Source organism: Malania oleifera, chromosome 5 (genome assembly GCF_029873635.1).
Source record: "Malania oleifera isolate guangnan ecotype guangnan chromosome 5, ASM2987363v1, whole genome shotgun sequence".
Classification (NCBI taxonomy): Eukaryota; Viridiplantae; Streptophyta; class Magnoliopsida; order Santalales; family Ximeniaceae; genus Malania; species Malania oleifera.
The window spans coordinates 45,373,914-45,446,002 of NC_080421.1; the positions used below are offsets into that span (position 1 = coordinate 45,373,914).

Sequence of the window (72,089 nt, forward strand, 5' to 3'; positions counted from 1 at the left end):
ATAGAGTGTAATTGGCCAAGTGGGATTAGTACTACATAATGAACAATATAACTGGTCAATTGGTACTACATGAGACTTGAGAAAAATTTTGAAATTTAAAGACAAGTCTTATGAAGCCAAATCCACAATCGACTAGATTGTATGTAAGTGCATGATCATTTAAATTCAACAAGCAATATACAATAAATCCAAAAAAAAATATTGAACTTCACGACAACAAAGGTTGTAATTCCTAATTCCATATGTCATGAATTACAAAAATTTACTAACAAGAAATAGGATATGTCTCGTATAAAATCATTTCTTGTCACAAAAATTAAAAAACAAATGTCCCCTTTTAAGATCATCAAGATAGACTAGGGACAATGCTTACTGTAAGACAATTTTAAACACTGAAGGTTGAGCAAGCAGAGAATTTCTGGTTTAAGCATTTAAACACAATTCATAATGTACCTAGAAAAGGAACGACCATATAGATCATAAGGATATCAGAAAATTTAAGAACGAGGATCATACGTCAAAATAAAAAAGCTTGTGGCAAAGAAATATTCTCATTTAAAATATTCAATACAATCATCTTAATTAAGCACATGCCACAATGAATTCAAGGCAGATATAAGCAAACGAAATATTAGTAGCATAACAAGATGGAAATTTAATTTTAGATGCTCCCCCTTTCGATTTAAATGCACTGAATTGCTTATACTAATCAGAGATTGTTTTCATTAAGACTGTCAAGCAGTATGAGCAATCAGTTTAATATTATTAAATCTATATACTTGTTAAAGATTAATTCACTTTACCAAGAAACCAATATAATCATCCCTATAGGTCACAAAGTTATCAAATAAAATAAATATTAAGGCGCACTGTGTTACACATGAACCGAGAACAATCCATATATGTTTATATAACTTTAAGAGCGGAATATGATGTTCAGGGTACTTAGAAGAGCTTCAACATAAAAAATTTAAAAAATAAAAACGAGACATGATGCACATGATACCTTTATGCTCTTTCTCTAAGAATGGAGGTCAGCTCCCCTAAATATTTTCATGCATGCGATTTCTAATCAATGATGAGATTCAGTTATGTTGACTTTATGAGTCTGATCTCTGTTTTGATGCTGACACAACACTTATATCTCATGTGTGTATTTAGTGTGTAAACATGTTTATATCTTAACAAGCACATGAGGTAAAGAGAAAAAGGAAGCCAGAAGGAACTTAAAGAATACATTTGGAGTGTTCCATGGAAGACAAGAGTGCAAAGAGAAAGAAGAAGACATACATATATTTTGAATTGTAATTGCATTTAGACTTTTCTGTAATAATGCATATCATACATGATGTGATTTAATGCTCAGGACGAATCATAGACTGATCGTGGGGAATCAAAGGCCATAGACTGACCTTAAGGAACCTCCAATTTTTTATGGAAACCCCTTAACTTAAAATGTCATACTTATAGATATACGGTTGAAATTGTTAAGGTCAAAATCAGGGCTAAAACTTAGGTTTTTAATGATCTCGGTGAACCGACCAGCTGTGTTTAAAATTTCTCAATCGACCGACCTTGTTTTAGCTTGTCTTTTAAAGCCTTGGTTGTCCGACTAAAATTATAACTAAAAATACTCAGCCAACCGGCACTGTTTACTCAGCCGACTGAACATCAAGACAGCTAACCGAGTCTCGAACAATTTGAAATCGCCCAATGGTCAGCCGACTGGCGCCTCCCTGGGTCGACAAAGCCTTTTAGAAATTCAAATTTTGAACAGAGGTCAGCCGACTGGTGCCTTCGCCAACCGACTAAATCTCTCGGATTGGCCAATTTTTAAGCGCTTAAACGTGTTTAATTTCTTAGTTAAACAATTTCAAGATACCCTCTATATCCCTAATGGTCAAAAACTATCAAGACTCTATATATACCCCATTCATAAACATGATTAGCAAGGAGATTAGCATAACAATTCTCTCAAAATTTTCACTCCCATTTTTACACTTTCAAGCAAAAATTTCTTTCTCTTTTCATCATTCTTTTTAAAAATCATCTTGAAAGAGAGCATTTATTTTGGGCATATATTTTCATATCAAAGTGCATTGACTCTCATTCACTAGTTCATCTTGAAAATCATTTTTTTTAGAGTAAGGCTTGAATTTCTCCATATATTTTCCTTGATAAATATTTTTGGAGGAAACTCTTGGTGCTTGTGAATCTTGCACATTCCTTGCTAGATTCAAAAGTTTATATTGTTTTTACTTGCAAAAATCTTTTGAGCTAGAAACCTAAGCTTCCCTTGAATCATATTTTCATATATCATTTTTTGGGAAGATTTCTTGGGTTATTTTTTAGAAGACTTGAGCGCATATTTTAACTCGTATATCTTGTGCTTAAAAAGTCTTTTTGCAATTTGTGCTTTCATAGATAATATCTTTATTGCAAAAATCGTTTAAAAGCAAACCCTAGGTTCTCCTTCATTTTTATTGGAAAATATTTTTTGAAGAAAATAATTTGGGGTTAAATCTTTGAAGCATATATCATATATATATTATATTCAAATTTGCAAAATTATATTAAGAAAAACACATACTCACTTGAGCATTATTTCATATCATACGTGAGTGCATAAAAAGCTTCTTAGTGTACATCTCTACTTTTAAGAAGCATTTATTTGTACAAAAATATTATCATTGTATTCCAGGCGTGACCTGAAGAGGGAGACTCGCCCTATGAAAAGTCTTGGATTGGCTCAGACCTAGTTAGGAAAGCTGGGATTTGCACCATCCCGTAAAGTGCACATGGTTTAGCTCTGCCTAGTAATTAAGCTTAGGTGTCTCTACCTCGTAAGGAGAATTGGTTGTGATTCAACCCCGTAATTGAGTTAGGGAGTCTTCGCCCCATAAGGAGAGTGTATGTGGCATCACTCTGCCTAGTTAAGTAATCATTTAGTGGAATCCTTGAGCTATGGCTTAAGGCGGGGACATAGGCAAGTTTGGCCGAACCCTGATAACATATTCAGTGCCACTCTCTTCCCTATACTCTTTAATTTCCCACTTGAATGCTTTAGTTAATTTTTTATATCTTATTTTAAATATATTTGCATATCTTATTATCTGTGGAATTGGCAACTGCTTAAATAGACCCTAGTTTGTGAAAAAAGTGCTCGACTCATAATATCTTTTTGGGAATGTAATGTTCATGAAATTTCATTTTTATGTTTGTTTAGACAATAAAATATGATATAACAAAAACCTTGACATTACAGGAAATTAAGGCTTCTAACAAAAAAAAATCGAGCAACCCATTCACACTCTCATGTGTAAGTTTCATAAGATCCTACATTTGGGATCAAATTATCCATATATTTTTTATTGATCAATTAGATATCAATGCCTTTACAATGTAATAGTATATGTTAGCATATCTCCTAATTAAGTTAATTGACCAATCTCCATGATTTAGGCAAATCTCCATGATTTGTGTAATTATTGAGTTACCTTTGTGAGCTTGCCTCCTTCACCTATAAAAGGATGGCCCTTGTATGGTTTCAAATATACAAAAAGAATAATATAGCTTTCTCAGTTTTAACATGGTATCAGAGCATTCAAAACCCCAAGTTTTGGAATTAATCTCCCAGCACCGCACTCAATGTCGCATCATCGACGTCTCCACCCACTCGCATGCACGTGGTCCTCTCGGCTACATCTCTATTTTTCGGCGTCTTAGAAAGTTTTTTTCAATAGCATCTCACTTTGTCTCGGCTCTCTCTTGTTCTAGCATCGTCACAGCTCTCTCTCTCTTTTTGGTGTCTCTCTGCTGCAACTCTCGATACCCTCTCATCTCACTCTGTCTCGGCTCTCTCTCGTTCCGGCATTGTCTCGACTCTCTCTCTTTCTGGCGTCTCTCTGCTGCAACTCTCAGTATCCTCCATCACCATCAAAAGAAACAGGAACAAGCCAGCGGTGATCTCCAACAGTTTACGTGAACTTAATTGCTCCAAGACTCTCTCATCATCATGTTCTTCGTAGTCTCCTTTGGGAAATTTCTCATCTAGCAGAAACTTCCCTCGCCATTGCACCAACTCCCAACAAACCCACTCGCCATGGAAGCGTTCCTTTCTCTCCTTTGCTGTGCCATCACGTACATGACTACTAGGTTAAGTCAGCTCCTATAACTGCTAGGCTTTCTTCTTCTTCTGCTTCATCATCTCATCTTAGGGAAGCAATTCTAAACTCAAAGACACTGCTTGGATTTTGTGCAAAATAGAGTAGTGAATGGATTTTCCACCCTTTTCTCTTTATTTGCAAGCCTTTGAATCACTCTCTTTCTCAATATGATACATTGGCAGTCTCTATTCTGGAAGCACCCCTTTTTTTGTTTTTATTTCCATTTTCATGTGAAACCGCATTTGGACTGGTTTGGGTGGCAAGGCACTTGGAGAGACACAGAGTATTCATAACCGAACAAACAACAGCCGATCGAGAACGATCCTCTGCAACATTTACGCACGCTCAGACAAATCATGCAACCTTTACGCACGCTCTGATCACACGGTCTTGTTCCTCCAGACTTAGATTTCATCTCCTTAGTGTTTAAAAACATAGCGTATCTAGCATCACCAGTGGCCAGTCACCACTGACACGCCTCACGAGCCCAGTCACCAGCTGCCGGCCACTGCCGTATCCACCGTCGCTTGCCGTCATCTCTGGTGACCTTCCAGCGAAGCTCTGGTGAAGTTGGTTCTTTTTTGTGCTCATTCCATCAAAGCCCTCCTTTTGCTCTAAATCGGTTAGCACTGTCATTTTTTTTAAAAAATTTTTATGGCATCTTTCCATGATGTTGCTCGCCCTATAGATATTGTTTTGAAGGGCTCCAACTACAATGCTTGGGCCCAAAAAATGTGAGTCTTTTTTATTGGTCGGAGATTATGGCGTTTTGTCACTGGAACAAAACAAAAAACCACAAAAACTGACAAGCAATCCATAGAGGAGTTTGATGAGGCTCTTGATGAATGGGAAAGTACCCACTGTAAGATCCTTTCCTGGTTTATTAATACATCAATTCCTATTATTCAGAGTCTACTTCCTAAGTTTCGTAATGCCAAACTTGCTTGGGATTTTTGGGAAAAATGATACAACTATGGTAGTGATGCTGCTCTCGAGTTTAAGTTGGAAACTAGGCTTTCTCAAATGCGTTAGGAACCTGGTCAGTCAATTGCTGAGTTTCATGCTCAGGTTAGTGGCATTTTGGATCAGCTATCTCAAGCTAACCTTTCTCTTTCTGTGAGCAGTCGATTAAGCTTTTTGCTGCATATCGAGATCGTCGTTAGTTCATGCATTTTATGATGCATATATGGGATGAATTTGAGAATACTCGAGCTTCTTTGTTACATCAATCTCATCTTCCTACACTTGAGGTTGCTCTTGCAAAGCTCATTTCTAAAGAAACACGATAACAGACTCGTCAGGTTCATTCTACGGATATGGTCTTGGCTATTGCTCCATCTAGCTCATCTACTCCAGCTACTCCTGCTGTAGCTGTTGCTTCTTCTAAATCGTGCCGTTTCATTGGCCAATGTCACTATTATAAGGAAGATGACCACTGTATTTCCGATTGTCCTAAGAAGAAGGCTAAGGTTGCTAGGGATGCTCTTAAGGCTAAGGCATCTTACTCTTACAAGTTTGTTGCTGCTATCTCCACCAGCTCCTTAGCTTCTGCTTCATCTTCTACACCTTCTTTGTTGTCTCTTTCTACAGCTGACCTTAAGGCAATTTTCACCCAGGTTCTATCTCGTACTTCTACTGCCTTATTAGTCTCCACAGGTAACTCTACACCTTGGTTTATTGACTCTTCCTATTGCAATCATATGACCTCTAATTCCTCTTTAGTTACACATAGGAAGTCTTTAAATCTTGTTCCCTTAATTTATACTGCTGATGGTTCACATAAGTCTGTTAGTCATCTTGGTCATGTTTCTACTCCTACTTTTTCTATACTTGACACACATGTTGTGCCTAACTTGTCTCTAAATCTCCTTTCTGTTAGTCAACTTGTTGAAAGTGGTTTTATCTTAACCTTTTCTCACAAAGGTTGTGATGTGCAGGATCTGAAGATAGGCCAGCTTGTTGGGACCGAGTGTAAAGTTGGTCGCCTTTTTGAGCTCACATCTCTACATTTTCCTAGTTCGTGTTCTCCTCCATCTCTTACTGCTGCAGTGTCTTCTAGTGTTTGGCACTCTCATCTTGGTCATACCTTTTTATCTCGTGTTCAGTCTTTAGCTTCAAGTGGTTGCTTAGGAAATGTTGAGTTTGAACCTTTTGATTGTATGCCTTGTCAACTTAGGAAACATAAATTTTTACCTTTTGATGAAAGTAACTCTTTGTCTTCTGCACCTTTTGATTTGGTTTATTCTGATATTTGGGGACCTGCTCCTATCTTTACTACAAGTGGGTCTCGTTACTTTGTCATTTTTATAGATGATTACTCTTGGTCTACATGGATTTATCTTTTGCATGATCGCACTAGGTTACTTAATTCTTTTCATGACTTTAAGCAGATGATTAAAACTCATTTTGATCGCACCATTAAAGTCTTTCGATCCGATAATGCCCTGGAGTATACTTCTACCCCTTTCATTGAAGAACTTAAAGAGGCCGACACCTTGTCCCATCAATCTTGTCCATCCACCTCCTAACAGAATGGTCATGCAGAATGTAAGCATCGTCACATTCTTGACACTGTTCGCTCTCAACTTTTCTCTGCATCCCTCCCAAAATCCTTTTGGGGAGAAGCTGCACTTACTGCTGTTTACACTATTAATCGGGTCCCAACCCCTATTCTTTCCAATAAATATCCATATAAGGTTCTCTATGGAAAGGTACGTGATTATTCTTTTTTCAAAGTATTTGGTTATGCTTGCTTTGTTTTACTCCCACCTCATAAACATATGATTGGTGCAAACTGTTAGTGCATAATATCGTAATTTTATAATATAATGATGTGTAGAGTATCGTCATCAGGGATTGATGTCTTAATTTTATCAAGTACCAAATTTATAATAACCTTGATTTTATTTAGAAAAATTAATAAATTTAGACTACGAAATTTAAACAAAGCCTCTTTAAATAAACTATTCAAGTTAATTTAAAACAGGATGTCGCGTATCAAATTACTGATGGTGAAAACTTCTAGGAAACCGATCTCACCTAGTTTATCACTACGCTTTACTCATCTAGCCAATTCGAATATGTATTCTCTGTTTGTTAGCAAATCTCCAATTTTTCCAAAAGCCTTTTTCGATAACCAATCAAAACCTATTCTTGTTTATTTTTTAACATAAGATTATGCAAATTAATAACACAGAACACAATAAGACCCTCGATTTTTAATGCTACGTAAGTTCATACAAGTCTTTCGATCTCTATATTTACCTACACTGAATTATTCAAGATCTATCCTATAATCCCCCCTTTCGGTAGCAAATCACAAGACTAAAATCATTTAATTAATGGCCAGTTAATTAAAAGCATTAAGCGCAGAATAAATCAAGCAAACATAAAGGAAAACTACTTCATATTAGCATCAACAAGGAAACATAATTTAAAACCGGGTTACATCGTTTTCCTAGAATACAAAAATTAGTTCATTATGAAAATTAAATTCAACATAATAGATTTCACCATATTTTCTTCTTTTTGGAGCGTACGAGAAAAATCAATACTCGCAGTGTAATGATCCGAATAATAATGGTATTTAAATAATAAAGAGGAAGGGAAATGGAAATAGAAACAGAAGGAGGCAGCAGACTTCGTCGACGAATGCGAAACTGAGGAATTTAGATCAAGGACTCGTCGACGAATACAGGGGATTCATCGACAAGGATGACATAGGGTCTCGTCGACGAGGGTGAACTTAGTCAACGAGAACATACCGAGAGGGGTTTTTGGGCAACTCTGAATTTCGTTGACGAAGGGGAGAGTTCGTCAACGAGGAGCCTTCTTGACCTTGTCGACGAAGGCTAGTATATAAATAGCCCAAACTTCATTTTTAAGCATAATTTTCGGCGCAGAACCTTCTCTCTCTCCTCCCTTCGGTTCTCCACCTTTCTCTCTTGGATTTCAGGCCATATTTCCGCCGGTTCGAGGATCTGAAACTACCATGGCGCTCTTGGAGAAATTCTCTGCATATCTGCCAGAGCGGATCGTCGGCGGAACTCCGTTGAAATTTATCCCTAAGTTGAGGTAAGGTTTTTTATTCGGAATTTGGTCTTTCCACAATTGAAGGAAATGATGTACTCGAATAAATACTGAAGTTTAGTTTTGAGGATTATCATTTTCAAGGTATTGCTTAGGGTTTCCTACGGGTGTAAGACCAGTTTTATAGAGGGGATTTTCAGTTTCCAGGTAAGGGGATAAATTAAAATAGTTATTTTCCATTGAAATTACTATTATTTAATAGTAGAATAATTTTTAGAAAGCATGTGGTTATATATGAGTATAATTAAGAAAATGTAAGTTTGGGAATATACTGCAATTGTATAGGAAATGTGATTTCAGAACGAAATATATGGTTTCATTCAATTCGTGAGGCATGAATATTATATATATATATATATATATATATATATATATATATATAGATATATATTATACCATGTTAAGTTAGATTTATAAAATAAAGCATGATTACAAATATTTTCAGGAATAACATGATAAACAAAGTAAATTATGATTTCAGAATAAATGATATGTTCAGCGCAGGGCCGTAATTAATGTTTGGCGTGAGGCCGTATTTACTCATGTTATTCGGCGCAAGGTCGTATTTATTCATGTTTTTGGCGCAAGGCTATATTTATTCATGTTTTTGGTGCAAGGCCGTGATTATTATGTTAATGTAAGATTCATAAAATGCTATTATTTGATTTACAATAAACAGTATATGTTTATGTACTATATGTTATCAAAACCCAGATGTTAGTTTAGTTCAATTTCAGGAACATGGTACCATAGCTTATAGATCAGATATCTATGATCAGATTGGTGTTAACCACCCCACGAGGGAGTGGGAGATAGATAGTCGATGTGGCTTTCAGTGTAGAGTGTAGATGTCCACCTGACAGTCTGGACCAGGGTATGGCGGGCCCATCGTACTTACAGACATTTTTTACTCGAAAGTGGTCGGCCAGCCATTGTCGGGTCCCGCCTTCGGGCTGCACAACTCGTCATGGGGGGTAATACATGACATCAGCTAGCTATTCATCTTGGGTAGTTTTCAGTATTATAAATTATAGCAGATAATACATGATTAGTATGATTACTTGGAAGTATGAAATTATATGTTTAACTAACCGTATTACAATTTATGCTTTATGCCATGTGAAATGTATTGTATATGTATTACAATATAAATATTCATGTTGCCACAAAGCTTATTTTAATTTATCTACCCTTACTGAGAGGTGTCTCACCCCAAGTTTAAATTATTTCAGGAAACCCGGAGAGACAAGCGGGTCAGGGCCACCATTGAGTGAGTTGAACTTCCCTGCTAGAAGGGTAAGTTCTGATCTAGCATCAGCAGATTTTTGTTGTAAGATCCTAGGTTTATTTTGATATTTTGGAGATTGTATATATAAACACAGTATCTTTGGGAATATAGTAAACTCTAGTATTATGTAATTTATGGTTGATGAATGTGATTTACATTTACTGCTGCCTAGGTTCCGCTGTGTATGACAGGTGTCCCCGCTACCCACTAGTCCAGGTTCACTATTTTATTTATTCTTCTTTTATTATATGAATATTAAGCAGGATGTTACACGCAGTACCACCGTTACTCGCCGCGAACACCCCGAGCATCGACTGCGCGCCGCTTTCTTGTTTTGAAAAGATTTGAAGCTTCTGCGTGCTGTCAACTCCAAAAGAAAATTTTTTTTTTTCAAAAGAAAAACTCCTTTGGTGCTGTCTCCTTCTCTCCCTGTTCACTTCCAAACCCCAGTCCAGCCACCTCCCCCTAGAAAAACCTCAAAAAACCCTAAAAGCTACCCAAGCTTCTCTTTTTTTTTCTTCCCAAAATCCTTCCTTTTCTTTTGACTTTTCTTTCTTTTCTTTTTTTCTTTCCTTTCTTTGCCTTTCTATGTTCATCTCACCTAGCGCACCTACTAAGATGACCCGGCTGCATGGCCGGGTCCAATCTCACTTTTTGTCTTTTTTCTTTTTTGAAAGGCACATGATCTACCCTCGACCTTCAAGCCTGATTTTGACCCTCCTACAGCCCTTAACTCTCAAAGCTCAAAACACGAAAGTTGTAGATATATTTCTCACCTTTTCTTGGAATTTTAAATTATCTTGATTGGAGTTTGGACGAGAAAGTTATGCCTAGATTACGGAGAATTGTTGAAATAGTCCATAAAACAGCGTATGGTAATTTCACATCTGATTTCAACCTTGATGCAACCAGTATTTCGCAAAACGTAAAACATGAAAATTGTAGAGAGACTTCTTATCTTTCTACAACATCCTAAATCATCTAAATCGGAGGTTGGATGAGAGAGTTACACATAGATTATGAAGTGGTATAAAAAATGGTCTCTCTTTGTGTGCATGACTCGGCTTCCGAAAATTATCTTTTAAATGTTCATGAAAATCTTGGATTCTCATGGTCTTGATTAGGAATCCACCTCATATACACAGCACATCTTCATGCTCATGACCCACGTACATTCTAATTTCAAATTTAATCTTCAAAATAAAACTATCCTAAAATAATCAAACACAAGTGTCCATAAATGTTCGGCAATAGATAGGGTAATTATCTTAAAATTATCGGATGAGCTCAATGATTAAACTATTAGACAAAATATGGCATTTTAATTAAAATTATGATCTTGAATGCATGAAATTAAATGCATAATTACGCAACTATGGCGTGTAATCAACATACAAAACTCGAACCTCGCTCTCGTCTTTGTTGCTTTTTAGGTTATGGCATTGAACACAAGGGTTATCGGTGCTATAACCCCATAGCCAAGTGTCTTCGAGTCTCTCGGCATGTTCAATTTTGGGAACAAAAAATGTTCACTAGTATCTCTCCACTTTCTTCCGATTGTCCCTCATACTCTCCCATTTTCACTGACCCAGCCATAGATCCCTCTCCTGATTTTTCCTCTAATGTAGGTCATGAAAACTCATCAGGTGATCACTCCACGTCTACCTCTCCCGAACCTGGACCGTCTGATGATCATGTCATTGCATCCACTCTGCCTAAGTCCTCTGATTTGGATGTTTGTCGTCCTAGTCGGGTAAAGGCACCTCCTCCCTATCTTAGTGATTACCATTGTTTTTCTACTCTTGACTCCCTTCATGAGCCTCACAATTATCGCGAAGCTTGTTCTGTTCTTGTTTAGCAGCAAGTTATGTCTGAAGAACTTGACGCACTTCACAAAACTCATACTTAGGACCTGGTTGACCTGCCTCCTAGAAATATTGTAGTTGGGAACAAATGGGTGTATAAAAGGAAAATAAACTCCAACAGTTCTGAAGTAAGACATAATGCTCGTCTAGTGGCAAAGGGCTTTACTCATGAGTATGGCATTGATTATGAGGAGACATTTGCCCATGTTGCTCGTATTACCTCCGTTTGCTCCCTTTTAGCTATTGCCTCTACCCGACGATGGCCTTTATTTCAGATGGATGTCAAGAATGCCTTCTTACATGGTGATTTGGTTGAGGATGTATATATGCAACCCCTTCTAGGGTATCCTCATCCTCCTAGTAAGGTTTGTCATCTTTGACGTGCCTTATATGGGCTTGAGCAAGCTCCCCGTGCTTGGTTTGCCATGTTCAGCTCCACTGTTGCACAACTTGAGTTTGCTTCTAGCCCCTATGATTTAGCTCTTTTTACTCGTCACATTGCTACTGGCATCACTATTCTACTACTTTATGTTGATGATATGATCATTATGGGTAATGATACTTCTGATATTCATGAGCTTAAGCAATTTCTGTGTCAGCAGTTTGAGATGAAATACCTCGGTTCTCTTAGCTACTTCCTCGGCTTAGAAGTGTCCCCTACCTCTGATGGCAACTATTTGACCCAAGCCAAGTATTCTTCTAATCTTCTCACGCGTGCGAGTCTCACAAATTGTAAGATAACTGATAGTTCGCTGGGGCCCAACATCAAACTTCATCCTACTGATGGGGAGCTCCTTCCCGATGCCACTCATTATCGACAACTTGTTGGGAGCTTGATTTATCTCACTATCACTAGACCATACATTGCCTATGCAGTGCACCTTGTTAGCCAATTTATGTCAACTCCTCATTTCGTTCACTATGCAGCTGTTCTTCGCATCTTACAATATGTGAAGGGAACATTATTTCATGGGCTTTTTTTTCCTCTCACTCATCCTTGACGTTGCAAGTTTATTCTGATGCTGATTGGACAGGGGACCCTACTGATCTTCGATCTACCACTAGTTTCCTTTTTCTACTTGGTGACTCTCTTATCTCTTGGCGAAGCAAAAAGCAGACTGTCGTTGCTCACTCTAGCACTGAGGTTGTGTATTGGGCCCTTGCTGATACTACTTCTAAGCTTTTTTGGCTTCGTTGACTTCTCCTAGACATGGGTGTTCCTCGGCCCTCGACCACTCCACTTTATTGTGACAGTCATAGTTTTGTCCAGATCGCTCATAATGATGTCTTTCATGAACGCACCAATCGACTGTCATTTTGTGCATCATCATCTTTAGGAAAGGACACTTTGCCTTTTGTTAGTTCCTTCAGCTGATCAGTTAACTGATATCTTCACGAAGGCTCATCCACCTGGTCGCCATCATGCTTTAGTCTACAAACTTCAGTTGACATCTTTGATACCACCTTGAGTTTGAGGGGGGGTGTTAGCATATCTCCTAATTAAGTTAATTGACCAATCTCCATGATTTAGGCAAATCTCCATGATTTGTGTAATTACTGAGTTACCTTTGTGAGCTTGCCTCCTTCACCTATAAAAGGATGGCCCTTGTATAGTTTCAAATATACAAAAAGAATAATATAGCTTTCTCAGTTTTAACAGTGTATTTGGATTCAAATCAATTATGACTAACAATGACAAAACTTTTTTTATAAACAAGATAATAGGAGTTTTGTAAAATTTTGAGACAAATTATATTCGCCTCTCGAGTGCATTATGGTGAATTTGGAGGTTAGCCTAATTTACCTTTTTTATTTTCTTAACTTGTAATTATTTTGACATCCATTATTTTATATTAGTATTATTTCAAATACTTCATACCATAACACTAAATTACTTGGTTAGTTTTATCCAAAGTCATGCAAATCCAAATTATATAAGGTCCGAAATCTATGCTCTCAATGTAGATAAAGTTTTTTTAGGTCTTATTAAATATTTTCGATGATTAGATTAAGTATCAACACTTATTTGATAATATCAAAATCCAAATTCACCACATCAAATATAAAGAATAAGAGAACATCTCATCATATTATATTTCTCAGTTGGGTGTTGTATGGATGATTTAGGTGATGGGTCTATCTACATCTATTTTGATTGAGAATTTTATTGAAATGTTGGAATTTGTAGCTCAAACCTAGAAAAAAAAAAAAAAAGGGGGGGAAAATCAACTTAACAAAAACAGTCATATTAAATCAACACTAGAAAGTGTGCAATTATATATATGATAAAAAAATTTTAATAAAAATGTAACAATTGATGAATAGGAAAGATATATGTATGATATTAGCGGCAATCCACCTAACAATTGGTTTGCAAAATCAAAAAACAAAGATAGAATGAAATTTTAAAAAAAAATCTAAGGATGAATTTCTAGTTGGAATAAATATATAAATGAATTGTATATATAAATTAGAGTAATATGCATACCTAAATTATAAGAGGTTCATTAAAACATATATTGTACTTGTTATATTTGCATATTATTATTTCACATAAGAGTATATGATGCGCGCTCACAAGGCAAAGACCAATAATATCCACTTCTTTAGCCACACTACTTATTCAATTGTCAATAATAATAATAATAATAATAATTAGAAGATGAGATAGTAAACAAACATATTAGATTGGACCCATGCAAGGTGAAATGAAAACCAATTTTGGTGCGTTAAAAATAAATGTATTTTCACAATATAAAGTATTTTGGAGTGTTGACAGAGATCATTAGTTCATGCGTTACACAACTTTAAACTACGTTTAATAGTATGAATTTCAGACCTTAAATTTGAATTTGGGTGGATTTGAAAAAAAAAATTATACAATTTTAGATTATATCTTGGTCAAATCTAATACAAATTCAAATCCGGCCATGACCTCACCAAACATATAGTTCATTATTCGCAAATATAGTCATTATGACAAAAAAGAATGAAGTATTTGTAAATGTACCTTGATATTAAAGCTATTATAATAATCTAAGAATACTTAAAATAATTAATTTTTTGTTTGTTAATCTAAAAATAATTTCGTAGATAAATTTAAATAATTTATCTAATAGTTGAATCATTAGTTATCCAAGTTATGTTTTTTATTTTTGAAAATGCAGTTGCCACTTTATTTTAATTTTTGAAAAGGTAAAATAAAAGAAATCCTTTTAAATATGTTTTAGGTTCAGGAGTACAACTGTAAATAGAGAAGATAATCACTTAATTCCTTTCAAATGGAATCAAAATATTAGTACCCTAAAGCACCTACTTCATGAATAAATGCCGCTCTTGCCTTATTTGTACGTGTGTGTGTGTGTCTTCCTGAAGAAAAATCAAATTTTTGTAATGAAATAGTTCAAAATTTGGAAAAAAAATGGGCAGCTGCAAGAACTGGTTGACCACCTTTAGATGCCAATCAACTTGCCTTGCTCTTAGGCAAGGTCGGTCGACCATCCCCTATAGGCAGTCAACTGCTTGCAATAAACAAAAATCCCTCATTATTTTTTATTACAAAAAATGTTTCAATACCCAAACCCCTTTTGAAAAGGCTTTCATGAGGTTCATACAAAGGAGTTAACCTAATGGAGACTTTACTACTTTGATGTCTCTCTAAAACGTCAAAAAATCACGCAAACACTTAAAAAGGAAAAGAAAGAAAAAGAAGGAAATATTGATTTTTTTTTTTTTTTGGTTGTTCAACTTGGATTTGCAAAGTACATTGCTTACATATCCTCAAAAGAGAAATCAAAACATCTGTAGTGTATCAAAAAATTTTGAAATTTTAGAATTAGAAAACATTTTGATGATTCTTGAAAACAATTAAAATCTTTAATTGAAAATTTCATATTTAATTAAAAAAAATTATGAGACTATTCTCTAAAAACAAAATAGAGCCTTGAAATCATGTTAAATCTAGAAAATCAATCATTTCTCCAACCTCAAGCCACTTCATAGGGGATTACTTTGAAAACTATGTCATTTTTCTAATTTAACTTGAAGATTGAATTTTTTTTTTTTTTTTTTTGTGTGGGATAACCATCAACTCGCCATGAAATTTTTTTAAAAGTCAATTTTAAAACCTCTTAAAAAAATGCCCAAAAGTCATATAATGAGCATTCATTTTAGAATTTTTTGGAAACACTTGAAAAAAGAAAGGACTTTTTGGTTTTTTTATGGAGAAAACAATTAAATCACATTAAAATATTAGCAACCAAACTCGAAAAAATTGTTTTAACTCATCAACATCACTAAGATTCAAAAGAAATCTAGAAAAAAGGGCTAAATATCAGCCTCTGGACTAGCATAGTTGACCTTCCCTTAGAGGTTGGTTAATTGTCTTCAAAGGACAAGAGGCGGTCGATTGTGCCTCAAGGCTGGTCGACTGTTTGTATGTATTTGTATTTTCTCTTTCAAATTTTTATGAAATTCAATGATTCTAATGCACTAACCTTACCTTTTTCTATCGTAGATGACATGTCGACTTGAAAATGAAACATAAAAACATGAGAATAAGGAGAAAGAAGCTATGAAATTTATTTTATCAATTATGCACAAAATATGGGATGCTAAACCAAACATGGCTTAGCATAATGCATGTAGACAACTTCAAAGTCACTAAAGACACAAAATGCACAAAGATATTGAGAATTTAGATGGCACAAACTCATTACATAATAACATGCATAATCTCATGCAAAATTATAATGAAACTTGAGAATAAACATAAAAGGGTGGTAGGTTTGACTTAAGAACATGTAGAAAAGCATTTTCAAGTGGGAGTTAACACTCTCTACATTTACACACCCAAAGACTCAAGAAAGAAATGAGAACATGGTTCTTCCTAACTAACACTTCGAGAGTCAATCCCACCCTCGATGAGTACTACTCACCTCATTAAACAGAAGAGGAGTAGGTGTCATGACCTGCTTAATTTCCACATTTTTTTTATAATAATATCATCACAAAATCAATACCAGACATCTCACATTCCAACTCAGTAGGTCACAATCCTCCTGGACCCGTGGGTACCAGGGATACATTAGAACATACAGCAGAAGCCTACGCAGCAGAAAATGTACAATCATATCATACATCACAATGTACTAGAGTTACTACAATCACTGTACTTCTATATATACATCTAAAAAAATGAAATCTTGGGACAATTCCCACAAAACCATGCTATCCCTACAAAAAACTTACCCTTCAAAAAGGGCAGATAAACCACTCTAGATCAGCTAGGCTTTTCCCGCTCTCCTATAGGGGCTCCTGAAAAGTTTATAAGATTTAGGGGTGAGACACCTCTCAGTAAGGGAAATAAACTAATACTAGTGTATGGTAACATGAGTATTCTGTGTTCAACATATATCATACATAACATGTTCAGTACTATTTATCAAATCTGGGAAAAACATACATATACCATCAAAACATGATAGAACATATTGCATTTTTCATAATCATATTTCATCTCATATAATAATAATAACATTAAAACATTCCTGGTAGGTTAGCTGGCTGTTGTCATGTATTACCCCCACATGACTGGGTTGTATGGCCCGAAGGCGGGACCTGACAATGGTTGGCCGACCACTGTCAAGTCAAACAGTAGTCTGTAGGTCCGATGTGTCTTCCAGATCTGGTCCGTACACTAGGAGCGATCAGCACACCTCTTATAAACCACATCGACCATCCAATCTCACACCACTCCGTATAGCAGCGTTAACACAAATATATTGATCACGAAGACCATGGACACATAGCAACAGTACTGTGCAAGTGTTAGCCTAAATCAAGCCAACCAGGTTCTAATATCATATACATATACTAAAATCGTGATACATGGATATCTCATATCATTAATTTTCACATTAACCATATCATTTTGCACATATACATATATTATGAAAATCATCGGCCCGCATGCCGGTATTACATATTTTATCATAGTTCGGCCCGTACGCCAGCAAATCATAACACTGCCCGTACCCTGGCATATCACATCCACATAGCACGGCTCGTATGCCGGCAAATCATATCCACATAGCACGACCCGTACACCGGCAAATCATATCCACATAGCACGGCCCGTACGTCGGCAAATCATATCTACATAGCACGGCCCGTACGCCGACAAATCATATCCACATAGCACGGCCCGTACGCCGGCAAATCATATAAAAATCTCGGCCTGTAGGCCGGTTTTCCATCATAAAAATCCATATCATTCACATTTCTAGAAACAGTATCTCATATATTTTATACTCATGCCACACAAATAGATTTTCACATATTCAATCATACGATCAATTTCACAGTATTTTGCAAATATAAAACATATATATATATATATATATATATATATACATTTTAAAGTAAATCAGATGCTAAATATATATACATACATTTTCTCAAAACAAAATTAGCTTAGTTTATCCCCTTACCTAACTACTATAAAGCTCCTAAGAAAATCTTCCCCGCACCCGCAGGGTTCCTAACTCAATACCCTGAAAATGAAAACCCCCAGTATTAAACTTCAATATTTTTACGTGTATAACATTTCTTATAACTACCATTAAGTCAAATTCGGTTTAAAAAGTCTTACCTTAACTTAGGGATGATTCCCAACGTTCCAAATTTAACACCCCTAGAAATGGAAATTTTCAGTATTAAAGTTCAATATTTCTAAGCGTATAACACTTTTCTCAACTGTCATAAATTCAAATATTGAGTAAAAAACCTTACCCTGAATTTGGGATGAAATCTAACTTCGTTTCCCTGACGATCCGCTCCGGTAGACTTGTAGAGAATCTCGTTAGGAGTGTCGTGGTGACTTCGGATTGTCGATCCAACATAAAACTGACCCGGAATCGAAGAGAGAGAGAGAGAGAGAGAGAGAGAACAATGAGCCTTCCTAAGGAGGCTTGTACAATTATATATATTAATATTATAATAACTTACTAATTGAAGTAAAGCTTCTTGGAGAAGCTTGTACAACTTTTTATATATTACATATATATCATAATAACTTACTTATATATACATATATATATATGTATATATAATTATGTTTTCCTTATCATACTATTCATTTTACTTGTTAATTTAATTAATTTATTTCATTTATTTATTTATTTTTTATTTTTTTTAAAATTTTATTTTTCCCGATTACTACAGTAGGACTCAATCCCCAACCAATGAGCTATAGTCTAGCCACATATGTACTCCCTCCCATGTGGATCAGTCCTTTTTATCAGTACTTTAATTAGGAGTCAAACCTATAATTCAATTGACTTTGATTTCAGACTATGAGACTCATGTCAATACTTGGCTTAAAGCATGAGTTCTTGCTTACCCTCAATCATGGCCTAAAAAGATTGCTTCTAGGGTCTCTTTTCTATGTCTACAACCCCTACCCGCATTGGTTTTGCCATCCTTTCTCCCCTCATTTTTTAGGCAACTCATAAGAATCAGGCACTACCCATTCTATCTACGCATAGGCCAGGAAGGAGCGCTGCCCTTTTCATTAGGGTTGGATTACTTCTTGTTTCATTCTTCTTCCAGCACTCTAGTGTCCTCAGAAACCCTCTCTTCAATATCTCTTATAATAAAAAAAAAAAAATCACCTACCACCACAAAAATAAAAATAAAAAACTTGTATCCTCTCTAAATTTTTACCCTGCATCCCCCATTTGCATGTGCAAAGAAGCATAGTGAAGGGAAATTGAGGTTAGAGATTTTGAATTTAAAATTTAAAATTCCAACAAGCATAACGTCAACTACCAACAAATAATTGCTTAGGTCGTTGCGTGACAATAATTAGGACATTTGGCACACCCCGGGCTCATCAATCCAATCAAATAAAAAAAAAGTAAATTTAAAAATTAATTGAGCTAGTCGGCTGCATGATCAGTTGGCTATTATTGGGGTGGCACTAAAAGGTTTCATGCATGTGCAAAAAAAAAGGGGGAAGAAAGAAAATGTTCAACCACCATTAAGTGACCGATCGACCGCTTTTTCAAATGGTTGTGCCTGTTATATATCATTTATAGGTCTCAAAAATTGATGAACATGCATAAAGATTACAATTTCTCTTTCTCCATTACCATTACATTTTTCATCATACTGTTCTTGAACTTTGCCCCTTTATCTTGATTCCACCACAACATACAAGAGGCAAAGACCTAAACCATAAAAAGCAGTAGATCCTTCAAATGAAAAATGACATTCGTTATGCTACCCACAATAATTGAAAAGAAAAAATAATAATAACATTGAGGTCCTAATTTGAGACAAAAATGTTTCTTTCAAGATTAAGGATGAGCCCCATACTAGGATAAACACATTAGTTTTATAATAATTTTGAATGATTGCCTCTTGTCTTTAGCATTTGATTTTTTTAATGTTTTTCAACCACCAAATGGCAGTTTCTCCGAATATTAAAACATCACGTGATCAGTTGCAGCTATATGTTAGATTATCATTTTACTTCAAAATTTAAATTATTAGGTTATAATACGATAGTTCGTGGGAAGATAAATAACTGACAAATAATCCTTGACGAGCGGCAAGAACTTGGAAACTATAATTAACATATTACATTGTTTCTTTATCTTTAATAGAGGTTGTGGGACATCAAGCTTTTAACACTATTTGCCTAATTCCTGGCCAGAAACGACAGCTATCCAAGTTTTCTCCTCCTCAGTCGCCGCAGAAAAGCTACGGAGGAATGTGGGAAGCGAGTGGCTGTCCTTGTTACACACCGTCACACCACCCCATCAGCAAAATCTCCTTTTACCTCTCCTCTCTCCCTCTCTCTCTATCTCTCTGGAAATACATACACAATGGCGGCACTCCAGTCTCTTGCATTTTCTTCCCCTGTGTCTCACCGTTTCAGGCATCTCCCTTCTCTCTCAGGTACCTCTTCTTCTTTTTCTTCTTCTTCTTCTCTCTCTCTCCCTATACACATGCATATGCCGTACTTTTTCCATGAACATTATTTACTGGGAAGAGTAACATCAAAGGACCAATCGAGTAACATTAAAGAACCAATCGAATTCAGTTTTTAACTTCTGGGTTTGATGAATTCTGCACTGCATAGAGAGCAAATTTGGTGATTTCCGTTGCTTCAGTTTTTTTTAAAAAAAATATTTTTTTGTGAAAATAATTGTAATCATACATGAACATTAAGAAAACACGGAAGTGTGAAACGGGTATTTGAATTTGTGCGAAATTCGTCCATAATTTGGTAGTTCGAAGTTGGGAAGAGCATAAGTGGAGTCGTGGGGAAAATGTTTTTAAGGGTTCGTTGCACACTTTTGTTCATTTAATTCATTCTGAGAAAATTCAATTTGCTTGTAATTCAGTCAATATATATTCACTGAGAAAGAAATGGTTGATTTTTTGAATATATCTTTTATGATACCTGTTGTCCTGGTAAAAATAAATATTTTTTAGGGTCTTTTTCAGATATATAGTTTTAGTTTGATATGAAGCAAGGAGCACCAGCTGCTATTTGGTCTCTGAATTAGGAAAAAGTTGGCCATCAATTAGAAATTATTTCAACAATAATGCTGGTAATATTATTATTAAGGTCCTAAATTCTTCAATTAAATAAGATAATTAACATGGTGTACAAGTGCACTATACTGCAATTTTCTTAGATTTTTGAAGAATCACATGGGGGTTGTGGGAAACCATGGAAACTGTCAGCTAGCTGGCTTAGTGAATCTTGCTTTTATTGAGAACAACTATTAAGATAGATTTTCAATGGCAGCATAATTCAGGAACAGCGACATTCTTTGAACAAAGGAATTCTGGATATGATGCTTTGTTCTGCATTTTTTAGTGTGCTGATAAATTAGTGACACAGAAATTCCATTCAATCCAATTAACAAATAGGAGTTAACATTGCACGTTAGGGTTGATGCTTGGTTGGGAAGTTTTTTGAATAGATTGTGATGCCACTAAAGAGAGTTTAGAAAATGTTTAGTTATCGAAACAATTGCATGTTTAAGAACCAAGGAAACAACTTTGTCAATTACAAATTACTCATCAAATATGGAGAATGTTGCCACCACATTCGAACTAGGTTGGCCATTTGTGTAGAATTGATGGGTGCCTGTGGTCACTGGCTTACATATTTACAATGCAGTAGCTGTACTCTGTGTTTTGATGTGCAGGGTTGGGATCTGCTCCTTTTCACCGAAGTGTGTGCTCCCCATTCAATGGTCTACCTTTGCACCTTCCTCGACCACAGTGGACCCCACTAAAACATAATCATCCATTATTATCCATAACAATGATGGCCAAGCCAACAATTCAGTTCATCCAAGGAACAGATGAACAGACCATACCGGATGTAAAGTTAACCAAATCAAGGGATGGTACAAACGGGATGGCTATATTCAGGTTTGATCAACCGTCTGTTTTTGATTCATCTGCTGAAGTTGGTGACATCACGGGATTTTACATGATTGATGAGGAAGGGGTTCTTCAATCAGTTGATGTAAGTGCCAAATTTATCAATGGAAAGCCTGCAGGTATTGAAGCAAAATATGTTATGCGGAGCACGCAAGATTGGGACAGGTTCATGAGGTTCATGGAAAGATATGCTAATGAAAATGGCCTGCAGTTCATCAAAAAATGAGGCAATGTAAATCTTCTCTTCCCTCCATTCTTGCACGTTCATCTACCATAACTTTTTTGTAATTAGGTTCACTAAAAAACATTTTATATATTCCCATTTAGATTTTATGCATGTAAGATTATGTGTATTTTTGTAATGCACTTACTTTTTTTTTGTGATAGCTATTTCAGTTTCTTTAAGTATGGAATTCTTATTCATTGTGATGGAATTTACTGTACTTGAATAGTTAGATGACTCTTATTTTTCATTTCTTGTAATCTTCATTTGTATTTTATGTCAATTTATCTTCAAATACTTCTTCCTCTTCTTTTTTCTTATATATACATATAATATAAATGTGTGTATCTGTATGTAATATTTTCAATTTTATTAATTTTTCTTCCTTTACTTATGCCATATTAATACATGACAAGGAATTTCACATAAATGAAAATTCTCTTCATAGAACTGTTTGCATCTATTTGCTTTTCTTTCTTTTAGGCTCCGTTTGGATTAAGGACTTTGAGTATAGGAAAGCAAAGGAAAAATAAAAAGAGAAGTCATTTTGCAAAATTTACTCTTTATATCAAATAGTATTGAAAATGAAATGTTCTAACCAAACAAGAAAAAATGAATTCCTTCATATTTTTCCTTACCTTCCCAAAACTTCTTTATTAGTGCCTTGGTAGATGAAGGAATTCCACCTAAGTCAAATGACTTCTGCTTAAAATTGCTTGAACCAATCATATTTGGTTCATACTTCTGCTTAGCCATTTCCTATTCTTCATTCAGTTTGTGAAAATTTTCAGTTTTTTTAATTTTACATCAAAAGAAGTGGAGTGCATATTCTGAAATGTTCGGTGAAGTATAGGAGTGGGATAGGCACGACTGAATCTGTGGGAATTCTTGCAAGTTCACTTTGGGAATTCATGAAGCTCATTTGCTTGTTTGATTGACAGAAAATTTCGTCCCTTAAGGAAATACATGGTCAAGTAGCAAAGGTTCAAATATTATTTAAAACTTGATGTAATTAATTGGTTCTCTATCAAATGATAAAGAAGTTTCACTTTGACTATTTGTGACCAAGTTACCTCTGCTAGAACTCTGATTTTCACAAACACTCAGCCCTGAGTCAACATCAGTGGAAAAGTAAAGCTGAAACTGCAACTAATATAATGACACCACCATTGCTACTTCTACTTGTGCGCCCAAGTCACTGAAATAGGACTTCTAACCCTGTAATGGCCATCTGGAGAATGCACCCATGTCAACTGCCCTTGAGCAAAGCTTACCTTCTTTGTTCCTGTTGCCCTCCTCCTCAAAGTAAACCACACTCTGTAACTCAGACTCTGGTTTATATGTTTGAATATTAGCCTTCGTGGTTTTACTCTCACTCTGACTCCCTCAGGTGCGATCACTTTCACTGAGTAAATGGAATTGGGGCTCCCCACATTTGTTACTCGCCTTTTGATCATCTTTTGTGTCATCCCACGCCTGAATGCGATGGAGATAGAGGGGTAATTAAGGCTAAAACTCCTACTCTCCGGAAAAATTTCATGGCAGCTTACATTCCTGTGAGTAATGGTGAAAATTTCTGATGTTGTGTATCCCAGAGTGCACAGATGAGTAATGTACTCATGTGGCCTAATGTCATATATCAAGCCTGGGTTGATTGCCCTTTCTGGGTTTATATGTCCTGCCCCAATTGCAAAAACTCCTGCAGGTTTGTTTCTATCAAGGATCGGCTGTCTCAAATGGTCAGTAGCATCAGCTGTCGTCATAATTGCAGATTTAATTGCAGATGGGGTCCAATTGGGATGAGCTGAGTGGATAAGGGCGGCTATTCCGCTGACATGAGGACAAGCCATGGAAGTGCCTGACATGACAGTGAAATTCACTCTTCTAGAATCTTCTGGAAGGCCGCTCGGACCCAAGTTTTGGGGCCAGGCAGCGATGATGTTCACCCCTGGAGCAATGACGTCCGGTTTGAGGATGGAAGGATTTGTTAAGCTTGGTCCTCGCGAAGAAAACTGGGCAACTGCTGGTGCCCTGTAGGATCTGCCCATAACAGTTCCTGCGAATTCAATTCGAGCTTTGGGTCTCCTGGTGGAGTTCATGTAAGTCTTCAAACGGACTGATTCTGCAAATCCAATCAATGTTGCAGGCAAGACATGTGCATCAACTGAGTCTTCTTCTAGATTAATCTCTGTATTTGCTAAAATCATTGCAGCACCACCAGCTTCTTTCACAGCTTGCCCTTTCTCTGCTCTTCCATTGACGCCCCGGTCACAGACCACCATTTTGCCACGAACTCTTTCTTTTGGAAGAGACCCTTGGAAGCAAAATTCACTTCCTCTGTCCCCACCCGTGATGTAAACAAGCTCGAGCTCTTTCCCAGCATTTGGAACCTTTTTCCGAGGGTACATTGATTCCCCATAGAGGGTTTCTCTATTTCCCATTTGAACTATGGCTGGAAATCTGCGGTCAAGTGTGCTAGCACCAACTGTGGCAATCCAAGGAGCCTCATTGGCAACTGAGTTTTGGAGAGGACCGTTGTTTCCTGCAGAGCATATGACTGAAATTCCCTGTTCCATTGCTCGGAAGCTGCCGATAGCAATGCTGTCATCGAAGAATGGTATTGGAAAGCCACCTAGGGAGAGTGAGAGGATGTCGACTCCATCTCTAATTGCAACATCCATTGCTGCAAGGATGTCAGAGCTGTAACAGCCACTGAACCAGCACACCTTGTAAATGGCAATGTGGGCATTGGGTGCCATTCCTCGAGCTACACCAGCCCCATTACCGAGCACACTGGCCATTGGAACTGAACCTCCCCCAGCCGTTGATGACGTGTGTGTCCCGTGCCCATGGGAGTCACGTGGTGACACATATTCGACAACCATAGCTGAAGATGACGACATTGAAGCCACACGATGGCCCCTGTTGAAGAACCTTGCTCCAATGATTTTTCGGTTACAGTTCAATGAATTGAAGCTTTGCCCTTCCTGGCATATACCCTTCCACTTTGGGGGAACGGGGGGCATTCCGTGATCATCGAAGCTTGGGCTTTCTGGCCAAACACCCGTGTCAAGCACTCCAATTATCGTTCCTCGACCAAAACCAGACTTAAACCATGCACCTTCTTTCGTGGGGCTGAGTCCTAAGAATTTGTAGGAGTAAGTGGTGTGAAGTTGGAGCTTCCGTTCTGGTCTAATTGCAATAACATCAGGCAAGTTTCGCAATGACTCAAGCTCGTTCTCAGAGAGTTGAGCTGAAAATCCTTCCATTGTGGAATGATAAGAGTAGAGGAGTCGAGAAGAAGGGTCTTCTTCTGATGAAACAGTTTGCTCAAGGAAAGAGAGATGCCAGCGAAGCTTAGAAGTGAATAGAGAGCTGGTTGTTCCTTGTGGGTGGAGTTGGACTATGTATGTTTGAAGACTCTGAGCATGGTGGCAAGCAAAGCACAAGCAAAAGGTGGCAAAAAAAAATTGCGTTTTGGCTCCCATTGAAGTGCACTAAAACAATGGTGCTCTGGTTTGGATTCATGGTTTGGTGAAAGAATTGTGGGGTATTTGTAGGAGTTTCAAAGAATTCAAAACTGGGTTTTGGAGATGGAACTCTGAGCTCTGAGAAAGAAGATGAAACTCGTGAAATTTGAGGGCTCTTCATCACGGGGATCCTTTGTTTTAATGTGTTGAGAGAGAGAGAGAGATTGGATTCTTGAGGAGCTGAAATGCTGGGTCTAAGCTTCACGAGAATGTTTGGTTGGTTATAAAACATTCCATAGGTTTTAAAATTAAACCATGTAACGGTTGGATTCATATTCCACGAATCTTTGTCTCTTTACTGTTTAATGCATCTACCTACCTGTCTTGATTGAGAAATTGCAGGTACGCGGAATGAGTAATTTCAAGTGAGGTGACAAACTGCACTTTCTTACCTTAAAAAAAGGAAAGAAAAGAAAAGAAAAACAGAGAGGGAAATGCAAATTTTACCAAGAAAATCAATGGGTCTCATTGAATGCTTCATTAATTTGAGTGCATTTATTCACGCGCTCTCTGGCCTGCCTATGGTGGCTGCTCAGCCCGTGCAGCATGTGCCTCCCTGTGCATGCCTTCACTTCTCCCATTTGATATATATATATATATATATATATATAACCGTTTGACATTCGACTGCCTTTGCACACGCTAGTTGAAAAGAAAGATGCTTGTAAATTATTTGAGTACGAGGAAATTTAAGTATTGATTTTATGATGGAGTGATATTAATTTTTAATAATTAATAAATTAATTGATTTCGAAAAATAGAGACTGGTCAAAAAATAAATAATGCTAATTGGCTGAGTGATTGGATCAACTATTATTTAATTATTTCACTAAAGATGAAGCTGCCACAAGATTAAGGCGCTGTTTAATTTCAAGAAAACTTTTCTATTTTTAATATTTATTCTTCTTTGATATTTTCCATGAAAAATTATAAACAAATGCATTAGATTGCTAATTATGAAAAATAATTTTTTAGAAAGTAAAACTAAAATTTGTGTTTCGAAATCTTATTTTCATACTAGATATTATTATCGTGAAATGTGCGACAATTATGATAAATAGTACGAAAAAATACAAAAATAAAGCAACAAAAACACACAAATTTAAGGTATAGATCTCACAGAAAATCCCTTCTTTAAGAGAGAGAGAGAGAGAGAGAGAGAGAGAGAAACGTAAATGTGATAACCATTCTTTGAAAGGGTGTCATTACGGGTGCTAGTCGAGTAACAATTGTTTAAATGGTTATTCAACTACTTTTCCTGCGCACAAACAAACTCTCATACTAAGAATCTCACTCCCTTAAGATGTTCTTTATTTTTTACTTTTTCAAAATAAAAAAATAAAGTGTTACTTTGTGTACATGTATTTGAAAAAACTCACCATTTTCATTTGAGTTAGCCATCCGGTTAATTCTCGTCAAGAACTCCAGCCCTAGAGGTTGTGTCGATAGTTTTCATTTTTGCACAGTGAAAAAACATATTATGAAAATGTATTAAATTTTCAAGTTTTTATTTTTGTTATTGATTTTCAGCTGTTTTTGAAAAAATTAAAACTAGATCTATGAGTTTATTTGTCAAAACGACCTACTGTCAAAATATTTTCATTTTTTTTGAATTAAATTGCTACTTTTTATGTATGTTTAATTATAAAATAAAATAAATGAGCATATGAATTTAAAATATAATTAAAATTTCTATAAATTTTTTTTAAAAAAAATAATTGTAATAAAAGCTATTTACAAAATTTTTTTACTATTTTTAATTGTTTGTACAATTAGATTATTCCTATAAAACAAAATTTGAAACATAATAATTAAATTAAAAAATTGTAATAATTTTATTTTTATTATAGTATTTTAAATTTTCATTATTTTGTACTTTTCAAATTATTCTTATAAAATGAATCAGGTAAAACAATTGTAATAATTTTTATTTTTATTATAATATTTTAAATTTTTATTCTTTTGCATTATTATTATTTTAATCATATTTTTGAATTTTTATTTGATTCAAGGACAAAAATGAGCATTTGTTTAGTTAAAATTTTAATTTTTTTTAATTTAATAAATATTAACCAAATTAGTTGCTAATTTTCTATTTTTAGTTCAAATTTTCAATTCTTAGTTTATTTCTAGTTCCCATTTTTATAATTTTTTTTAACAATAGTACCAAATTGTTCTTTATCATAAATTAACTTTTACGGTAATGGGTCGTGTTAACAATGCATCATAGCTCGGCACACTCAATAAAAGTAATATCATCAATGGTTACATTGAGGTTTCCGGCTGAAACAAACTCAGAAAGAAACCGTCAACGGTTACATTTGTCCACTACAGATTTAAATGGTAAAAATTCGAGGCAAATCATCATAAAAATAGACTAAGGAACGTCATAGATCTAAAATCAATTGTCTGAGAATCATATATGCTAACAAATCAGAATCTATTGATTCAAAAGGAGCATATATGTCAACAACACAAATTTTATCTCAGATCACCACGGGATTTATGATATCTTATTTATTATTAACTATATCTTGTAAACTTGTTTAAATACCCCAACAAGTATTCACCTTAAGCACTTAGTGTTCACGATTCAGTTATTGCAATAAAAATACCATTGGTTCTTGATGTTTCAATTTTTCTTTATGGTATCAGAGCCATTGTAAACACTATGTTAAAAAACAAATAAAAAATAAAAAAGCATAGCTCTTGTATTATCCATACACCTCCTCCTTAGCTTATGTTCATTTTTTCTTTCACCATTGTGTACACTACATTTGAATGCTACATCAAAGCATGGCGGAAGTCTAACCATCTCCTTCGAGGGTGGATTGGACCCATCGGCACCATTTCTCAATTGAAGGATGCTTTCATAGCATGACAAAAGTTTGACCGTCCCCTTTGAGGGTGGATCAGACCCATCGGCCCCATTTCTCAATTAACATATTCTTTCATAGCATGGTGGAAGTCTGACCATCTCCTTCAAGGGTGGATCGAACTTGTCGGTACCATTTCTCAATTAATAGATGCTTTCATAACATGGTGAAAGTAATTAACCGATCAACTACCTTTGGAAAGAAGATCACACAACAATAATAGAACATGTTGGTCTAACAAGATCTTTCAATCAGTTTTGATGATAACAAACAAAGGATTATTTAACTTGAAAAGATTGAGTTTTGAGTTTTAGAAAATATGGATCAAGTGTGGTTTAAGCAAAGTTCAAGTATAGCTCAAGTATGGTTCAAGAGAAGATCAAGTATAAATCAAGTATGAGACAACTACTCAAATGATTCAAAGAGAATCTAATATATTTGAAGCTCAAGCAAATTTTTCAAAGAACGTCAAGAGCAAAGCATGAAAGAGAACTCAAGCATGTCTTATGAAAGCTTAGGAAACATATTTCTAAGTATTTTAAAAGTTAAAATATCATCTGAAATATATTTTGAAGCTTTTTTAAGAGATTATAAAGATTTAAATACCTATTTACGTATATTGAAGTAAGTTTTTATAAAGATCATAAGAGAGCAAAATAGTTTTAAAGAAAGATATTTTATAAAACAGGATTTTAATAGCTCAGATGACTGAAGTAAAGACTTCAGATAACTGAACTTTAAGTTCAAACATCTAAAGAATTACTTCAAACGTCTGAAGATTAAGTGCAGAGATCTGAAGAATTTATGGAACAAGACAGAAAGTGGCAGTAGCAGTTCAGACGTATGAACTCGCGACTTCAAACATCTGAACCTGGAACTTCAGACGTCTGAACCCAAACTTCAGACATCTGACCCTGTATTTAGTTCTATTTTAAAGGGGTTTTAGGAACTTCAGACGTTTGACCTCGAATCTTCAGACGACTGAGCACTGTTCAACAGGCAAAAATTTTAAAACTCTTATTTTTAAATTATAGCCATTTGAACCCCAAATTTTCTAACAACTTGGGAAACTCTTTAAGGAAACTCTTGCAACAAGGAAACCTACTTGGAAGCCTATAAATACATGGTTCTTTTGAATCAAATATTACATCAAGCATTGATAATCTCTCAAAGCTCTCTTGCTCTCAAAATTTCTTTTGATCAAATCTCTTGCAAAGCTGAAAGTACTGTTGTTATGATATTCTTACTCATCAAATCCTGAAGAATTACTAATTTCTCATCTGGAGAAAAGAATTTTGGTGAATTCTTTGAAAAGCTTCAAAAGTTTATTTCATTCTTGATATTTTATCTTTTGAAGTACATAGTTTTGATTTGTACTAATCTGCTCTTTGTGTGAGCTTCTCTTGTACACCAGTTTTTGATATTTTTCTTGTAGATTTTGGACAATACCTGGCTGTTGGATCATTGACCAAACAAGGGCATATTGTTTGGAGAAGGCGAGCTCTAGCCTTGGCCAAAGGACTGGTTGTAAACAGGTGTTGTTCCATCCAGTAACAGAACTGCTATAGTGGAACCCTTCGGTGTTTTTCCAAGGGCAAGGACGTAGGTTGTGTTGAAGCCAAACCTCGTAAAAAATCTTGTGTCTTTCTCTCTACTTTACATACTATACTTGTTGTGTTGTATGATTTAAAAAGTGCAGGTCACAAGTTTCAAAGAGAAAGAAACAAAGACTCTTAGTATTTAGAAAGTACATTTCGATTAACCTTTTGTGGAAACCCAAAAGGGAGTACGTTGGTTAATTTGCGGAAATCTTAATCAAGAGAAGTGCATACTAAAAGCTTATTCAAAGAAGGTGATAAACATCCACAAGGAAATCAACAAAAGCAAAAATATTCTTGGTTGAGTGATTGAATTGTTTTAACTTTATTGATTGTCTTGTTCATTTAAATTACAAGTATTCTAAAGTGTGGTTATCAGTTATCAGTTGTGCTTTCTTTAGTATCTTAAGCAAAATATTAAAAATTATCAAAATCAAAAAGATTCCAATTCACCCCCCCTCTTGGGAAGCTATTCCTAATTTCAGAACATACTAGCTCCATCAAAGGCCGCTCTTCATTATCTTTCGCAACAAACTTTACCTCCAGCCTCGACAAGGTTTGTGGGAGGGTGTTAACAATGCATCACAACTCGACACACTTAATGAGAGTAATACCATCGACGGTTATATCGAGGTTTCAAGCAGAAACAAACTTAGAAGGAAACTATCGATGGTTACACCAAACCGTCAGCAATTTCATCAAACCGTCAACAATTACATTCATCCTCTGTAGATTTAAATGACAAAGATTCGAGGGAAATCATCACAATAAAGACTAAGGAGCATCAAAAATCTAAAGTCAATTGCCTGAAGATCATATATGCTAAAAAATCATAGCCTATTGATTCAAAAAGAGCATATATTGTCAACAACGCAGATTTTATCTCAAATCATGGGATTTATGATATCTTATTTATTGTTAACTATATCTTGTAAACTTGTTTAAATATCCCATCAAGTATCCACCTTAAGCACTTAGTGTTCACGGTTCAGTTATTGCAATAAAAATACTATTGGTTATATTGATGTTTTAGTTTTTCTTTATGGTATCAGAGCCATTGTGAATACTATGTCAAAAAAAAAAAAAATCACAACTTTTGTATTATCCATACACCTCTTGCTTATCTTTTGTTCTTTTTTTCTTTCACCATTGTGTATACATCTCAATGCTACATCATAGCATAGTGGAAGTTTAATTGTCTTCTTTGAGGGTGGATCGGACCCATCAGTACCATTTCTTAATTAACAGAAGTTTTCATAGCATGACGGAAGTCTAATCGTCCCCTTCAAGGGTGATTAGACCCGTTGGCACTATTTATTAATTAACATATGCTTTCATAGCACGGTGGAAGTCTAATCGTCTCCTTCAAGGGTGGATTGGACCCGTCAACACCATTTCCCAATTAACAGATGCTTTCATAACATGGCGAAAGTCATCAACAGATCAACTATCTTTAGAAAGAAGATCACACAACAATAACAGAACATACCCGCACCATCAAAGGTCGCTCTTCATTATTTTTCACAGCAAACTTTGCCTCCAGCCCTGACAAGGTTTGCGAGAGGGTGTTAACATTGCATCACAGCTCGGCACACTCAATGAGAGTAATACTGTTGATGGTTACATTTGTCCGCTATAGATTTAAATGACGAAGACCCGATAAAAATCATCACAATAAAGATTAAGGAACATCAAAGATCCAAAGTCAATTGTCTAAGAATCATATATGCTAACAAATCAAAGCCTATTGATTCAAAAGGAGCATATATGTCAATAACGCATATTTTATCTCAAATCATGAGATTTATGATATCTTATTTATTGTTAACTATATCTTGTACACTTGTTTAAATACCGGCAAGTATACTCCTTAAACACTTAGTGTTCACTGTTCAGTTAATGCAATAAAAATACCATTGATTCTTGATGTTTCAGTTTTTCTTTTGGTTGTTGCATGAACAGTGTATGGATAAATTGAGTTGAATCCAAAAGCAATTGGGCTTCCTATGGAAGAGTATATGGTTGCAAATTCTATAATGTGTAGTATTTAGGAGCACGGATTTCAAGAATTAAATTTGGGTTTGTGTGGATTTTTGAAAGAAAATAAAAATTTATATAACATTTTTTTCTAAATCCACTCAAATTCAAATTCAAGTTCAAAATTCACACTCTAAATAGAGGGTAAGAGTAAAGTGAAATACAAGCTATTGTGAAAATAACACATCTTCAAACAATGCACAGCAGAATAAAAAATTATATAAAAGGATCACACATATACTTGCAATAATATCAATGGTGAACACAGAATCATTCCACAACCATAGCAACATAAAGAAAACAATAGTAAAGGCAACGACACTAGGAATTACGTGGTTCGGCAAAGCCTACATCCATGGGAGCAATTGGCAAGAGATTTCACTATGAAGATCAAAGATTACACACTACAATGATCTTCTCTCCTTCTCTCACCCTCTTTCACTCTCTTCTCTGTCAAAATATGCCCAGAAGAGCATATATAAATGGCCCTCGGAGGTTTCCCTCCAAATCCCCAACCATCACACCATTTACATTCAAAATTCAAATATTTTCTCGTAGCCCGGGCGCACTCGTCGATGAGAACCGGGGATTTGTCGACGAGTCCAAGAAGCCAACTCATTAACGAGTCTTCTTCTATGAGATTTTCTGATTCTCGGTATCTACTCATCGACAAGCACAGGGCACTCGTCGACGAGTCATTGCTACTACACCAACATATGTTTTTCTCTCTTTGTTCATAAGCCCCCACAAAGTATAAAAGTCACACCATAAACAACAATCTCTACCTTGGTGATTATACACCCCTTAGGAGAACTCAAAAAACATATCTGACTACTCCACCTTAAACTTAGAACGCTCAGTTGGGAGCGTCTCCCTTCTAACACTTGGAGACATGCACCAAGTCCAAGCAACACCACTTGAACCTACAACCCCAATACATTTTAGATGCAATACTCAAAGAATTCACCCTAGGCTTCCAACAAGACTTTCCCACAACAGTAAACACAAACACTACTGCAAGTCTTCTATCACAAAAGCCCCCTGCATAGTCCTCAACAAAATTAACAACTGATGGTTTACTTTGTTGCCTGCTAAAATACTCCATTACACTATCATGGAGGACCTTTGACATATCCCGGACATCACAGCCCATCCTTGGGTACTGAGCGGTAGACATTTCATATTGATTCTCCATAGAACCCCCCCCCCCCCCGCCTGAGACAGAAAACAAAGTCTCCTTGCAGTTCCGTCCATAAAGTCACCCTGAGATAACACCAATATCCCTATAGCCTTATCCACAAAACCATCCTGAGATAATATCAATCTCCCTATAGTTTTGTACATGTGAATCAGCAAACCAAGACTCATCTTGGTCATACCCAACACATATATGTCAAAAACTTTCAACAAAGTTCCCAACTAATTAGCCTCAGTTAAAGCATTTACAGTTAATAACATGTCATTCACATACAACAGATACATCACTTCATACATCACTATCACCCTCTTCCCAACTGGAAGCCTCACCAATTTATACTTGAATGGTGGTCTGATAGTGCACATGGACTCACCGTGATCCTGTTTGTCTCCCAAGCTAAAACTCCCTGCAATATGACTAATGTCAACTTCGCCCAAAGTTTGTTGCTCCACTTGCATCACATGTCCATTCATATTGTGATACTGTTGACTTGAGATAAAAATCCCCACATTTCTGCTCTAAGTTCCTAACTCCACCTGAATAACATAATTTCTACTATCACAGTTTTCTGACATTTTTTTTCTCTTCCTTTGCCTGAGTACGCTGCTGCATGACTTTATTACCAAAAGTCATGTCCTTAATCACCCTGTTGTTTTCTATAACATCACCCAGCTTAAACCCACCTTTATTATAACCCAGAAAGATGTACTGTCTGAACAAAACACCAAACTTAGATCCTCCATCACTAGAATATTGCACCAATGGACATCCACTCACAACTGAATAGTCTACTGCAAAACTTGCCCATAATTCACCTGCAACTTTTCCATCTAGCAATACTTCTGGTGATCGATCACACGAGAAACACGTCATACTCACTTACTTCATCAAGAAGTACCCTACAAGCCCTACATATAACCTGCCCTGCTCACAAACTTCTTGAACGAAACCAGTGTATTCAGCCTCAATGTTTGACTTGAGAATCTCTCTCCCGGTCTGGTTCTCCACCTAACACCCTGCAGTGCATATATATTTCCCACTACTTTTTCCCTTTTCATCACTATCACGTTACCTTCACACACTTTCATTTCTCCATATTCAGACTCATAACAATATCCATTATGGTCTAAAATTCCTAATGAAATACCCTTCTTTCGTAGACCCGATTCAAGCTTTACATCACATATGGTTATTACAAGACCATTATACATTTTGATTTTGACATTTTCAATAACAAACATTTTGCATGAAATATCATTTTCAATCAAAAATACAACCAGTGTAAACTGATATGTAGATGTCAAACCATTTTCTAGGATAAAAACATCCGGTATCTAAGATCCAAGAATCACCTGTGAGGCACTCCAAACCCAATGAAACACGTAGCATATATCTATCACTACATTCTGAGTCTTCCTCCACTACACTTACAGATTTTTACAAACCCTTAGACATATATCGGCATTCCTATTTTCACCAAACTAATGCCGAAGAATTCTCATCCATGATGTGATACAACACGTCCTTGGCCAAACAAAGACAAATGATTGCTCCTAATTTATTCCAAGTAGTTGCATCCATGCTATCCGATTGAATTTCGTATAAAACTTTCACCAAACCTTCTTATACCAAGAGACCCTTCAATTCAGAGGCCATACAACATGCTCTGATACCAATTGTTGTGAAAATAACGCCTCTTCAAATAATGCACAACAGAATAAAACCATTATATAAAAGGATCACACATATACTTGCATTAATATCAATGGTAAATACAAAATCATTCCACGACCATAGTAACGTAAAGAAAACAATAATAAAGGCAATGACACCAAGAATTACGTCGTTCGCCAAAGCCTACATCCACGGGAGCAATTGACAAGAGATTTCACTATGAAGATCAAAGATTACACACTACAATGATCTTCTCTCCTCTCACCCTCTCTCACTCTCTTCTCAGTCAAACTAGGCCCAAAAGAGCATATATAACAAGCTCTCGGAGGTTTCCCTCCAAATCCCCAACTGTCACACCATTTATATTCAAAATTCAAATATTTGCTCACAACCCAGGCACACTTGTCGACGAGAACAGGGGATTCATCGACGAGTCTAAGAAGCTGACTCATCAACTAGTCTATTCTCTTCCCGACGAGTCTTCTACTCTGAGATTTTATGGCTCTCAGTATCTACTCGTCGACGAGTCATTGCTACTGCACCAACATAGGTTTTTCTCCCTTTGTTCATAAGCCCCCACAAAGTATAAGAGCCACCCCATAAACAACACAAGACTAGAAAGAGAAAATTGGTATGTTAGAAAAAAAGACCCAACCACTTAAGAAGGTTTGGTAAATTTTTTTAGGGCAATGAGCCCAAATTGGAAGAACCCATGTGAGCTCAGACAAAGACTCAATAACTTGAAATTTTTTAGGCAAAATAATTGTGGATAACAAGCTAGCACAAAAATGGGAGAATATGCATGGACCAAAAGAAGACCTTGCTCGAAAAGTTTGGACAAAATTCTTGAGGGACAACAAGCCTAGAATGACTAAATAGACATAAGCTTATAAAATGGACTCAAATACTTGAAAAGCCTAGGAAAAACTCCCAAGGGTGACAAGCCTACAATAGAATAACTAACATGAGTTCGAAAAAAGATCCTACTTGAAAAGTTGGGCATGATTCTTGAAATGGAAAACCAGTATAGGCACACACAAAAACCCAGCCTTGTTAAAATGCTTTGGCAACATTCCCAAGGACGATGAGATCAGAAATGTGAGCATGAGATAAGATGTAACCTCTTGAAATGCAAGGTCAAAATTCTCATGGTGATGCCTAGAATGGGAAAACTAGCATGAATGAAAAAGACAAACAACTTGAAAATCTTAAGCATGAATATTCTCAAGAATGACAAGCTTAAAATGGGAAAATCAACATAAGTTCAAAAAAAGACCCAAATGCTTGAAAAGTTTGAATGAATTTATTGAGAGTGACAACTTGGAACTGGAGAATTGGAAAAACGACTAAAAGTCTAAGAGCCCAAAATGGGGGAAAAAAAAAACAACAGGGAACCTATATACTACCTTCACCCAAGTTGGAAAATCATCTTAGTCTCCAAAGTTGAGAGCCATTGATAAGAAAAAATGATACTCTAATGAGATATGTCATCTTGTCCTAAGATGTCGATAACTACATAGAAAATGGAGTGGCTCAGGGCAGCTTTTAAACTTATAATCAAGAAACCAACATGGCATGATCCTCTATTTAAAGGCTTCCTTGGCTCAAGGATAAGACGCATCTTCCACAATTCTCAGACACTCCTTGAATTCCATACAAATGTTGGTGAATTTAGGTATCAAAGAGTTCTCTCCTAAGCCATCTAGGGCCTTAACAAGTAATGATTATAGAATTGACCATTGGTGCAAGAGTCAAAGTCTAGCTTGGTCTAATTTTGTATTAGCACTTTGTATTCATGCTTTAGACACTATTTCATTCAAGTTTGTGCGTAAAAATTGTTAGTTTTTTAAGTTCGATCCCTGTTTTGATGCTGACAAAGCACATGTTTCTTATGTGTGTATTTAGTGATTGACAGGTTATAATTCAACACACACATAAGGAGACTGAAAATGGAAACCTTGAAGGACATAAAGACTATATATTCAGGCGTATTCCAGGATGTCAAAAGAGCGAAGAAGAAGACATTTGTTTTAATTTGTATATGCATTTAGTTTCTCTATTTTGGTCTGTAATAATTGCATACATCCTGCATGATATGTCTTAGTGCTCATACAGGACCATAGATTGACCGTAGGGAAGTCAAATGATCATACACCGAAGGTCGACCAAAGTTAGGTTTTTGGGCATAATTGAAAAGCCTTGGCCGTAGACTGACCATAGGTCCTCATGCATCACACTTACAATTATAGGGACAAATCTTATGAGGTCAATCTGAACTTAACTTGAATTTTGAAAGGGGTATGGACGACCGAACTCTTAAGTTCAAAATAGGTTCGGGCAACCGAATGTGTAGAAAGTCAACATGTTGACTTGGTTTGGGAGACCGAACAGAAAATGAACTAATTGTCCATGGTCGACTAAACGCTTAAAGTATTTTTCCCACTGTCTACAGGTGACTGAACTCTCAATTCAAAATAGGAACAGGCACCCAAACCATGAAGTCGAAAAATCGAACTTTTTATCAAGCGATCGAACCTCAATCTTTTGGAAAATCGCCTTAACTTCAGCCAACTGAACTTACCCTCGAGCACTCGAGCTCAAAACTTACCTTTTCTCTTTGTGAGTATTCGGGGTGACCGACCCTAAGGTCCAGGCAACTGAACCTCCCAAGTTGCCAATTTTTTACCAGGGTAATTAAGGTTAAAATTCAATTAAAACATTTCCAAAATTTCCAATAGGTCCCCAATGGTCATATTTTTCAGAAAAATTATAAATACCCTTTCATTTGCTTAATTAGCAACTTTGATTAACTCTCAAATCCTTTCAAATTATTTTGTTAATCAAAGTTCCTCCAAATCGTTTTTAATGCAAAATCTTTTTCTTTGGGGCAAAATTTTTTAGTCTCTCCTACTCTCTTTCACTCTCTATATGTGAAAAATAATTTTTGAAATAGAGCACTTATCTTTTTGGGCATTTGTTTATGATCTCTTTATTGTACAAATCCATGTTTGAGGTAAACTTCAAAATCTCCCATACTCTATTTTGAAATATAATTTTTCGAGATTTCATTTGTGGAATTGAAGATCTTTGAAGTTCATCACTTCATTTGTTTTTCAAAGATCATATATGTGCATAAATATTTTTGAAAATCCCAAACCCTAGGTTCTCCTATATTTCATTGAAAAATATTTTTAGGAGTATTTTATTAGGGTTCAAATCTTTGATGCATTTTATCATATATATCTTTCATCAAAGATTAGAATATTTTATTTACACCATTACTCTACTGAACATTAATTTCATATCATATTAGAAAGTGCATGTTTTATTAAACTTAATGTGCACATCTCTGCTTATATTTTCATAAGTATGTTTTATGTACATAAACATTTTTAAATGTATCAGTTGGGTTCAGCCCAGAATTGAACTAGGGAGTCTTAACTCCGTAAGTGAGACTGGTTCGGTTCAACCCAAAAATTGAATTGCGAAGTCTCAACCTCGTAAGTGAGACTGGTTCGGTTCAGTCCGAAAATTGAACTGGGGTTTTCCTCGCCTCATAAGGAAATGATGTAAATGGTTTCTGCTCCACCCGTTTAAGTGAGCTGAGTTAGTGTAATCCTTGGAGGGTATGCTCAAGGCGAGGACGTAAGCTAGTTTGGTTGAACCTCGATAACAAATATCGCGTGTCGCTCTCTCCTTATCTCATTTAATTTATCCACTTTAAATTTAGCATGTGTATGCCTGTTTATTCATAGCTCTAATTACTTGCATGCATACTTTTATTTAAATGAGATATGTTGCATGCGTATGTTTACATTTATCGTTTTATTAACTTACATACATGTTTGTATTATGAATGTGATATGAATTGTGGTGAATCGGCGAAATGATTTAATTAGCCGAATAGTTTTTAAATCTCCAATTCACCCCCCCCCCCCTCTTGGGATCACACCATTTTCAACAAAAATGAGTTTTTTTTTTTTTTTTCATTTTGTTAATTTGATTTAGTAGCACTAGACAGTAAAATTTATAATATGAAATATATCTTGTAATGCTTTCGTGTGCTTTGCCTTCTTAATGAAATAAGTTTGTGGAACTTTAAAGTTGATGGTTTCTACTTTCTCATAAGAATATATCCTTTGGTGTATGATATAATTTTATTTTATAATAATATCATAGAGCAAGATCTTGTATGACTAAACTTAAGCTTAATTTCTCCTTTTTGGTTAAAATATGGTAATGTTTTTAGATAGGTTTACATAAAACTAAAAAAGATCTTCTTTTTTGGTTAAGATATTGATCCTTCTTGAAGTTTCAAAAATTTTAAGAACCTGTCTAGAGGTTTCAAGAATTCTAGGAACCTCTCTTGTCATTTGTCAAAACAAGGCGAACCTCCTCTTATATGTTGCAAAAAGACAAGTATTTTAAGGGAAATTTATTGTATTCTTAGCAAATATCTAAGAAGGTTTGTAATATTTTGAAAACCTTAAGGGAGGTCAATGGAACTTTTGAAACTTTAGAAAGATCCTTATATTCTTGTCAAGTTTCGGTGAAGGTTAATATCTTTTGCCCTGTATAATAATATAGAATTTATAGCTAGGGATTGTATACAGAAAATTTTAACTAATTAAGTAGTTATGTTTTGTCAAGGACAAGAATCTTATCTTTTCCTTTGAAGAAGAAAGAAAAATTCAACCATGTGCATGCAGCTAAATGACTAAATGTCATTCATGTGTCGTTGACTAGCAAATATGGGAGTTGTAATTTGTGTAGTTTTGCATTAAGTGAAAATGGAATTAGAAATAGTAGATCATTTTTGTTGAAGTTAATTATGGGCACACAATACAACTGTGATTTTTAATTTTGAAATTTAAGATTTTTAAAATATATATAGCATGAATTTTGGGTAGTTTTTAAGCAATATATATATTTATCAATTCCCCATTTTTATTTATTTTACTTTTAAACTTTTAGAGAAAAAATATTTTAAGAAGACAGAAAAAATTAAGTTAGAATTTATCCCTTGGAAATAGTGGGAGATTGGTGGTTCCTCATGTGGAAATCATTTCAATTAACATCGCAGAATGTGAGCATTAGGAAAGCATAATATCAAGTCCCATATCAAATATATATTAAGGAGATCTTGTGTTTAAAATGATGATTTGGGCTCCAACTATGTGAGACGCATTTTATAAGAAAAATTGATAAGGCCAATGAGCCAAATCAGACAATACCTCACTGAACTTGGGTCCAACACTATTATATTTTGTATTAGAGCTACCCTAAAAGTACTATCATAAGGATAGATCTTAAACAGAAGTGCAAGTCACTCTGACGAGAGCATTATAAATTATAAGGGAGAACATATCATGGTGTGTATCAAAGAGATCTAAGGCTTACTTGAACTCCAAACATCTTTTATATAGGATAAACTCGTGAGACCAATGAATCAAAGCAGACAATACCTTATTAAAGTTAGGTCCAAAACTGTTGCACATAGCAAGAAAAATTGGGTATTTCCATTTCCACTTTCCACTTCATTGGCTTGCTATTTTAAGTCTCGGAATATATTTGATTGGTAGAATCTCAATTATATTGTTAAATGGGTTTTTTTTTTTTAATAAAAAAATTATATAATTTACATTGGAAAATATTTGAAAATTTCCAATTAAGGTTGATGTTAATATTTGATTTAACATGAAATCCCATGTATTTTTATAAAAATACCTCTAAGTTCATGATTTGTTAAAATATTTTAAAAATCATTATTATATATTTTTGCTTGCTCAGCTCATCAAGGATTTTGAGATGACAAGATTATAATGAATAACATGTGCATTATGTCATCAGTTTAGTAAAATTATAAGAATATTTTTAACCTATAACATTACATTTAGTTTGGGAAATGAAATGGTATAAAAATAAAGCAAAGTAGGTGTAGCGAAATGTGGGCGAGGGTGGGCTAGGTCGTCGCTCCAAAGCGACGCGCCGTGTCAGCGCCCGAGTACGGTGTCAAATATGCGAAGGTTCCTGCATCATTCTGGACGTGGGCAAGTAAAGACGTTAGTTCAGGAAACTAGGATTAGAATAACAACTTGGAATATAGGGACACTTAGGGTAAAAGTATGGAAATTGTGGATACAATGATTAGAAGAAGAATTAATATAATTTGTCTTCAATAAACTAAGTGGGAGGGGAGAAAACTAAAGAAATCGATAAATCAGGATTTAAACTTTGGTACACTAGAAAAGAAAAATATAAGAATGGAGTAGGCATTATTATAGACAAAAACTTAAAAGATAGCGTTGTGAATGTAACTAGAGTAAGGGATAAAATTATAAAAATCAATATGGTACTAGGACAAGAGATAATAAATATCATTAGTGTTTATGCTCCTCAAGTTGGCTTAACAGAAAATCTTAAGAGACAATTTTGGGAAGATATGGATAGTATTATACAAAGCATACCGAGGACTAAGAAAATATTTATAGGAGGAAATCTAAATGGACACGTTGGAAGAGATAATAAAAATTATGAAATGATACATAGAGGATATGGATATGTAGACAAAAATGAGTCTGGGGAGATGATCTTAGACTTTGCTATGTCATATGATTTTAGTATAATGAATACTTATTTTAAGAAGAGAGAAGAACACTTAATAACCTTTAAAAGTGGACAAAATAGAAGTCAAATAAATTTTTTTTTTTAACTATGAGGGTAGATCATTTATTATGCAAGAACTGTAAAGTTATTCTAGGTGAAAGTCTAACCACACAACATAAAGTCTTAGTGTTAGATATATGCATTAAAAATGGAAGAAAAAAAATAAAATAAACCAGTGTAGGAGAACAAGATGGTGAAACCTAAAAGGAGAAAATATAATAAAATTTAAAGATAAAATGATCAAAGATGAGGATTGGACCTTACAGAATGAGATAGATACAAATACTCTTTAGAATAAATTAGTTAACTTTATTAAAAAAATAGTAAAAGAGATTTTAGGTTAATAAGGGAAAGATTCTTGAATAACAAAGAGAGTTGGTGGTGGAATAGATGTACAAAAAATCATAAAGATAAAAAGAATTTGATATAAAACGTGGCAAAAATACAAAAACAAAGAAACTTTGAAAAATATAAGGAGACAAGAAAATATGCAAAAATGACCGTTAGTGAAGCCAAATATAGAGCATTTAATAGTTTGTATGATAGATTAGGTACAAAAGAAGGGGAAATAGATATATTTAAACTTACTAAAGTTAGAGAAAGGAAGAGTAAAGTAAAATGTATAAAAAGTGAGGATGATATTGTCATGGTTAAGGACGAGGATATTAAAGAAAGATGGCGAAATTACTTTAGTAAGTTGTTTAACAAAAATCAAATAGAAGACTTAAACTTAGAATTGTCAAATGATGAAAAGACTAAAAATATAAGATTTCTTCGCAAAATTAGAGTTAACAAAAAGTTTGCACTAAAAAAGATGAAAAATGAGAAAACTATGGAACTAAATAACATCTCAATTGAAGTTTGGAAATGTTTGGGTGATAACGGAATTATATGGTTAACTAATTTATTTAATACAATTGTAAAAACTATAAAAATGTCAGATGAATGGAAGAAAAACACTTTAATGTCTATATACAAAAATAAAAGAGATATTCAAAATTATAATAACTATCGTGGAATTAAACTTATGAGTTATACGATGAAACTATGGAAAATGGTAGTTGAATAAAAATTAAGGTTAGAAACGAAGATCTTAGAAAATCAATTTGGTTTTATGCCTGAAAGATCTACCACAGAAGCTATTTATCTTTTAAAAAGATTAATGGAAAAGTTTAGGAAAAAAAAGAGACTCTTGCATATGATATTTATTGACCTTGAGAAAGCATATGATAGAATACCTAGGGAAGTTCTATGGTAGGTTTTAGATATAAAAAAAAAAAAAAAAAGATGTATGTTGTAGGTATACTGATGTCATTAAGGATATGTATGATGAAATAATGACTAGTGTAAAGACTATAGATGAAGAAACTAGAGAATTTTCAATTATCATAGGTGTACATCAAGGATCTGCTTTGAGTCCTTATCTTTTTGCTTTAGTGATGGACCAATTGACTAAAAGTATTCAAAAGGAGGTTCCATAGTATATATTATTTGCAGATGATATTGTATTAATTGACGAAACTAGGGACAAAGTAGAGGTTGAGTTAGAATTATGGAGAGAAACTTTCGAATTTAGAGGTTTTAGGATAAGTAGAAATAAAACAGAATATATGAAATGTAATTTTTTAGTGATGATAGGAGGAATATTAGAGACAAAGTTAAACTTGATGATGAAAAAATAAATAGCACTTGTAGATTTTGATACCTTGAATCTATTATGCAAGCTGAACGAGAAATTGAAGATGATGTAATGCATAGAGTTAAAGCAGGTTGAGTAAAATAGAGAAGTGCTTCAAGTGTACTATGTGATCGTAGAATACCTTTAAAATTGAAAGAAAAGTTTTATAGGACAGCTATAAGATAAACTATGTTATATGGATCGGAATGTTGGGTAACGAAAAAACATAATATCCAAAAAGTAAAAATTGCCGAAATGAAAATGCTTAAATGGATGAATGGTATAACATTGAAAGATAAATTAAGGAATGAACATATTCGTGATAAGTTAGGTATAACTCTTATAAAAGATAAGATAAGGGATGGACGACTCAAATGGTATGGACACTTGCAACATAAGCCTTATAGTGCACTTGTGAGGAAGAGTGACTTACTTACTATAGGGAGCAATAGAAGGGGTAAGGGTAGATCTAAAATAACTTTGAAGGAGATAGTGAGTAAGAATTTAATATCCTTGAATCTATCAAAAGAAATGGTTCATAATCGCATAAATCTACAAAAAATGATTCATATAATCGGCCCCAATTAGTGGGACTAAGGCTTGCTTTTGTTGTTGCTCATTATGTTTCCATGTATCAATATTATGCATATTTTTGTTGCACAAGAACAAAAAGAGTCCTGGGAAGGGATGAAGTGCGTCTCACATCTCATGAATTTTATTAGTATTACATTTTTCTAGATAGGGTATACTGTGATCATTGTAGTTTGGGAGTAGACTTCGTTATTAAAACAAAAAAAAAAACAAAACAAAAGATTCATTGTTTGGGAAGGTTGTGTCCTAAGCCTGGGCAACCACTGGTCATCCAGATTTTTCTTTTTAAAATATATAACTAAATATAAATATTGTTGTTCATACTTTTCAAAATAAATAATTCAAATACATATACAATCCTAGCAATAATTGTTTCAGATAACATTCTTTTACCAGCAAAAAAATCTGAAAGGAACAGTTCCTAGCATGTCGTAACAATTAAGGGTCTGATTGGTTTCATTAGTGTTTCCTATTTTCTGTTTCTATTTCTCCATAGCAAAAAAACAAATTATGAAACCAATTTGCTTTTGTTATCAGTTATCTATTTCTATTGCTGGTTTTCAACCATTCCTTAAAAAACTAAAAACTAAATTTTATAATTTTCAATTGTTTTGACAACTGCTACCAAAAATTTTCATTTTCAAAAATAATTTTTTTGAATTAAATTATTCATTTTATACACTTTTAAATTATAATTAAAGTTAAATGATTACATAAAATTAAATTAAATAAATAAGCCCATTATAAAATACTATTACTGTTTTTCAATTATCATGTCTAATAAAATTTTTATTATAAAATAAATTTTGAAAGTAAGATAATTAAATAAAATAATTATAATAAATTTTATTTTTATTATAATAATTTTTTTAATATGTATTATTTGTAATTTTATTATTTTAATCATATTTTTCCAATATTTGGATTTAAAGATGAAAATGAGCATTTTTTAATTAAAATTTTAATTTATATTAATTTTCAAAATATAAACCAAATCGGTTGCTGATTTCTAAGTTTTAGTTTCTATTTTTGACATTTGATTTTCATTCCTCAAATTTTTTAGAGATACCAAACAGTCCCTAAGTTCTCCTATTCTATCTGTTTTATTAAAAAAATCTCAATTCTTTCATGTTTCTTATTTTCAAAATGTGCAGGGCAAAACAACATTTTCAATGTAGGAACTCCCTAATTTATCAAAAATCCTCATTTTCAAAATCCACGCAACTCTACTTTGGTTCATGAGCAGTGTCATACATTGGATCTCTATGACAATATAAGACTTCATAGGGACCTGCTACATTGACAGGAGTGTGTTGCCATAGCCCCACTAAAATGTGGCCTACAAACTATTTTCTAATTAACCCAACAATTTGGTAACAATCAATCCATCTTTGGTGCGTATTGGTCATTTTGTTCTTTCTATTGGTAGTATATTGATGGGTTTAATCCTTTTGTTGATGCCACTCCGAGGAAATAAGGATGTTTAAGATTATTTTAAACAGTAGATATGGGTATGAGAACAAACAAGAGATGTGAGGAGGGATATAATCATCAAATAATTTGTAGAGGTGAAATTCTTGGATCTATGAAAACTAGGATATAGCAAAAGCATTTTTCCAAGATCTTGAATCTATAAGATGTTTTCCTTAATATAGTCACATGAGAGGAGCTTCCAGATGATCATATTATTGGTTGGAGTCCTTTAATATGTTGACTAAAGGATCCAGACACTAATTGGGCTTCATTTATATTTATGTGACCAGATCTAAGTTCAGAGGAATTGACTAAAGGGCATGTCTCTGTTATGTTAAGGAGGCATGGAAAATTGTTGCCACAAGACACAGAAACTGTGTGGGCTAAAAGGTCCTTGTGTTGTACTGTTGTTCTTACATGCTGTCAACATACAACTACGCTATATACGACACTCGAACTCAAGTTCAACAGCAAACACCTGAGTTTGGGTTTGGAAATGAGCACTTTACTTCAAATTTTGAGCATTGGCATGAGTGAAAATTCGTAAGGGGCATGATGCATCTCTCGGGATAGAAGATTTTGATTTGATCTTTGAGCTCCAAATTTTGAATGTCGATTGAATGAGGTGGATGATGGACCCACATATCAGCGACAAAGGTACAAGAAAAGAGGAAAGAATGAAACTGTCAAAAAAATTTCTTCAGTAAATTCAGAGTTTGAGTTCCTTTAATTGGGAAGATAGATACAAATTATTGCTAAATGCGGTGTCATTTACCAGGCATAGAAAGTCGAGTTTTCACAGGTCAAAACTTGGGGATCACCATCAAATTGAAGGCTTAACTGCTGCAAATGGGAAGGTGTTACCACATTTGACCTAAAAGTGTGTTATGCGAGCATGGAATCACATCTATGGAAACTTCCAAATGTTACGCAATTTGGATGAGTAGAAGTGGTTTGCTAACTTATTAACGGAGCACGAGATTCAAATTGAGTTGGTGAGGATACTACAGAAAGCTCTTTATGCAGGAAAACACCTGGTGAGCTTCTACCACCCCCAATGTGCCGTAGTAGGCATTGACTCTGCATTGTATAATAACCGCAGGACAGAATGTTGGCACCCACAACGGGTGGGAACCTTATGAATGACAATGAAATATTGTGTTTCATTGTGTTGCAGTGTCACTCCAGGCATGCCCCATTAAGTTAGCTTGAGCCTCTGAATGGATCTCTAAGCCTCTAAGCATTCTCATACATCCAAATGTGTATGGTAGGAAATGACTTGGTGGAGTCCAGCTTACTCAGGAGAGTGATTCTGTTGTAATATCTAGACGGATCGAGACAAAAGGTGATCCTAATGGCCACGACAGTCCACTAGCCTGTGACATCACCTATCTGGACCGCCCAAAATGACAACTTTATGATAGTAAGTGCAGAATAACAATACTAGTAAAGAATGTCAACACCCTGTGGACGAAACTTACCCTCAAGTTGTTTGGAAGATGGAAGAATTTTACTCAGCCATCATAAGCCTCAATATACCTTGCTTCCAGTGATTTGGGCTCAAATTCCCTTAGGGAGTGCCTGCATCAATACGACATCCCCCATCAATCAAAATCCCTTTCCAGTGGAAATAAGCTCCTCTGCTCATCAAAAGTTTACCCCTGCTTACTCTTGTCTTGCAGTGAAAAAAGGTGGGATGAGCAAAGTTAAAAATTGAAGCACTCAAGCACCTCACCCACTCAAAATGTCTATCTAAATCCTAAACAGGTTTCCCAAATATGAATGGCACTAAAACTATCTAAGCTTCAAATTGAATTCCTTCTAGCCACAGAAACAATCATAACAGGTTTCCTACACTAGACCAAAGCAAGGAAAGGGGACAATGCAAAAGCCATCTGTTTCTCCATTCTCCCATCTCATCTGCTTTCTTGGTAGATGTTCAGCCAATATTACAGCATCTTGATTCAGCCATGAAAGTAGGAAAACTAAGGACAGTTTTCCTACTTTCAGTCTCATACTCTAAATTTCAGAAGAGACTGAAGAATTTCAAAGGCATGAAGTTGAGCACAGTTGAAATTGCAACTCAAACAAGATTTTTGAGTGTTCCAACAGACCATGATGGAACCACTTCTCTGGGCTATTTGCCATAATTGTCACATGAGCCAAAGTATGTCAATTTATGTAAAATTTTGTTCTATGAACACTGCCAGTGCAATAATATAATAATCGCAAGTAGTAAATAATCCTGTATTTTTACTAAAAAAAGTGAGAGTGTTAAAAAATGAATATCATTAACTCATTTTTTATTTCCATAAAGGTTGGCTAGAGAAATATAACATTGGTGATGGAAGGAATACTTCACTTTTTTTTTAACCTTTAACTGGCACCCTTTCCTCTCTTCATGAAATATGGTTTTGCCATACAAACTGAGTTTTTCTTCCCCAGAGTGCTACTGTTTCTACAATAATCAAAGATAATTTCTGGTACTGGCCAAGGAGATCATCTTGTCTGACTACAGAAATATTTGGATCGATTACTTTTCAACCAATCTCAGCTGATTCTGCTATTGTTAAATTTTCTGGGAAAAAAAACTATCCAATCCTAACTGATTCTGATATTTTTAAATTTTCTGGGAAAAAACTATCTCAATTACATTTATCTGAGGCTTAGGAGGCTGTAGAAAAGAAGTCTGAGATTGTAAGTTGGTACAAGATTGTATGGCTTAAAAACCATATTCCAAGATATGCTGTGATTCTTTGGATAGCAGCTTGGAACAGGTTAAGAACCTTGGAAAGAATGGGTAAATGGAAGAATCTTTGTTCCCAAAGTTGTATTTTTTGTAGTTAAATGGTTGAAAGCAGAAACCATCTATAGTTTTCCTGCAAGATCACTTAGCAAATTTATTCTGAAGTTGTTGCTACAAGGAGCAATTGCTGCCCTCTCCAAAAAATTGGGATGATGAGCTGAGAAGAATGGCTAATAGGGGCTGCTGCTGATGTTAATAAGCTAGTTCTAGTTATCACGGTTCATCATATTTGGAGAGTAGCGAATATGACCATCTTTGAAAACCCTACTAGTGGTATCAATGTTATTATCTATTCAATTATAGGCGATATAGCCTGCTACATCTCCAAGGTTGAAAGATTAGCAGGATTTTAATCTTCTTTTGCTTAGATTTTGTAATACTTGTTTGTTTTCTATTTTGTTAGTTCTAGCATCTAGGCCTTCTTGTATCTGGTATCCCCCTTTGTGCTTTATATATTCTTCTTAAATTTTTCCATATTAAAAAAAAAAAAAAAAAAAAAAAGGATTGCCAGACAAGAATATTCAGTAGATGAAATGATGAATCTCTGATTAGGAAATCCGATACAACAATTTATAGGCATGTGTATGAAATAAATTAGAAAGAATCACTCAGCAAAAGTACAATAATGCAGAAGAACAAAATTCTGTAAAAGAATATATAGAAAACAGATAATATGTGTTGATGTTTTTGGTTGAAACAAGATTAAGGGCTTCACAATCTTGATGGTATGCTCTGAATTGATTCCATGACAAAGCCTTGGATAGAATTCATACCTGTGTCCCACATCTAACTTGTAGCAGGCAATTTTGTTTTAAGCTCCTGCCTGCATGGTTAAGGCATTACTAAAAGTTCTATATATAACCTATTCCCCTACTCATGATCGATCTCTTTGCTCATTCTTCCAGGAATTTTTAGCTGCTTCTGCAGAAGAACCACCTGAATCTCCATTAGCATCCTTTGGTTTTGAGAAGAATGGGTCCCATTCATGCGATCCCACCTCACGCTGTCCTTCCTCTAGTAAAGCATACTTCCAACTATTCTCTTCCACAAAATTGTCATCCGTACGGCCTTCAATGATGTCCCTCCTCAACTTGGTAACTTTGTCAATAACTGCCTGTACAGAAACATCAAAGGCATCTTTAAGAGTCTCCAATTTAGAGCGAGGATCTGCATATATCAGCCTTGGAATGAGATTAATAACATCCTCCCTCATTGAGTTGACCTGCTCAGCAGATAATTGGGTCAACCTGTTCTCTATGCTAACATTCCTCTTGCGAATATCATCCTCTGGAATGAATACGGAGTATTTTGAAAAATTCTTTGGAAGATGCCAAGTGTATTGTGTGTAGGCCGAACCTGGATGAAAGAAAACAGGTATGCAGCCTGCCAACATTGAGTCAAAAGCAGACCGACGAGTGTATGAATCGCCTTGAGGTTGTAGGCAAAAAAGGGAGCTCTGAAACATCTGCATTATACTGCTGGGAGAATGACATTTGCTCTCCCCAAAATCACATTCCAACAACTTACAAACCTTAGATTTCCTGCACTGATCGATGATCTGCCCCCTTATTGACTTGGGGTTGTCAGGACGTGGGGCACCAGCAAAAGAGAACAGCCATTTTCTCTCCAGTTTCCTCATCCTCTCCTGCCAAGTGAACACGTCAGCATCCTTTGCTGGATGGAAGTATGTAGGGTATGGGATACCAAAATCATTTGCATTCCATGGGCTCGACTCAACAACAAGCATGGACATATTCTTTGCAGCTGGTAAAAACAGAAGCTTGTTACCCCAGTCCACTTCACTATCAGTAAGCCTCCTAAAATCCCATGTTATCCTCCCTGCTACAAGAAAATGGTCTTTTCCTCCCATAATTTTCCACTCTGGTCTCTTCATAAGCCAATCAACCAAATCTAGTGAAGCTGCATCCCTCTCTGATATATTGTGGCCCCAAAGATAACGTGCTATATCAAACCCTGCATAAAAGGGTACAAAAATAGCTGCAGCAATCGAAGAATCATGTGTCAAGCAGTCATATTGCTTCATTCTATTGCTAAAAATGACATCAACGGCAAACTGATTTGTTGCATACCATCCAGTATTTGAGAATACACCTTCCACATTCTCAAGCGGGGGACCAAGCCCCGCATTAGTCATGAATTTACACATGTTAGTCCAAAGGCTAAGACTCTTACACTTTTTAAGCATATCCTCGTTGAACCTAGGAGGAAGGTCATGAACATAAATATACCTTCCACCACATGGATCACTCTTGTTCTCTATGGTTCTCAAAGCCCTCATAAATAGATAATTATCCAACTCTCGAGGATGAGTACTCTGAGTCTCCTGATAGGTCATTGCTGGATGATGGGTACTCTGTGTCTCCTCATGGGTTATTGCTGGATGATGGGTACTCTGACTCTGGGTTTCTTCATGGGTCGTTGTCTGCTGAGCTGCCTCTACACGGGCTGTCGAGGACTCATAACTAACTGGAACAGGTTGTATTTGACGAGTTGTAAGTTGATTAGGCTGCAAGTTCACCGACTCACCAATAGGGCTACCTCCAAGCACAATAAAATGAAAATACAACAACATGAACCAGAAAAACGCCGCCAATGATGCTAGGCAACAAAGCCGGCTTTGTTGATTCTTCACTGATCCCTTCTCCATGTGCTCAGGCAATAAGCTCGCCGTGGGCCGACGTCGCATCAGATTTGGCCTCCACAAAACAATCACCAGATCCCCACCTCAAAACCCCAACTTCCCGAGCAACCACTCATTAATCCCGAAATAACCACAACACCAGAACACAATTTCAGAAATCAATAACTTAAACCCTAAATCTCAGTTCTCATTTTGCACATTCAATACAAAATCATCCTCAAAGAACAGTAAAGATCGCATGGCTTTATATCCAACACAACTTTATCGCATCCAAACAGCTCAATAGAACAAAATAATTGAGTCTATAGCTAAAGCATCAGAATTTTCTGATCGCCGTATATAGCCGAGATCATAACATTTCTGTTACAGATCTTTAGCTAACAACTGGACTGAAAGAACGACGAAGAATTAGCGAAAGATGGACTAGGTAAGAACTTACATAGATTTGCGAATAGTCGTTGAGAGAAACGAGAGAAGCACGCAGTGACTCGTGGTGAGAGAGGGGAGATGGGGAGACAGAGAGGCACTGAGCTTTTATGAACCAGGGTGGCGAGGCTGCCGCGTATTTTAGAGGCGTCCGCTAACTGCACCTGCGTCGGTAGCCGTTGGATTTTGCGCGACGCGGATTGACGGTGAGTGATGACGAGATCAATCCTACAGTGAGCCCACAGCTTTTGATGTGTAACTTTTCTATCATCACCATATGATTTGCCGTTGTCCAATGAGGAGCAGACCGTGTTCATGCAGTGGATTATCGTTCAAGAGTAGGTTACGTTTAATATAAATAAGCATTAAGTGAAGCTGTATTTTGAATATCATTAAAATTGCCTCCTAATCTAAATTTGAATTTTTGGTCGCTGAATAATTAATTCTTGATATATAAGATAACATTTAGGAGATAAAAATGCGTGATCTTGAATTTTGTAAAATTTTATTTTTTAAGAATAAAAACGGTTTTGTATATCCTCTAAATAGTCTTTTTATCGAATTAGTAATGAGAATTTCTTCTTGAGTAATATAATTAAAAATGAAAAAATTTTTAATATAATTAAAAATTAAATGTTAAACACGTTTAAAATTAAATTTTTATTCATTGATTTGTTATTTTTTTATTTCTTTTTAATTTTTCTTGAAAGCCAAACATGAAAATGTAAATTTGTTTACATTTTTCTTTTTCCTTTTTTAATGTTTTTCAAGTTTCAAACAAGTTTTAGAATCTTATTTTCTATTCAAAAATAAATGGGTGTGAATAGGGAATTACATAAAAACTCTTTTTCACTTATTTTTATTTTATATTTTTAACAACATATTTTATTGTGAATTATTAATTTTTAAATTAATTTTTTAAAAAGTGACAGTATTATTGCACTAACAATGTTCTGGGACAATGTCATATTTTACAATGGTGGAAGAAATGACCCATGTGTCATTGACAATTATTGTTCTGGTAGTAAATATTTTTTTTAAAAAGTTGAGCACGCGACAAACACACATAAGTGTTTGGTCGGAAAGCATGAGTTTCAAGTAATAATTTGCAATATGGATGTCATTTTGCTTGATTAGAGTCACTAAATTAGTGTTATGATGATAATTTTTTTTAGTATTTGTACCACCTCCTTTGTGCGCTTCCTGAGAGAAGATGCTACTAATTAGACAATTTCCTACTGATGGATAAAGGAGAATAAAGGCTAATCTCACCCAAATTTCATTTGTATAAGCAACAGTCACCACAGCTAGTTACCGATAGTAGAGCTAGAAGGAAGAAAGTGCACATCCTAGTTGCGTAGACATTATTCACGTAGGTGAATATGGCTCTAATCAACAAGCAAAAAAGAAAGAACAGAAATGCTTAGATGATTAGGCAGATCATCGTTTTGTGCAAACCAAATATGTAGTGGTGAGACTAGCCCCACTTTAATCAAATGGGTAGGTGCATCATCAACCAAAGTGAGCAAAATGTCTGAAGGTAGTGAGGAGCTAAGGTGAATGATGCATCTATCACCTAAAGCACGTAGCAAAATGCATTGCTCACTGCCTTGTTTGCCTAATAAGTTAACCTTGGGAAAGAAGGAAAGAAGCAAAATTCAACTGCAATAAAGAGCCAAGATCTTGAAGGTTATACTTATGTTAGGAATATCTATTATTTATTAAACACTTTAACATTTGCTCCATTCAAGGGCATGTTTTAGGGGATTTTGTGTAACTTCAAGTTTAACGTGGAGAATAAGGAATAAATATGTGTCTGCTTTATATCATAAGTAATTTTCGATCATTTCATACATCAATACAACTAACCCAATGCTAAAAGGTCTAGCACCACTCTATCCTTCTTTTTCTTTTAATTTTCTCTATCTATGATCTAATCACCTATCTCCTTCTTCCCTATTCTAATATGTGCTTGATCACCGACCTCTTTTCCCCCTCTTTCTACGACATTATGCGAATTCTATAATTCCTTATTTACCATATTTGTTCCACAAAATATTCCTTGTGAATAGGGCACTATCCCAATACCTCTGATGGGGCTAGCATAATGATCCTTTTACATCACTCCACCTACAATCAATCACTAACATCAACATCATCCAAAGATGTTTGGACACCCATAAGAAGGTGCTTAGGAAGGAACTTAGTTCCAAATCCTATTCTACCAACACCTATCAAGTTAACAAACAAAGATTTTGTGGATATAAGGCAACAAGTAGCCAAAGAGAATCAATACTTGGCCTCACACACCTCTCAGAAGGTAATAACTATCATGAAACCCAATCTAGTATATTTCAAGGCCAAAATTAAGGTCAAATGGAAGACTAGGGTTTTCTAAAACCAACTTGAATGCCCTTTATTGAACTACCTTGGTCTCACCCAAATCTTTGATTTTTGGCAAGTTAATGCTTTGCAAAGGCTAAGGGATGCATCCAAATCATCAACATCCACAACTAATAGGTTGTAGAGCTTGCACCAAAAGGAAAGTGAACTCAAGTTATAGCCTTGGAGCATGATAGGAGTTAGACATTGAAGATATGTCCTCGAGAAATTATAATCCTCATTTATAGCACATATGTTGTAATGACCTGAAATTTCATACCTTTTTTTTTTTCATAAATATACTGCAAAATAAAATACTCTAATACCCCTGATAATATCTGCTATAACATCTCAGGCCCCAGGTAGGCATTGAGGAAATTCCTATTTACAGAGTAACATACTTATACAGCAGAAAATGTAGAGTCATACATCCATAATTACAATACCAGAATCTAGTATTTTCTCAAAATATACATACATAATTACACACCATCTCAGTATCTTGTGCCAAAAACTCCTGAATACTATTCAAAAATACAATTTTCCTCATAACACTTATCCTATAGACAGGGTAGTGAGGACGACCTCTCTACCTACGAGCCTGATCTGCTCGTCTAGTTAGATCACCTGAAAAATGTTAATTTACTATGATGAGACAATGTTCAGTAAGAAGAAATATGCTATTACTAGTGTGTGGCAATTGAGTCTACATAAATAATTTGCTAAAAAATAACTGAATTGAGATATCATGTAAATACTATGCAACTCACACCTACATAGCTTAAAATACAATTGTATTATTTGAGTTTTCTATTTATCCATACTGATAAGAATATAATATATCTGTTATTCTTCTGTAAATCTGTATATATATATATATATATACAACTGAGAAATATCCCTAAAAATCTGTATATCATGATTTAACCCCTCATGATAGGGTTGTGCAGCCCGTAGGATGGACTTAACTCTGGTTGGCCTATCAAAAGAAGTCACCTGAATACTCTACCAATCCCTAGTCCGGCCATACTACAATCACTCCAAAGACACGGTACTGGAATCTACCTCGTCGAACCGGCCTCCTCAATCCAGAATACTAGGAATACTGCAATCCCTCCATAGGCATGGTTGACGGAATCCACACACTATCTAAGATATGTGGTTGCACTCTGATCTGAAAATAGCAATGGTATCATGCTCTGCTGACTAAATATGTCTTAAATAATTAATCTAACTTAAATAATTCATCAGGGATCTGCTACTTTATAATACTAATATATATAATTATCTTATTGTTTCATCATGATTCCAAAATAATCATAACACTATAAATCTAATTTGAAATGACTATAATATTTGACTAAATAATCTATAATATTTAAGTGTTATGGTTTTGGAAAATCATGGAATTCTGTAAATACTGTAAAATATCTGTTTGTAAAATATTTGTATATAGAATATATCTGTCTGTATAATATCTATATGTAAAATATATCTGTATGAATAGTATCTGTCCGTAAAATATATCTGTCTATAAAATATATCTGTTTGAATAGTATCTGTCTGTAAAATATATATTTGTCTATAAAATATATCTGATAAAGCATATTTATGTGCAAAAATACTGTAAATCGTGATATTCTGAAAACTACATAAACACTGTACTCAGCAAATACCTACTCATGCCACACAAATAATAAAACTCATATTCTGAAATCTATAAAACTATATAGTATATACTGTAGAGACCCAAAGAAATTATAATGATTAAATAATAAAGAGGGAGAAAAAGAAATTAAAAAGGGGGTCACAGTAGGTCCTCGTTGATGAATTGGCTTATTGAGATCGTCGACGGGGACACGTGTCTTGTTGACGAGAAGATACCGAGAGGCTATTTTTTAGCTCTGAATTTCGTCGACAAGGAATAACCATTCGTTGATGAACTTCCTTCTTGAACTTGTCGACGAAGTGACGTGGCTCGTCGACGAATGCAGGTGTATAAATAGCCTAAACTCAAATTTTTCTGCAGATTTACGTGCAGAAACCCTCGTCTCTCTCTCCTGTTCATCCCTTCCCCCTTCTCTCTAAGATTTTGGAGCCAGATTCTTATCGGTTCGACGATTCGAGGTGTCACGCCCTAAAACCGTAGATGGGTCCCAAGTGTGGATATAGTAACCTAACCTGTCTTTATATCAATTAAAACATACATGATACAATACAATAAGAGGGTCCGATCCCGTGGGGTACACAGATGCCCTATACACATACACATATACATCCATACTTATCTGTTACATAGTGGAAAATGTTTCATTTATCTATTTACCATACCATACCAGAGTTTGTAAAAAGTTAGGATACACATACCCAAACAATACTAAGGTTTATATTCCCATAAATACCGTACATACTCCGGGTGTCTACAAAACCATCACGACAACCCGGTTACAAAAACTTGTACCTAAACAAGTACTAACAGTAGCTAAAGACACCCCCGCTTTCGATTGCTAGGATGCTAAATACGGCTACCTAATGGACCTGAAAACATTGTACATACATTCGAGGTGAGACACCTCTTAGTAAGGAAAAAAGCAGGTTATATCAGTGTGTGGCATACCAGTGTTATTTTACATAAAACATAACACTATACAATACGATACAGTTCGAAAACATTTCCATACAATTCCAGTATTTTCACAAATGCATTCCAGTACATACGATACCCAAAACATACGGTCAGTGTCGTCACACTAATACGCAACTACGCTATGAAACCCGAAGCTTCAAGCGATTACATTGCCAATACGATGTAGTTCATAACAATACGCAACTACTCCATGAATCCAAAGTTTCACAGTGATTACATTGCCAACACGCAACTACTCCATGAAACTCGAACTTCACAGTGATTACATTGCCATACAGTGTGGCTCACACCCCTCGGTGACCAGCCGGAATACGTAGTGATATTTCACACCCTTGGATATAGAGTCGGACACTCTCTCCCATGGTTTTCACATCGGTACATGGCGCAGCGTACGGTAATTAGCTGCCACATAACTGTTTCGGCGTATGATAATTAGCCGCCACATAACTATTTCAGTGTTCGGTAATTAGCCGACACTAGCGAATTTCACAAAATCTGGAATCATTTTGGAGCTCATACTCCTATACATATCAGCGTATGGTAATAAGCCGCCACATAGCTGTTGTACAACATACGTGGAACAATTACATACAACCATACATACCACACTTATTTGGTTTATGACAAATCATATTGTTTTCCAATTCAAGTATACAATTTATGCAAATATGGATAACAGTCATCTCAATAATACAGTTTAAATAAAATGAACGGTTGTCCAAACAAAGTAGAGATGATACCCGAAATCCCTAAATTTTCTCAAAAACTGTAACCTGAAAATCCTATATTTTTATTTGATAGATTTCCCCAAATAAGTTACCAAAACATACATATGATCGTAGCCTACAAGCTTACCGATCCTGATTTCAAAAATAAATTGATATAAACTGAATCCCCTTACCTTAAGCCGAATTCCAACTATGAACTCTATGGTCCCCAAAACTATGAACCAAGACTCCAAAACCTACAAACCACAGTATAATACATGCTTACAATTCATACTACTACACATATATTGAATCAGAAACGAAAACCGAGCCTTACCTTGATTTTAGCTCGAAACCCAAAAACGCTCCAAACGAGATTTCGATCTGCTAGAAATGTAGAGAAACCTTCCCTGATTCTCACGGTAACGTCTGATTTACGAATCAGACGATGAATGGTGAAGAAATCGAGGAGAGAGAGAGAGAATTTCCAAATCTTAGCCAAGAAGCAACCCCAAAATATCTCTTAAAGGCCCCTGACTCCAGTGGATTCGTTGACGAATTGGCGTCCTCATCGATGAGTCTGCAATTACCTTCGTCGACGAGACGGTGGCCTCTTCGACGAGCCAGATATTTCCAACTTTTTCGAACCTCTCGACATTCCATCATCGACGAGCCTCTGAATTTCGTCGACAAGGAACAATTAGCCTTCATCGACGAATTATGTCCTTGTCGACAAAGTTTGCACAATTACCTTTTTACCCCTTTCTTAATCAATTTAATCCATATGCTACAGTTCAGGTTCTTACAACCTCCCCTCCTTACAAAAATTTCATCCTCAAAATTTGCAATCTCTCATTGCAAACACATTCATACTACTACATACATACACATTTTGAGGGGAAACGATGGCCATTTATACGTAGCCCCTCTACGATACATACATACTCTAAAGAAAACGACAGCCATTTATACGCAGCCCCGATACAATACATACATATATAATTTAGAGAAAACGGCGGCCATTTATATGCAGCCCCGATACGATACATACATACATACTCTAGACAAAACGGTGGCCATTTATACGCAGCCCCATTACAATACATTCATACATACATTCCCTCACTTATGGAGGACGAATACCGTGGTTACATACATACGTGGTCTCGGGAGCTTACGATACAACAGGCCTCTCCCAAAGACTAACCACCAAATACTAATACGATAGCAGAGTATTATATATATACATACATACATACTCATACCACTTTGCTACTCAGAACATCTGCGAAAACTTCTAGCGTATTTCCTTTTCCAGCTCCCAAGACACTTCCTTAACCGTGTGATTCCGCCACAATACCTTTACCAACGGTATTTCCTTGGTGCGAAGCTTCTGAACTTTACGGCCTAGAACCTGAACAGTTATTTCCTCATACACTAAAGTATCCTCAATTTCCAACTCATCATAACTAATAACATGTTATGGATCCAACACGTACCTTATCAACATGGATACGTGAAACACATCATGGACCATCGAGAGTGCTGGGGGTAGTGCAGCTCTATAGGCTACCGGACCCACTCACTCAATAACGTCGAATGGTCTGATGTACCTTAGGCTCAATTTGCCCTTCCTCCCGAATCTCATCACTCCCTTCATCGGAGCAATTCTAAGGAATACCTCGAACTCCAACTCACAGCGGCGAACATCCACGTAACTCTTCTGCCAACTCTGAGCCGATCTAATCCTTTCCTGGATCAATCCTACCTTCTCAGACACCTGCTGCACGAGTTCAGGTCCTAAAACTTGCCGTTCACTGACCCCATCCCAATACAAAGGAGATTGACACCCCTGACCATACAAAGCCTCGAACGGCGCCATCCCGATACTAGCCTGGAAGCTATTGTTATAGGCAAACTCCACCAATGGCAGAAACTAGATCCAACTACCACTGAAGTCCAATACACAAGCCCATAACATGTCCTCCTAGATTTGTATCGTTCTCTCCGACCGTCCATCTGTCTAGGGGTGGAACGTTGTACTGAAAGTAAGCTTCGTCCTCAGTGCTTCCTGTAAGCTCTTCCAAAATCGAGAAGTAAACCTTGGATCCCGATCTGCAACAATGGACACCGGCACTCCATGCATTCTCACTATCTCATGCACATATAGGTCTGCTAGCCTACTCAAAGGGTAGTTAGCCTTCGTCAGTATAAAGTGATTTCGTCAACCTATCTACAATTACCCAAATAGCATTTTGCCCATGAAGCACTAGTGGCAATCCAGTAACAAAGTCCATGGAAATGCGCTCCCATTTCCACACTGGAATAGGCAAAGGCTGTAACGGCCCTACTAGCCTCTGATGTTCATCTTTCACCTACTGACACGTTAGACACTGCTCCACAAACTGGGTAATATCCCTCTTCATACCACTCCACCAGAAGGACTTGCGCAAATCCCGATACATCTTCGTACTACCCGGATGTACTGTATACAAAAAATTATGCGCTTCCTCCAGAATCGTCCTTCTGATCTCATTGTCGTTTGGAACACACAACCTGGTCTCAAACCTCAACACACCTCTGTCAAAGATGTTAAAATCCACAGCCAAACCCTGTTGCACTTTCTCCACAATCTCAGCTAACTCCGCATCACTAGCCTGCGCAACTTTAATATGCTTAAACAAGGTCGGTTGGATCACCAAGCTAGCAATGAAAGCCTGATGATCACCAGACACCAACTCCACTCCAAGGCTTTCCAAATACCGTCTGACATGATGCTAAGCTACAACTACAGATACTACTACATGTTCTGACTTCCGACTTAACGCATCAGCTACCACGTTTGCCTTCCCCGGGTGATAACTAATCGTGCAATCATAGTCCTTGATCAACTCTAGCCATTGCCTTTGCCTCATATTCAACTCCTTCTACGTGAAAAAGTACCTGAGGCTTTTGTGGTCAGTGAAAATCTCACACTGAACACCGTACAGATAGTGTCGCTAGATCTTTAGGGCATAAACTACAACAGCTAATTCCAAATCATGCGTAGGGTAATTATTCTCATACTCCTTAAGTTGAAGAGAAGCATACACTACTACTTTACACTACTGCATAAGCACACATCCTAAGCCCTTCAAGGACGTGTCACTGTAGATCACAAAACCCCCATCCCCCGAAGGAATGGTCAATACTGGAGCAGTAACTAGCCGTTGCTTCAACTCAAGAAAGCACTGCTCGCAATCACTAGTCCAATCAAACTTCACCCCCTTCTTAGTCAATTGTGTCAGAGGTCCAGACAATTTTGAGAAACCCTTCACGAACCAATGATAGTAACCTGTCAGTCCCAGAAAACTCTGAACCTCCTACACACTCTTCGGTCTCGCCCAGTCGACTACAACTTCAACCTTACTAGGATCAACTGAGATACCGCCCTTAGACACCACATGGCCTAAGAACGCAACATGATTCAACCAGAACTCATACTTCTTCAACTTAGCATACAACTTCTTCTCTCTCAAAATCTGTAGCACCAACCTCACATGGTTTTCATACTCTTCCAAACTCCTCGAGTATACCAGAATGTCATCAATAAACACCACTACAAACTGATCCAAGTACTCATGGAAAACGCTGTTCATCAAATCCATAAACACTATCGGCGCATTGGTCAACCCAAACGGCATAACCAAGAACTCATAGTGGTCGTATCTGGTTCGAAAAGCATTCTTTGCTACATCCTCAGATCTAACCCTCACCTGATGATACCCTGACCGTAGGTCGATCTTCAAAAAGACATGCGTTAAAACCCTGGTCCAGTAATTCCTGCAACTGCTCCTTCAACTCTCGAAGTTCTGCCGGAGCCATCTGGTACGGAGCTTTAGAGATCGGCTCCTTGCCAGGCAACAACTCTATCGCAAACACCACCTCATGATCCGGAGGTAAACCAGGTAAATCATTAGGAAACACATCTAGAAACTCGTTGACTACCCGAATAATATCGAGTCTCAACTCATCCTGCGGCGGTTCCTTCACACAAGCTAGGTACCCCTGACATCCGTCCAAAAGTAACCTCCTCGCCTGTAATGCTGATAGAACCTGTGGCTTTGAACCCACACACGATCCTACGAACTCGTACTCCTACTCCCCAGGAGGTCTGAACACTACTACCTTCCTACGACAATCAATCACCGCAAAACTGGAGAACAGCCAATCCATCCCCAATATAACGTCAAAACCAGTCATGTCGTATACTACAAGATTCAGTGGTAGTAGTCTCCCCTGGATTTCCATTGGGAAGTTCCTAACATCTTACTACAGATCGTTACACTCCTAGTCAGCGTAGTCACAGAAAACATCTCATTCATCACACAAGTTTCAACCCCACACAACTTCACAAAACTAGCATATATGAACGAATGGTTTGCCCTCGAATCAAATAAAAAAATAGCTCTATTCGAAAGCAATAACATGGTACCTGTCACCACATTCCCAGCGTGTTCCGCATCTACTAGAGTCAGTGAATATACCCTTGCCGGAGCAGTGGTCGCCTGGTAGTTCCCCCGAGGCATCTAATTACTCCCACGATTTTGGCTCTATGCAGGCGTATCTCTCCTCGGTGCCTGACAGCTCCGTGACATGTGGCCCAGCTTGCCACAGTTGTAGAAGCTTCCCCAGAGCGGCTAACATTCGCCGTCATGCCTTTTATGACACTTGGCGCTTAGTGCGGGGGAGGGATCCCCCTGATAACTCTACCAGCTCGGTGTTCTGTTGATAACCAGAATTGTAGCTCTTCTTCTTCTTCCACTGTCCCTGCTGAGGACCACTCTGAGGACCAGAAGATACTAGCCTCTTCCCCTGATCTTGCACTACCTTATCTCCCCAAAGGTCGATCTCAACTATGGTGGCTTTATCCACCAGGATAGAGAACTCACGGATTTGCAGCATCCCCACAAGGCGACGGATGTCTTTCCTCAGACCCCTCTCAAACCTCCGAGCCTTCTTGTGCTCATTTGGAACCAAGTACGGCGCAAATTGAGACAACTTGATAAACCTAGCAACATACATCTGCACCATCAGAGTTCCCTGCGTCACGCCCGAGAACTCATCTGCCTTCGCATACCGAGTGGAGATTGAAAAGTATCTCTCGAAAAATACCTCTTTAAAATGGCCCCACGTCATACTAGATGGACCAGCTCTTTGGCCCTTTAGCAAACTCACCGCCATCCATCATTGCCCTGCCTCTCCAGTCAACTAGAAGGTAGCGTACAAGACCTTCTGCTTCCCAGTGCAGTGGAGGACTTCCAAAATCCTTTCGGTCTTCTCGACCCAGTCCTCTACCACTATCAGATCAGGTCCTCCCATAAATGTTGGAGGGTGCATGCGTATGAACCTCTCGATGGTACACCCCGCATCAATAGGAGAGCTCTTGCGTCTTTTAACACTCCGCCTAATCTCTTGGATCACCTGTCTCGCCAAACCACGAGACACAAAAGGAGACTCATCGTTTGCCGTCTCCTCAGAGCCACTCTCCAAGTTATTATCCCTGGGCTCCATTCTAAAAATAGAATAGGAATCGGTTTGAATTCCTATATCGTACACGGTTAACACAATCATAGACCTAATCATGCCAACTATTACTCTCACGGGTCTAAGCTTGCCCCGTCACACCGATACGAATCCATCAATGGTTTGCCCTACCTTTACTAGAATCGTCATCCCAGGAAAAACATAGAATACCAGCGACAAATTCCGGTCTAGCAATAGAATAACCCCGGACCAACACTACCCATTTCCTACATCCTATACTCTGGTATGTACACACAACTAAGCCTAACCAAGTCTACAAGACCTAGTAACTTGGTTAGCTCTGATACCAAGCTGTCATGCCTCGAACCCGCAGATGGGTCCCAGGTGTGAATATAGTAACCTAACCTGTTTTTGTTTCAATTAAAACATACATGATACAATACAATAAGAGGGTCCGATCTCGTGGGGTACACGGATGCCCTATACACATACACATATAAATCCATACTCATCAATTACGCAGAGGAAAATATTTTATCTATCTATATACCATACCATACCAGAGTTTGTACAAAGCTAGGATACACATACCCAAACAATACTAAGGTTTACATTCCCATAAATACCGTACATACTCCAGGTGTCTACAAAACCATCACGACAACCCAGTTACAAAAACTCGTTCCTAAACAGGTACTAACAGCAGCTAAAGACACCCCCGCTTCCGATTGCTAGGATGCTAAATACGACTACCTAATGGACCTGAAAACATTTTACATACATTCGAGGTGAGACACCTCTTAGTAAGGAAGAAAGCAGGTTATATTGGTGTGTGGCATACCAGCGTTATTTTATGCAAAACATAACACTATACAATACGATATAGTTCAAAAACATTTCCATACAATTCCATACAATTTCATACAGTTCTAGTATTTTCACAAATGCATTCCAGTACATATGATACCCAAAACATACGGTCAGTGTCGTCACACTAATACGCAACTACGCTATGAAACCCGAAGCTTCAAGCGATTACATTGCTAATACAATGTAGCTCACAACAGTACGCAACTACTCCATGAATCCAAAGTTTCACAGTGATTACATTGCCAACACGCAACTACTCTATGAAACCCAAACTTCACAGTGATTAAATTGCCATACAGTGTAGCTCACACCCCTTGGTGACCAGCCGGGATACGTAGTGTTATTTCACACCCTTGGATATAAAGTCGGACACTCTCGCCCACAGTTTCCACATCGGTACATGGTGCAGCGTACGGTAATTAGCCGCCACATAACTGTTTCGGTATATGGTAATTAGCCGCCACTAACCGATTTCACAAAACCTGGAATCATTTTGGAGCTCATACTCCTATACATATCAGTGTACGGTAATAAGCCGCCACAAAGCTGTTTTACAACATACCTAGAACAATTACATACAACCATACGTACCACACTTATTTGGTTTATGGCAAATCATATCGTTTTCCAATTCAAGTATACAGTTTATGCAAATATGGATAACAATCATCTCAATAATACAGTTTAAACAAAATGAACGGTTTTCCAAACAAAGTAGAGATGATACTCGAAATCCCTAAATTTTTCCAAAAACTGTAACCCGAAAATCCCGTATTTTTACCTGATAGATTTCCCCAAATAAGTTACCAAAACATACATACGATTGTAGCCTACAAGCTTACTGATCCTAATGTAAAAAATAAACTAATATAAATTGAATCCCCTTACCTTAACCCAAATTCCAACTACGAACTTTACGGTCCCCAAAACTACAAACTGAGACTCCAAAACTTACAAATTACAGTACAATACATGCTTACAATTCATATTACTACACATATACTGAATCAGAAATTAAAACCGAGTGTAACCTCGATTTAGCCCGAAACCTGAAAACGCTCAAAACGAGATTCTGATCCACTAGAAATATAGATAATCCTTCTCTGATCCTTGCGGTAACGTCTGATTTATGAATTAAGTGACGAACGGTGAAGAAATTGAGGAGAGAGAGAGAGAGAGAGAGAGAATTTCCAAATCTTAGCCAAGAAGCAACCCCAAAATATTTTTTAAAGGCCCCTGACTCGAGTGGATATGTTGACGAATTGGCGTCCTCGTTGACGAGCCAGATATTTCCAACTTTTTCGAAACTCTCGGCATTCCCTCGTCGACGAGCCTTTGAATTTCGTCGATGAGTAGCCGTTAGTCTTCGTCGACGAATGATGACCTCATCGATGAAGTCTATACAATTACCTTTTTACCCCTCTCTTAATCAATTTAATCCATATTCTACGGTTCAGGTTCTTACACGAGGCCACCATGACACTCTTTAGGAAGTTCTCTTCAAGTCTGCTAGAGTGGATCGTTGGTGGGGCTGACTTGAACTTCATTCCAAATTCAAGGTAAGGCTTTTTATTCAATATTTGGCTTTCCTATAGTTGTAGGAAATATAGTACTCGAAGAAATACTGAGGTTTTGTTCAGGGAAATATTGTTTTCAGGGTATGGAACGGGGAATCCTGTGGGTGTAGGACTAGGCACTGTAGGGGCTTTTTAGTAGTCAGGTAAAGGAATAAACTAAAAGAGTAATTTTTCATGAAAATTATTATTATTTATGAGCAGATTTATGTTCAGAAAGCATGTATTATATATGAGTATTATTGAGAAAATGTATATTTGGGAAAATACTATTGTTATACAAGAATGTATATTTTAATATGAAATGTCAAGAAATATGATTTTATTTAGAATTGTGTGGCATGAATATTATTTTAAGCATATCGTATTATGTTAAGTCAATTTTACAGTTAAAGCATGTTTTAGTGATTTTCAGGAATAACAGGATAATGCAGTACATTATGATTTCAGAATATATGATAAATAATACATTTACTTAGATCAGTATGTATGCTATGTTTGGAGCAAGGCCGTGATTGATAGACGGCGCAAGGCCGCAGTTATACATGTTATTCGGCTCAAGGTCACAGTTATGAATGTATTCAGCGCAAAGCCATAATTATTTATATTATTACAGAATTTAGAAAAAAATGCTATCAATCTATTTACATTAAACAATGTATTATCATGTACCATATGTTATCAGAACCTGAATGATATTTCATATCAGTTTTAGGAGCACGGTACCGTAACTATACAGTTCAGTTCAGTTCAGACTTGTATTAACCGCCCCTACTAGTAGAGGAGGTGGGAGATGGATAGTTGATGTGGTTTTCAGTGTAGAGTTGTAGACATCCACCTGGTAGTCCGGACCAGGTTGTGGCGGGCCCATCATACTTATAGAAATTTTTGACTCAGTAGTGACCGGCCAGCCATTGTTGGGTCCCGCCTTCGGGCTGCACAACCTATCATGGGGGAAAATACATGACATCAGTTAGCTATTCATCCTGGGTAAATTTCAGAATTATTAGTTATATTAGATGATTTTATGAATAGTGAAATGCAGTATGATTTAGTATATTTACGAAATGATATGTTTATTTACTTATGATATTATCAGTTTTTCAAGCATGTGATATGTACTATGTGTTTATTAGAATGCAAACATCCATGTTGCCACACAGCTGTATTTAGTTTATTTCCCTTACTGAGAGGTGTCTCACCCTAGCTTGAATCATTTCAGGGAACCCAGAAAGACAGGCGGACTGAGGCCGTTGTTGAGGCAGTGTTTACTATCCCGCTAGGAGGGTGAGTTTTTGAATTAGGATCAATAGTTTTTTTTTTTGTGTTAGATCCTAGTTTCATCTTTTGGTGACTTTAAGGATTGTATATTTAAATATTATATGATGGAATGTAGGTAACTCTAATATAATGTATCTTATGGTTTGGTGAATGAAATTCATGTTTACTGCTGCTTAAGTTGCAGCTGTGTATGACCGGTGTGTCCTCGTTACCCACGAGTTCAGGTTGACTTTATTATATTTTAAATTAATGATAATTAATATGGTTGATATGTAGTAAATTAAGTAGGTCGTTACAGTTTTGTATCAGAGCCTAGGTTGCTAGGTTTTGTAGACTCTAGAATGCAGCAGTAATAATAACAGAGTATAGGATAAGAGAATTTGAGGTTTAGTTCGTAGTCTAGATGCAGGACTTCCATGATGGTTTGTGTGTCTTTCCTGAGGTGACGATTTTAGGAAAGTCATGGTAAAATATTGTTGGGTTGGGTATCTAGGTTGCAAGATTGAACCTTGAATTAAGATAAAAAATGATGAATCAGTTAAGGATATAATATATGTTAGTTAGATGATATGTTATGGTAATAGGGTCCTAAGTTAAGTTTATTGTCTTTTCAGGATGGACTCCGGAGGTAGTAGCACCCATGCCAATGGTAATGAGGGTGCTGGGGCCTCAGGTGCTGCAGTTGGTGATTCAGACGCAGTACTATGCAGCGTGGCATAGTAAGTTATGGTTGAAATTGCCAGGAACTCTAAAGAGCAGAGTGGTCCATCTGCAGGCCATGGTAGTTCGATAGAGAAGTTTATTAAGATGAATCCTCCATCTTTCTTAGGAGGAACTGATCCTGCAGTCGCTAAAAACTAGGTGTAGGATATTGAGAAAGTATTTGCAGTACTGCGGTGTATTGAGGAGCAGATGGTGCTATTCGCTACGTATAAATTAATAGGAGAGGCCGAGAGATGGTGGACGGCAGTAAAAACTCCTAGAGTAGCAGAGGACCATGCCTATGGAGATGACTTGGGATCGGTTTAAGGAGATATTTTTCGATGGATATTTTTTAGCCTCGACTAAGGAAGCCAAGATTGAGGAGTTCCTGAACCTGAAGGAGAGGCAGCCGACAGTGCAGCAGTACGCGGTGAGGTTCATTGAGCTATCTTGCTTCACCCCGTACATTATTCTAGACGAGACGAAGAAGGTACGACAATTTGAAAGAGGTTTGAGAAGAGAATTATATAAGCAAGTGTCGATATTGAAATTACAAGATTTTGCTAAGTTGGTAGATAGGGCAACTATGGCAGAAGTTGGAGAGCGGTTGGAGGCCAAGGAGCAGAGACAAAGGATGAGATCCATGCCTTCTAGTTCCCAGCAGGGGTTTAGTCAAGGTTCATGGAAAAGAGGTGGCTACTACAGGGATCGGAGGCAAGATTCGGGGAGTCGTGGGTTTCAGGGTATGCAGCCTTTTCCAGCTTGCCCAACTTATGGAAAGAGACATCCGGATGAGTGTCGTACCAGGCGAGGTATCTACTACCATTGTGGGGAGTCAGGGCATATAATGAGGGACTGTCAGGCTCAGATTGGAGCTACTCCCGCTCCTTAAAACTTGCTCAAGGAGGCTATCAGGCGCCACGTGGAGGCCAACCGAGGAATATGGCTCCAGCTAAAGTTTCAGCTTTGACGCTGGGTGATGCTGAGATAGCTGGCGACGTGGTGACAGGTATGGTTAGCATGCTTTCCTTTAAAGTTATTGCATTATTTGATTTATGGGCCACACACTCGTTCGTGTCTATGAGATGTATTAAATTGCATGGGGGCAGAAACAAAGTTATTAGACACTGAATTATTAATGACTACACCGACTGGGTCAGTAGTGAGGTGTAGTAGGGTGCTTCGGGATTGTCTAGTGGATATATAGGGGAAAATTTTGTCTACTGATTTGATAGTGCTGGACATGCATAAGTTTGATGTTATATTTGGCATGGATTGGTTAGCGGCTAATTTTGCCATTATAGATTGCCATTTAAGAGAAGTGATATTCAGACCTCTAGGAAGATCAGAATTCAGGTTTATAAGGTCGTGAGTGCAATCCCCATCTCAGTTAGTTTCAGCTATTCAGGTGAGGAGACTGCTCTTGAGTGGTTGTAAGGGATTCGTGGCTTTGTGAAGGAAATGTTAGGGAATGAATTGAAGCTTACTAGTACGCCAGTAGTAAAAGAGTTTATAGATGTGCTTCTAGATGAGCTACCAGGTTTGCCACCTAATCGTGAGGTAGATTTTCATATTGATCTGCTTCCAATTACAGCGCCGACCTATAAAGCACCTTACTGAATGGCGCCAATAAAGTTGGCTGAGTTAAAGAATCAGTTGCAAGATTTGCTTGATAAGGGTTTTATACGGCCCAATGTATCTTCGTGGGGAGCTTCAGTGTTATTTGTGAAGAAGAAAAATGGGTTCATGAGGATGTTTATAGATTACAGGGAAATTAACAAAGTGACAATCAAGAACAAGTATCCTCTACCCTGTATAGATGATTTATTTGACCAGCTCTAGGGTACACAGGTGTATTCTAAGATTGACCTCAGATCAAGCTACCATCAAGTAAAGGTAAGGGCAGGAGATGGACTTTAGGACCAGGTATGGGCATTATGAGTTTCTTGTTATGCCTTTTGGTCTAATGAACGCTCATACAATATTTATGGATTTGATGAATAGGATCTTCCACCAATATTTGGACTGGTTTGTTGTTATTTTTATTAATGATGTATTGGTATATTCGATAAGCTATAAAGAGCATGAGATGTATTTAAGGTAGGTCTTACAGATGCTCAAGGAAAAGAAGTTGTATGCCAAATTCAGCAAATGTGAATTCTGGCTTGAGAAGGTTGTGTTTTTGGGGCACGTCATCTCAGGGGATGGAATTTTTGTGGATCCAAGTAAATTTGATGCACTAGTGAATTGGGTTCAACCGAGGAACGTCCAGGAGATCAGGAGTTTCTTGGGGCTAGCTGGTTATTACCATCATTTAGTTAAGGGATTCTCAGCGTTATCAGGGCCTTTGACGTGACTGACTAGGAAGAACGTCAGATTTGAATAGGACGACAGCTGTGAGCAGAACTTTTAGGAACTGAAGCAAAGGCTTGTTATGACATTAACGTTGATCATCCCGTCAGGGGGTGAGGGTTATGTTATTTACAGTGATGCGTCCTTAAAGGGACTTGGTTATGTATTGATGTAGCATGGCAGGGTGGTAGCATATGCTTCCAGGCAATTGAAAGAGTATGAAAAGAACTACCCTACCCATGATCTTGAATTGGCTACAGTAGTACATGCATTGAAGATTTGGAGGCATTACCTGTATAGCGATGATGCAAAATCTTCTCCGATCATAAGAGTCTAAAATACGTTTTCACTCATAAGGAACTAAACATGAGTTAGAGAATGTGGTTGGAGCTTATTAAAGATTTTGATTGTACTATCAGTTACCACCCAGGGAAAGCAAACGTGGTAGCTAATGAATTGAGTAAGAAGTCTGTGGGATCAGCGCTAGCAGCTATGGAGATTCAGTATTCGATTATGATGGATCTAGAGAGACTTGGCATAGAGTTAGTCGAGAGTGACCCTCAGGCATGTATTTCCAGTTTAGTGGTACAACCTACTCTGTAGGAAAGGATTAAAGTTGCTCAGAAAGATGATCCATAATTAGCAGAGGTAATGGTCAAAGTACAGAGTTGTTAGGAAGAGAAATTTTGTATTACAGATGACGGGACTCTACGATTCTATTCTCGATTGTGTGTTCCTGTTGATGCTGATATTAGAAAGACCATTTTAAAATAGGCTCACAGATCTTTGTACACAGTTCATCCTGATAGCACAAAAATGTATAGGGATTTGCACGAGTCTTATTGGTGGAGTGGTATGAAGAAGAAGATTGCCGAGTATGTAGCACAATGTTTGACGTGCCAGCAGGTAAAAGCTGAGCACGAGAGGCTGGCAGGTCAGTTGCAGCGACTTTTTATCCCTGGGTGGAAATGGGATCATATATCTATGAATTTTGTTTCAGGCCTACCATCCGCATTGCATGGCCAAAATGCAATTTGGGTGATTGTAGATCATTTGACTAAGACCGCCCATTTCCTTCACATCAAGATCAGGTACTCCATTAATAAATTAGCAAAGATTTATATTTAGGAGATAGTCTGTTCTCATGGTGTGCCAATGTCTATAGTGTTAGATCGAGACCTGCGTTTCACATCATGTTTTTAGAGGAGCTTACAAGAGGCTCTAGGGTCTCAGTTATCTTTCAGCACGGTGTTCCATCCTCAGTTAGATGGGCAGATGGAGAGGACGATACAAATATTAGAAGATATGCTTTAAGCATGCATGCTGGGCTTTAGGAGTAGTTGGACATAGTTCATGCCGCTGGTAGAGTTCGCGTACAATAATAGTTATCAGACTAGTATTGGTTTGGCACCGTTTGATGTACTTTACGGTAGGAGATGTCATTCTCCTTTATATTGGGACGAGATGGGTGAGCGGCGAGTTGTGGGTCCTGAACTAGTGCAGCAAGCATATGATAAGGTTCGACTCATTAGAGATAGAATTAGTGCAACTCAGAGCCAACAAAAGAATTATGCCGATAATCGCCATAGGAAGTTGGAATTTGATGTTGATAATCATGTGTTTTTGAAAATAGCTCCGCTGAAAGGGGTTATGAAATTTGGAAGGAAAGGTAAACTTAACCCTAGGTTTATTGGCCCGTTTGAGATTCTAGAGAAATTGGGGCTGGTTGCCTACAGGTTGGCTTTACCACCTGTGTTGTCCAGAATACACAACGTATTCCATGTCTCCATGTTGAGGAAATACATCCCAGACCCTTCTCATGTGATCATTTATGGTGAATTAGAGTTTAGTGATTCATTAGTTTATGAGGAGGTGCCAGTACAGCTTTTGGATAGGAAAGAGCAGGAATTGCATAATAAGAAGATTCCTCTAGTGAATGTCCTATGGAGAAATCATGCCATAGAAGAAGTTTCTTGGGAACTCGAAAAAAAAAAAGAAGAAAGAAATATCCATAGTTGTTCAATGGAGTTAAGTTATAATAAAAAATGTGTAATAGTTATGTAATGTTTCTTTTATAGGTTGATCAATGTATGTAATAGTTTAGTTAGTAAGTAGTATTTTGGTTTTGGGAGAATTTTATTTTGCATATGTAATCTCCCAGAACTTAGAATGTAACATCGGTATTCCTCCACCATAAGTGAGGGTAAGTAATAAAATAAATAGATGGTTTGCTTTTAAGGGATAGTGAATCAAATGGATAATTAATTTTGAGGGCGAAATTTTTATAATGAGGGGAGAATGTAGAGACCCGAAGAAATTATAATGATTAAATAATAAAGAGGGAGAAAAGGGAATTAAAAAGGGGGTCACAACAGGTCCTCATCGACGAAGTGGCTTATTGGAATCATCGACGGGGACACGTGTCTTGTCGACGAGAAGATACCGAGAGGTTATTTTTCATCTCTGAATTTTGTCGACGAGGAATAGTCATTCGTCGACGAACTTCCTTCTTGACCTTGTTAACGAAGTGACGTGGCTCGTTGACGAGTGTAGGTGTATAAATAGCCTAAACTCAAATTTTTCTATAAATTTACGCGCAGAAACCCTCCTCTCTCTCTCTCTCTCTCTCTCCTATTCGTCCCTTCCCCCATCTCTCAAAGATTTTGGGCCCCATTCTTTCCAGTTCGACGATTCGAGGCCACCACGACACTCTTGGGAAAGTTCTCTTCAAG

At 36.5% G+C, this 72,089-nt stretch overlaps 4 protein-coding genes across 4 annotated transcripts; 2 read left to right on the plus strand and 2 right to left on the minus strand.

The window, feature by feature from the left end:
* The first annotated feature begins 11,833 nt into the window (after window positions 1-11,833).
* LOC131155953 (uncharacterized mitochondrial protein AtMg00810-like) lies at window positions 11,834-12,409 on the plus strand. Its single transcript, XM_058109406.1, has one exon. It carries the CDS (start codon window positions 11,834-11,836, stop codon window positions 12,407-12,409), a length of 576 nt encoding a protein of 191 aa, XP_057965389.1.
* A 7,691-nt stretch (window positions 12,410-20,100) lies between these two features.
* Window positions 20,101-22,396, plus strand: LOC131156154 (photosystem II reaction center PSB28 protein, chloroplastic). Its single transcript, XM_058109613.1, has 2 exons — window positions 20,101-20,372; window positions 21,638-22,396. Exons 1-2 carry the CDS (start codon window positions 20,300-20,302, stop codon window positions 22,102-22,104), a joined length of 540 nt encoding a protein of 179 aa, XP_057965596.1. The 5' UTR covers window positions 20,101-20,299; the 3' UTR covers window positions 22,105-22,396.
* An 883-nt stretch (window positions 22,397-23,279) lies between these two features.
* On the minus strand, window positions 23,280-25,928 carry LOC131156153 (subtilisin-like protease SBT1.2). Its single transcript, XM_058109612.1, has one exon. It carries the CDS (start codon window positions 25,587-25,589, stop codon window positions 23,280-23,282), a length of 2,310 nt encoding a protein of 769 aa, XP_057965595.1. The 5' UTR covers window positions 25,590-25,928.
* A 14,903-nt stretch (window positions 25,929-40,831) lies between these two features.
* On the minus strand, window positions 40,832-51,536 carry LOC131155380 (xyloglucan galactosyltransferase MUR3). Its single transcript, XM_058108461.1, has 2 exons — window positions 49,002-51,536; window positions 40,832-41,054 (listed from the first exon to the last, which is right to left on the minus strand). Exon 1 carries the CDS (start codon window positions 50,933-50,935, stop codon window positions 49,103-49,105), a length of 1,833 nt encoding a protein of 610 aa, XP_057964444.1. The 5' UTR covers window positions 50,936-51,536; the 3' UTR covers window positions 40,832-41,054; window positions 49,002-49,102.
* Between the last annotated feature and the right edge of the window lie 20,553 nt (window positions 51,537-72,089).

What these genes read in the sequence shown, in the direction of transcription:
- LOC131155380 (XM_058108461.1), bottom strand. Translation starts at nt 50,935, where the DNA reads ATGCGACGTCGGCCCACGGCGAGCTTATTGCCTGAGCACATGGAGAAG.
- LOC131156154 (XM_058109613.1), top strand. Translation starts at nt 20,300, where the DNA reads ATGGCGGCACTCCAGTCTCTTGCATTTTCTTCCCCTGTGTCTCACCGT. An exon ending in GCATCTCCCTTCTCTCTCAG is followed by an intron (nt 20,373 to 21,637) that starts GTACCTCTTCTT and finishes TTTGATGTGCAG; the next exon opens with GGTTGGGATCTGCTCCTTTT.
- LOC131155953 (XM_058109406.1), top strand. Translation starts at nt 11,834, where the DNA reads ATGTTCAGCTCCACTGTTGCACAACTTGAGTTTGCTTCTAGCCCCTAT.
- LOC131156153 (XM_058109612.1), bottom strand. Translation starts at nt 25,589, where the DNA reads ATGGGAGCCAAAACGCAATTTTTTTTTGCCACCTTTTGCTTGTGCTTT.